Below are 72,089 nucleotides of genomic sequence, written 5' to 3' on the forward strand. Positions count from 1 at the left end.
GCCTCTCTGGTGGGCTTCACAAGTGAGGCCAGGTAAGTTACAGGTACTCCCTCCTGCTCTGTTTCTATTTTAATTATTGTTTTCTATTTGTTTCAATCTGTTTTGATTTAGTTTAGCAACTAAATCATTTAAGTAAATTCTGTAGAATTTTATGTGGCTTGCTAAAATATATATAAAGCCACTCACAAACTTCCAGAATTATTGGAGTCATATTTAATATATATTAAATATAAATCCAAAGCAAATAGTTATTGGATTAATTCAAATGGCCAAAATAATTATCTCTGTGACTCCAAAAATATTGGTTTAAATTTTACCTCTTACCAATATTTCCATGGAATAACAGGAACATTTTCTTGGACACATTTGAGAAGATTTAATTGTTGGTTATTTTTAGAGGTTTCCTTAGGCTTTTGAAAATTCCTCAATTCAAATTTCATTTGAATTTAACCATGATGCACACACCAGACAGTACCAGAAGCTAGGGATGTGACAAAGGAAGCTTATCTGGAGGGAGAGCTCCGCAGCAAGTGGGAGGAATGGAGAGCAGATTGGTGCTGGATTGTCGAGGAGAACCCGCAGCCATTTACCGCCCGGCGCTAAACCCCAATAGTACGCGGCAACGATTGGAGCAACGTGGCCCCGGAAGATGATAGGCTGAAGATTGCCGTCACCCGGATCTTACGCCTCAGGCTTGCCGGGCTCACTGTAGGCACCGTTGGCGCAGATTTTCTTCGCCGCCGCATCGCCCCCCTTCAGGAGAGGAGGAGACCCGCTTGGGAGTTCCAGAACTCGGCGGATATCATGAGGCTGCGCCCGGGCCTCAACTTCAACTTCACTGTCCTGGAACTGGACGTGATGCTCCTGGAACTGTTCAAGCGTGATCCTCAACATCCATTCATGTTGCCGAGGGGTGTCGTTCCGCTGTGCAACAACTCCTTGCTCGACCGCATCCGTGCAATGATGCCGTTGTGCGATTCGCACGGAATTGTTCCAACTTGGCAAGAGCCTGCAGACGACATCGTGCAGGAGTTCTTTGACGGCTTGGTAGAAGTGCCGGTCCGCCCCGATGAACAGAAGAGCCTCACTCGCGACACCATCGATGCGGAGATGCAACGCATCGCCACTAGGCTGGAAGAGGCGGCGGCAGCAGCTGCCGCGGGCGAGTTTGGATTCACCGTGGAGGAGGCAGAGGCAGCAGAGGCGGCAAGCCTTGCCGAGCGAGAGAAGCTTGTCGGCGAGGAAGAGCTTGTCGGGCCTGAATCTGAGTCGAGCGAGCCCGCCGAGGGCGCGAGCGATCCGTTGCAGATTGACTCCTCCTCCTTCTCACCTTCAGGCAGCTCACCACAAGTGGAGCCCCCAGCACCAGCAAGAAGGCGTCTCCGCAAGGCCGGGGACGTAGCGGGGCGGCAGACGGGTCAACAGCCGTCGCACCGCGTGACGCCTCGACCGCGGCAAGCACTGTTGCCGCGGGAGCACCTCATGCCGCTGCGGCAACTGGAGCGGGGTCTTCCCGATCCACCGCTACGGCTCCTGCTAAGCGGACAAGGGAACCTACTTCTCTGCCTCGCCGCATCGGAGGCGAGCCGGACTTCGATCTCTTCGCGCTCAGCTCCGACGAGGAAGAAGAAGAGTGAGATTCTTTGCTGTACTTGTAGTTTTTCAATTCTTGCTGTTTTGTCTTGTATCTGATTTGCTTTACTCCGAATCCGTTCCTTTTCAGGACTGGCCCAGAGAGCGGCGAAGAGAGCCAAGGTCCCGGTGATTGCCATCGAGGACGAACCCACCGCGACAGCAGGGGACATGTCTGAGACCACCTTGCCGGACCCGACAACTATTCCCCAAAGCAGCCCCCAGCGCAGCCCCCAGCGTAAGTGTATAGTTTACTTCTTGCTGTCGGGCGCGCATGGGTGTTCTTTCTTTGCTGATATCTGACTGTTGGTTTGTGCAGGAGCAGAGCAGCCTCACCAGGAGTGCCCGGAAGCCGCTCCCGAAATGCCATCTGCTTCGCCTACACCGCCAAGGGAGGATTCCTCGGCAAGGGAGCGTTCTCCGGCAAGGGAGAATTCTCCGGCAAGGGATAGTTCTCCGGCAAGGGATAGCACCAGCGACCCCCCGGTGGCGGAGACCACGACTGTAGATCCTAGTGCAGGTAACCCTCTTGCTTGAAAACTTCCCCTGGGTTTTTCTTCTTCTGATTTTATTTTCGGACATTTGCTTGACTTTTCTCCCCTCTTCGGTCGCTAGATCCATCTGCCACGGAGCCGATGGAAACCGAGGTCGCCGGCAAGGAGAACGCACGCAGCAACAACGACGACGCCGCTGCCACCGAAGAAGAGGCCGGCGCTGATGATCCCGCCGGTGAAGAGGCCGCCAAAGCTGCCGCCCAGAAGCTGGCGAGGAGTCCAGCGATCGCACTGACGGCCCCGAGGCCACAGGAGCGTCAGGCGCTACGCCGACCGCTGATTCCTCCACCACTGCTGCAGCGCCAGGCTCCGAAGAGCCCCAGCCCGACGCCTACTTGAAGGCCGGCGATGGTATCTTCATCAAGCTCCCCTGGGCGCCAAGCTCCAGGGCGCCAGTCGAAGGAGAAATCTTGGATGGAGAGGTGCTCGCCTCTGCTGGGCTGACACTGGTCGACACGCCGAGCAGTAGCAGTGATGAGCCTGAGGAGGAGCGGCTGCTGCGGAAGCTGTTGTCGCTCTATCGCGCCCGACAGGCCAAGCTGGCATCCCGAGAAGCGCTTGTCGCGAAGGCGGGAGTGGACATCGAGAAGCGTGTGGAGGAGCTCCGGGGTCTCAGGCAGGAAGCTCTCCGATCCCTAGCAGAGGAGCGGGAGCAACTCGCCGAGGAGCGGAAAGCCTTCCTCCTCGGGAAGGCTGAGGTTGAAGAGCAGCTGCGGCTTGCTGCCGAGAAGCTATCTGCGCAGGAAGGCGAGTTGGCACAGCGCAAGGTCAACCTTGACAGCCACAAGGAGGAGCTTGCCGCGCGCGAGCAAGCAATTGGCGGGGCTCTCAAGGAAGCAAAGGATGCTGCCGCAGCTGCTGAGGCCGCCAAGAAGGAGCTGGAGACGAAGATGGCGCAGCTGGAGGCCGATCTTAAGGCGAGCGGCGAGGAGCTTTCTGCGCTCAAGCGTGAGCGCGAGAAGGACGCCGCCGCTCATGGCAAGCTGCAGGGTCGTCTCGCTGAGAGGAGCAAAGAGCTTAGCGCCGCCAAGGACTCCAACACAGATCTTGAGTTGAAGCTGGTTACTTTGACTCAAACGCTGGACGGTGCCAGGGAGCAGGAGGTGGCCTTGAAGGAGAATATCAAGGCCGACGAGGTGCTGCTGGCAAATGCTGCTGCCGCCCAGAACGCTTTTAGGGAGACTGTGGAGCACTGGACCGAGGGTCTCGTGGATGCTGCCGCAGCCGTCGACAGGGAGTTGGCGCAGCTGGGGATGAAGGATTTTGGATATTCCTCCGATGAGCACCTCCAACCCAGCGCCAAGCTCATCTTGTTCTTCAAGGGCGTGGCGACAGCCCTCCAGCGGCTCCAGGAGAAGATCTTAAAGCAGCTGGCCGACGAGTCGCGCAAGATCTGCGCGGGGGCTCTTCAGAAGGTGCTGGTGAAGGTGGCCTTCCGCAACCCAGGCCTCAACCTCACCAACGTCCTCAGGTCCTTGCCGCCGGATGCTGATCTGGAAGCGCTCAAGACCCTTGTCGCACCCATTGTGGACAAGGTGAGCGGGATCAAGAGGGTTGAGGGCGATCGCGTAGATTAGGCCGCCCGTTTTCTCTTTTTCTTGTCGCTGCTAGCCATGTTATGAGAACAATCTGTTAGAGCTGCGACAAGCTATCTTGTAATATAACTCTATTTTGGGTAGAGATGGCTGTGTTATTTCCTTTACTTGATTCCTTCCTTTGTATGTTTTGCCCTACGCTTTTAGGGAACTTGTCGACGCAGGCACCTTAGCCGCGAGTGCTGAGTGCGGGACGTCAGTAGCCTGCTGGCGGTGCCGCTACCGACAAGAAACCTTGTCGCAACTAGTCGCAGCTCACTTAAGTTGTTGAGCGGACTCGAAACAAAGTAAGGGCGCAACTAGCTACGAGTTGGTTCCTCCGCGCACAGGTTTTCCATACAAAGCACAGTCGTTCGAGGAAGATAACTTAAAAAATTTTAAAACTGATTGCTCAAACTTTAGCAACTTAGCTTTTCTGTTGTTTGCTTCCCGGTAAGGTGAAATTTCCTCGGGCGACGCTCGGTCCGGGCCATTATCTTCTCCTTTCCCCCCGGCAAACTTGTGGGCGAGGGAGCCTTCCTTTCTTTGAGAAAGAGAAAGAAGAGAAAATAAAGATATGGAGCCTTACGGCTCGCTATTGCTTACCGGGGGTAGGCGCTGCACAAAGTGTCAGATAATGCATGCAAAAAAGGGGTAGAAAGCATGAAATTGACAAGATGTGCGGAGCACATGAGTTTTACTTATGCACGGGTCTGCGCCCGGCTTTGTACAAAGGATTACATGCAACATCGGCAAGACTTGTACAAAAGGTGGTTGCCGGAACGGGTTCCGGAAACCGCGCCCTACGGGTAAAACTTACGAAGATGCTCAATGTTCCAGGAGTTGCTCACCGGAATGCCATCTTCGATCTCAAGGCGGACAGCGCCAGGCCTAGTGACTCGTTTCACCCGGTAAGGGCCTTCCCACTTCGGCGTCAACTTGTTGGAATTCTTGGCAGACTGAATGCGCCGAAGAACAAGGTCGCCTTCCTCAAGACTTCTGGCATTAACTTTGCGGCTATGGTAGCAGCGCAAAGCTTGCTGGTATCGAGCAGCTCGTACAGCAGCCTGAAGACGGTCCTCCTCAAGGAGCAGCGTGTCATCTTGTCGCAGCTGCTCTTGCTCAAGCTCATCATAAGCGAGCACTCGAGGTGACCCGTATATGAGTTCCGTGGGGAGAACTGCCTCTGCTCCATAGACTAGAGCGAAAGGTGTCTGGCCAGTGGCTCGATTTGGCGTCGTTCTAATCGACCAAAGAACCACCGGCAACTCCTCAATCCAGTTCTTTCCGCACTTGCGCAGCCTGTCGAAAGTCCTGGTCTTGAGCCCACGCAGCACTTCAGCATTTGCCCTCTCCGCTTGACCGTTGCTTCTCGGATGAGCAACAGAAGCGAAGCAGACCTTGGCGCCAAGATCTTGGACGTACTGCATGAAGGTGCGGCTTGTGAACTGCGTGCCGTTATCGGTGATGATCCTGTTAGGGATCCCGAAGTGGCAAACAATCGACCTGAAGAACTTGACCACTGACTGTGCTGTCACCTTCCTCACTGCTTCCACTTCCGGCCACTTTGTGAACTTATCGATTGCAACATACAAGTACTCAAAGCCCCCGACAGCTCGGGGAAAGGGGCCGACGATGTCGAGCCCACAGACCGAAAATGGCCAGGATAAAGGGATCGTCTGGAGAGCTTGAGCTGGCTGGTGTATCTGCTTGGAATGGAACTGGCACACTTCACACTTGGTTACTTGTGCAGTTGCATCCTAGAGGGCTGTCGGCCAAAAGAAACCTTGTCGGAATGCTTTGCCGACAAGTGCTCTTGCGCCAATGTGGTGACCACATATGCCTCCATGTATCTCTGCCAACAGCTTTTGTCCGTCTTCCCGGTGAATACACTTCAATTTCACGCCGTTGAGTCTTCTTCTGTACAGCGTGTTGTCGACAAACTGATCCATACTTCACTGCCGGGCTACTCTTTCCGCTTCTTCTTGCTCTTCGGGAAGTTCTCCTGTCTGAAGGAAACGGACAATCTGGTGTGCCCATGTTGGAGCTTGCGGCTCGACAACAAGGGCTAAAGGCATATCTGCTGCTGCGGGAACATCCGCTTCTATGGCGAGAACCTGCGGCTCAGCCGGAGCTTGACGTTCCCCGGCAAGCTTGCCGGAACAAAACTTGTTGGGAGCGTCTGCTTCAACGGAACCAAACCCTAGGGCTTGTCGGAGCAGACTACTCCTCAGCATCCTTGGTGTTGATCTTGAGGACCTTCTTGGCGGCGGCTTCGGGGAGCTCTGCCGGAAAATAGTCACCAGATATCAACTTCCTCTTCTTGTAATGTCCAGTTGATGGCGTTACGGACGGTTGAGTCAGCTTGAGCACTTCGACAGGCCATCGGCAATGTCGTTCTGAGCTCTCGAAACATGTTCCATCTGTAGGCCGTCAAAGTGCTCTTCTAGCTTTCTCACTTCATCAACGTAAGCTTCCATCAACGGACTCTGATAATTCTTATTCACTTGGCGGACGACAAGCTGTGAGTCACCCCTGACAATGAGCTTCTTGATCCCAAGGTCTGCTGCGATCCTGAGACCGGCAAGCAAACCTTCATACTCTGCGGTATTGTTCGTCGCTTGCTCCTTGGGAAAATACATCTGGACTACGTACTTGAGGTGCTCTCCGGTGGGTGCAATAAGTAGCACACCCGCACCGGCGCCTTGCAGCGAGAAGGCACCATCAAAGTAAATCAGGAACTCTTTGCTTGCTTCCTTGACGGGGATGCTCGTTTCTGGAATTTCTTCGTCTTGAGTTGGCGTCCACTCTGCTATGAACTCTGCCAATGCTCTGCTTTGGATAGTTGAAGTGCTCTCAAACTTGAGGCCAAAGTTTGACAGTTCCAGTGCCCACTCGACAATCCTGCCTGTTGCTTCCGCATTTTGCAGTATCCTCTTCAGCAGAAAACGAGTGACGACTGTGATCTCATGTGCTTGAAAGTAATGACACAGCTTTCTTGAGGCCATGAGAAGGACGAAAAGCAATTTCTGCACACCAGAGTACCTTGACCTAGCCCCCTGCAGAAGGGAACTGACAAAGTAAACTGGGCGCTGCACCATTCTCTTCTGCATCCCCTCATGCGCCTGTGCAGATCCATCTTTGTCGGGACCAGAGCTTGCCGGTGAAGTCCCTTGCTTGTCGCTGGATGCACTTGCCGTGGTTGCTGGCTCATCATCCGCCTCCCTCTCCGCTACTAACGCAGCACTAACCACTTGATTGGTTGCCGCTATATACAACAGCAACTTCTCTTGTGGCTTAGGTGCGACAAGTGTTGGAGTGGAGGAAAGGTATCTCTTTAAGTCCTGCAGTGCAGCCTCCGCTTCCGGAGTCCATTTCATTGGACCTGCCTTTTTCAATATTTTGAAAAATGGCAGGGCACGCTCAGCAGACCTAGAGATAAACCTGCTGAGAGCAGCCACGCAACCGGCAAGTCTTCGTACATCCTTGACGCGCTTTGGTGCTTCAATCTGCTCAATGGCCTTGATCTTGTCGGGATTGGCTTCAATTCCCCGCTGAGACACGAAGAACCCGAGAAGCTTGCCGGAGGGGACTCCAAACACACACTTCTCGGGGTTAAGCTTGAGGTTCCATGCTGTTATATTATCATTCTTAGATGTTTTATAATCATTTTATAGCAACTTTATATCATTTTTTGGGACTGGCCTATTGACATAGTGCCCAGTGCCAGTTGCTGGTGGGTTGTGCCCACCTCGGCCGCCTCATGCACCGCCTCTTTACTCTATAAATACCCCAATGTTCTAGAAACCCTAGGGGAGGTGACGAAAAACAATTCCAGCCGCCGCGAGTCCAAAAACAATAGATCCAATCTAGACACCATTGCGGAGGGGTTCATCATCCTAATTGGTGCCTCTCCGATGATGCGTGAGTAATTTATTGTAGACCTACGGGTCCGTAGTTAGTAGCTAGATGGCTTCCTCTCTCTCTTCTAATTCTCAATGCAATGGGCCTCTTGGAGATCTATTTGATGTAACTCTTTTTGCGGTGTGCTTTTTGGGATCCAGTGAACTTTGAATTTATGATCAGATCTATGTTTTTATCCATGAAATTTATTTGTTTCTTTTGATCTCTTATATGCATGATTACTTATAGCCTTGTATTTCTTCTTCGGATCTTTGGTTTAGTTAGGCCGACTAGATTGATTTTTCTTGTCATGGGAAGATGCGCTTTGTAATGGGTTTGATCTTAAGGTGCTCGATCATAGTGACAGAAGGGGAACCGACACGTATGTATCGTTGCTATTAAGGATAACAAGATGGTGCCTATTCCTATATGAGTAGATCTTGTCTACATCATGTCATCGTTCTTATTGCATTACTCCATTTCTCCATGAACTTAATACACTAGATGCATGCTGGATAGCGGTCGATGTGTGGAGTAATAGTAGTAGATGCAGGTAGGAGTTGGTCTACTAATCTTCGACATGATGCCTACATAATGATAATTGCCTAGATATCATCATAATTATTTGAAGTTCTATCAATTGCCCAACAGTAATTTGTTTACCCACGGTATGCTATTTTTCTTGAGAGAAGCCACTAGTGAAATGTATGGCCCCGGGGTCTATTTTCTCATCATATACTTTCAGACCTATTTTGATATTTACCTTTTTATTTATTTGCAACTTTTATTTTTAGATCTATATTATCAAAAACCCAAAATATCTTGCTGAATTTTATTTCTTTTTATTTGCATCTACCAATCTACTACAATTTTATGTCGTCAACTTGATAATTTCTGGCACCCTTACCTGAAAGGGATTGACAACCCCTTTAACACGTCAGGTTTCAAGTATTTATTGTTTGTGTGCAGGTACCATTTACGTAGTGTTGTGTGGTTCTCCTACTGGTTCGATAACCATGGTCTCATACCAAGGGAAATACCTACCATTGTTGTGATGCATCATCCCTTCCTCTTTGGGGAAATACCAATGTAGTTCAAGCCGACATCACTAAGTTAGTTAATTACAGATCCTTACAAACCTACATGAGTTGTGTGCATTAGTGTATTTACATACCTACAATTTTATGCATGCGGTATTTCTATGAGTTTGTTCAACATTTTCCCTTTTATGGAACTTGAATATTCATGATGTGAGAATTAGTGTGCTCGATTAGATACAACATGATTTGTTGATGGTATCCAGAGTGCGTGAGTTATTCATTTCATGTAACCAATTAAATTGAAATTCACAAAATAAAAAATTACTTGGTAATGTGTTAACTAGATATAACATGATCATTTACAGTTAGAACAATTGCTAATTATCTCATTGTCGTAAAAAGTATGCAAATAATCTCCTAGCTCTTAGGGCTAATCAAGATATTTTCACTCACAGCCACATTTCAAATAACTAGTTTGAGATAGCTTTACAACTTTCTCACAGCACACAACTTGCAGTAGCTTTTCCACATTCCCACGAGTGCTTTCATAAAATCTACAACCTAACCAAACACAACCTTAATCTCCTTCAATAATCCATTTTAATATACACAATGGTATTTCAATTCGAGATAAGCTATACATGGAAAAGATGCACATCGTGGTGTGATTCCATTCAGATGATCGGTTCCTAGTTTCATTGAATGTAAAACTTAAATTTTTTGTTCATGTTTGAAACCTTCTTAGATGAACTAGCTAATTGCCTATGTGTTGCAACAGGGGCACACACATCCTAGTTGTTCAACACCAATTATGTCTGACATATACGTTACTTGCACCATATTATTGATTTTGGTAAGGTTCAATTCGATTTGAGTATGGGTAGGAAAGGCAAGCAAAGGTTTTCTTTAGCTGTGGGTTTGGTAAATTTTGATTTGGGTGTGGGCAGGGGAATGCAAGAAAAGTTTTGGTTTAGTTGATGTTTTGGTAAGATTGTATTTGCTTCGATTTACTTAATGCAGGACATGGTTTTGGTAAGAGATGATTTAGTTAATGCAAAACATTGTTTTGGTAATATTTGATTGGGTTAATGAAGAACATAGTTTTCAGTGTGATAAAAAAGGAAAACATCGATTTGATATACATTATTTCAAACCAAGAGGATGGGGCCCGAAATCACATTTGGTGACGTACAAACACCAATCCCCTTTAATAGTAAAGATTTTGGCAAACTCTTTGCACACTGTCAACATTTGAAGTTTCCTTTGACCACTTGCTTCATCTCGCTATTTGATGTGACTCATGTATTGTATGTTTTCTGTTTTCATGGTCATAGACGAGTAGGTCTACATCTCCCTACTGGAGTGTACATATGTGTTCACATGTGCATGTTATTTTGGAGGAATTTCAGTAGTTTTTTAACACACAATTGACCGAGCGAAATTTCTTTTGACCGCTAGCTTATCTTGATGTTTCAGACGACTTTCATATTATGCATTTTATGTTTCAATCATTGTAGGCAGATAGATATACATTTTTCTACAAGATTGTACAAATGAGTTCATGTGTGCATGTTATTTCGGACGAATTTTCTGGAATCCATCGCACATGGTCATTCGTTTGAAAATTCCTTTGACCACTAGCTTCATCTCTTTGTTCCACACAACTCTCATGTTGTATGTTTTTTATTTTGGTGCTCATCAATAAAGTTCTTCGAGTGTAGCAGTGTGGGTTAAGTTCACCACGTGGACACGAGGTGGAGATCAACCATCCTTGCACACGTAACCAAACAACAACACATTGCATTTGGGGAGCAAATGCTTGTAACCAAATAATCATGCATGTGTTTCTTCTCAACCGGACTTGGAGGGACGAAGGCAACTAAACTAAGTGTAGAACATGTTTTTTACCCGTATTATCTCAACCCTCTACTCAACCACACATGTGATGAGTCCAAAACCCATGCATGTAACCAAATTGACCCAAAAGGATTGTTGTAGAACAACATGGATTCAGATTGTATTCAATGGCTTGTGGCCTTTGGTTGCATTGATGCGGGAATAATAGGTAAGGGTACGTAAAATAGGGTGATTCGTTACGGCATTGTGCTATAGTCCATCGTCCCTTCCTCATGTTGTATAGCTCCAGCCTCCTCTACAAGTGCACATGATTAGTCCGGTTTTTCCAAATAACAACGTCAAATTTAGGAGCTAATGAAATGTCTGTTATCCTTTATAGAGATTTGTCATGATGTGTCTGCAAGTTATTATTTGACTCCAAGGAAAAAAAGGTACCGTTGATTATTTTGAAAACGCAAACAATCTAAAGAACTACATTGTGTTGAAGATTAAAATAACAAGACGTGGGAGAGTATCGAGCGTAGTGTGGATGGAGGCCTTATCGAGGCGTCTCGTAGTGGTGGACCAGTGTGGGCGTCTGCCTCGTCTCTTGTGGTCTCACGGGCATGGAGGTGTGGTGGACTCCATCTGAGGGAGTCCTAGATTAAGGGGTCCTCGAGCCGCCGGACCATTGCTTACGGGCCAGACTGATGGCCTACTATGGAGCCAAATTAGGGCATGGACTCATGACCGGATGGGAGATCTTCAGAGTCGTGGTGTACCCTCCAAGTCAAGATTTAGCGTGATCTTTCCTTTGTTGTAACCGATCGCATGTAACCCTAACCCTACTGGTGTCTATATAAACTAGAGGTTTTAGTCTTTAGGGCTAGAGCAACATCCAAAACCCCATCAACCTAGGGTTTAGCTCGCCTGATCAAGAGCTAGATCGACTCTGTAACCATACCATACACATCAAATACAATCAAGCATGACGTGGGGTTTTACCTCTTGGAGAGGGCCCGAACCTGGGTAAACACCATGTTCATCGTCCCTTGTTCCCCCGCAATCCTAGATGCACAGCTCGGGACCCCTACCCAAAATCCGCCAGTTTTGACACCAACATTGGTGCTTTCATTGAGAGTTCTACTGCGGATCGCCAAAAGGCCGATAGCCCAACCATTTGTTGGAAATCCCGTTTGCGCTGGGGACATCTTCATCCCTAGCCACATCTTCATGTTCAGTAGCCTCATTTCCCATGTCGACCTCACTGGCCGCTTGGTCCAAGTTGAGAACCTCACCCCCGATTATGGAGCCAGCCACCGGAATTTAGAATCCAGCACCGCCCTTGGGAAAACCCTCCTCCCAAAGAATCCACTACCCCTGCGGAATAACCCACCGAGCCTGATGCTTTGACCTTAGATTCGGTGGGCACGAAGGGGGCTGACACTATCCAGGATCTGGCCCTAAAGCCGGACCCCAATGAAATACCCAAAGAATGTCATGCCGAAGATAGAGGGGGCATCCCCCCAACGGGAACTTCTTTGGTAGATAGCCTGGTAGATCGATTCCTCTCCATAGGAATCTCTGTCAGTAGGCCTACAGCCTACAACTAGATCGGGCTTAAACCTGACAACAGAGAGATCCACACCCCGCCAATCACACACCTCATTGCTACAATTGAAGAAATGGCGGAGATCACGATCTCCAAAGTTAAATATGGTATATACCTAGATCTCTAGCCCGGAGACAGACACACGTCAAGAGGAAAGTTCGGATTCGACCTATGATACGGGATCCGACCTCAAGTCGACCCAACCGCACATAGGCGTCTCCCATGTCCCCAGGAACAAACGTAACTACTCACAAAGCATATTCATGTTCATAATCAGAGGAGTAATAATTATCATTAAGGATCTGAACATATGATCTTCCACCAAATAAATGAACTAGCATCAACTACACGGAGTAATCAACACTACTAGCAACCCACAGGTACCAATCTGAGGTTTTGAGACAAAGATCGGATACAAGATATGAACTAGGGTTTGGAGAGGAGATGGTGCTGGTGATGATGTTAATGGAGATTGAACCCCCTCAATGAGAGGATCGTTGGTGATGACGATTGATACGTCTCCAATGTATCTATAATTTTTGATTGTTCCATTCTATTATATTACCTGTTTTGGATGTTTATGGGCTTTATTTTACACATTATTATAATTTTTGGGACTAACCTACTAACCTGAGGCCCAGCCCATATTGCTGTTTTTTTTGCCTATTTCAGTATTTCGAAGAAAAGGAATATCAAACGGAGTCCAAACGGAATAAAACATTCGGGAGCATGACTTTTGGAACGAACGTGATCCAGAGGACTTGGAGTGCAAGTCAAGAAGCTGTCGAGGCGGCCACGAGAGGGTAGGGCGCCCCCCCCATAGGGCACGCCCCCTGTCTCGTGGGCCCCTCGGGCGGCCACTGACCTACTTCTTCCTCCTATATAAGCCTACATAGCCCGAAAACATCTAGGGAGTCACCAAAGAAATATTTCCGCCACCGTAACCTTCTGTATCCGCGAGATGCCATCTTGGAGCCATCGCCGGTGTTCTGCCGGAGGGGGATTCCACCATGGAGGGCTTCTACATCAACACCATAGCCCTTCCGATGAGTTGTGAGTAGTTTACCACAGACCTTCGGGTCCATAGTTATTAGCTAGATGGCTTCTTCTCTCTTTTTGGATCTCAATACAATGTTCTCCCCCTCTCTTGTGGAGATTTATTCGATGTAATCTATTTTTGCGGTGTGTATGTCAAGATCCGATGAATTGTGGGTTTATGATCAAGTTTATCTATAGATAATAATTGAATCTTCTCTAAATTCTTTTATATGATTGAGTTATGTTTGCAAGTCTCTTCGAATTATCGGTTTGGTTTGGCCTACTATATTGATCTTTCTTGCCATGGGAGAAGTGCTTAGCTTTGGGTTCAATCTTGCGGTGTTCTTACCCAGTGACAGAAAGGGTTGCAAGACACGTATTGTATTGTTGCCATCGAGGATAAAAAGATGGGGTTTATATCATATTGCTTGAGTTTATCCATCTACATCATGTCATCTTGCTTAATGTGTTACTCTGTTCTTATGAACTTAATACTCTAGATGCATGCTGGATAGCGGTCGATGTGTGGAGTAATAGCAGTAGATGCAGGCAGGAGTCAGTCTACTTGTTGCGGACGTGATGCCTATATACATGATCATGTCTAGATAACATCATAATTATTCGCTTTTCTATCAATTGCTCGACAGTAATTTGTTCACCCACTGTAATACTTATGCTCTTGAGAGAAGCCACTAGTGAAACCTATGGCCCCCGGGTCTATCTCTTATCATATTTGCTTCCAATTTACTTTTATTTGCATCTTTTATTTTCTGCATCTATATTATAAAAATACCAAAAATATATTTATCTTATCTTATTATCTTTATTAGATCTCACTTTCGCAAGTGGCCGTGAAGGGATTGAAAACCCCTTTATTGTGTTGGTTGCGAGTTGTTTGTTTGTTTGTGTAGGTTCGTGGGACTTTTTGAGGAGCATCCTACTGGATTGATACCTTGGTTCTCAAAAACTGAGGGAAATACTTACGCTACTATTGCTTCATAACCCTTTCCTCTTCAAGGAAAACCAACGCAAGCTCAAGACATAGCAACGATGGCTTTGATTTCCCCCTCAGACGGAAGTTTCCTCGGCAGAACAGCTTCACCGGAGCCCTAGATTGGTTCTGCCCAAGTTCCGCCTCGAGACGGTGGCACTTCATCCCGAAAGCTTCCTTCTGATTTTTTCAGGTCAAAAGACATCATATAGCAGAAGAGGGGCACCGGAGGCCTGCCAGGGGGCCACAAGCCAGGGAGGCACGCCAAGGCGGTAGGGCATGCCCCACCCTTATGGTCACCTGGTGGGTCCCCTCTGGTATTTTCTTCGCCCAATATTTTTTATATATTCCAAAATAATTCTCCATAAATTTTCAGGACTTTTGGAGTTGTGCAAAATAGAGCTCTCAGATTTACACCCTTTCCGGTCCAGAATTCCAACTGCCGGCATTCTCCCTCTTCATGTAAACCTTGTAAAATAAGAGAGAAAAGGCATAAGTATTGTACCATAATGTGTAATAACAACCCATAATGCAATAAATATCAATATAAAAGCATGATGCAAAATGGACGTATCAAATCCCCCAAGCTTAGACCTTGCTTGTCCTCAAGCGAAAGCAGAAATCGATAATCATGTCCACATGTTTAGAGATAGAGTTGTCGATAAAATAAAATATGGATATGAAGGCATCATGATCATCTTTAGAACAACAATATATATTTTTATATAACTTCTTATGCCAAAGTGACAATTCATTCACAAGGTAAAGTATGAATCAAGAATCTTATTGAAAACCAAAAAACTATGATTTCAGTCATTGAAGTAATTGCAATTTATCATAATGTAGGAAAGAGTCAATATAAGAGCATTTCAGCAAGTTCACATACTCAACTATCATTTAATCTTTCAAAATTACTAACACTTACGTGACATTATGAGATCAAAGTTTTCAACCAGAGAAAGATAGGGGCTTATTGTTTCGCCTCCCAACCTTTTACCTCAAGGGTAATGTCAACAATAATAACTTATGATCACCTACATCCGAGTGGATATATGTATCTAGATCTTTCCCAAACACATGATGCTTGCCAAGAGAAAAAGGTGAAATATAGGAAGTGATTAAGATCACCATGACTCTTGCATAAAGGTAAATATAAAAAAGGTAAAAGATAGGCCCTTCACAGAAGGAAGCAGAGGTTTTCATGCGCTTTTATGGTTGGATGCATGAAATCTTATTACAAAAGAACGTCACTTTACATTGCAGCTTGTGATAAAGAACTTTATTATGTAGTCCATCACTTCTATTTCTTCCATATCACAAGTTCGTATAAAGCTTATTTTATACATGATCATGCCTAGATAACATCATAATTATTCGCTTTTCTATCAATTGTTCGACAGTAATTTGTTCACCCACCATAATACTTATGCTCTTGAGAAAAGCCACTAGTGAAACCTGTGGCCCCCGGGTCTATCTACTATCATATTTGCTTCCAATTTACTTTTATTTGCATCTTTTATTTTCTGCATCTATATTATAAAATACCAAAAATATATTTATCTTAACTTATTATCTCTATTAGATCTCACTTTCGCAAGTGGCCGTGAAGGGATTGACAACCCCTTTATTGCGTTGGTTGCGAGTTCTTTGTTTGTTTGTGTAGGTTCATGGGACTTGTTGAGGAGTGTCCTACTGTATTGATACCTTGGTTCTCAAAAACTGAGGGAAATACTTACGCTACTATTGCTGCATCACCCTTTCCTTTTCAAGGAAAACCAACGCAAGCTCAAGACGTAGCAAGAAGGATTTCTGGCACCGTTGCTGGGGAGGTCTTCGCTCAAGTCAAGACATACCAAGTACCCATCACAAACTCATCTCCCTCACATTTACATTATTTGCCATTTGCCTCTCGTTTTCCTCTCCCCCACTTCACCCTTGCCATTTTATTCGCCCTATCTTTCCCAATCTCCTCTCTCTTTTGTTGCCTTTTTTCATTTGCTCGTGTGTTAGTTCGTTTACCTTGTCATTATGGCTAGTCCTCCTATCCTTGTCATTACTCTCGAACATGAAATTCTCAATTTTAAGCAAAGGGAGGGAGAAAATATAAAAGATGCTTGGCATAGAATTTGCAATGCTCAAAATAAATCCAATAGGAAGCTTTCTACTTCGGTTCTTCTTCACAATTTTTATGTAGGCGTTACTCCTTGGAAGAGATGTGTTCTTGATACCATTGCCGAAGGGGATTTCTTGAATAGCCACACGTTTGAAGCTTATAATGATATACTAGATTTGTTTGGCCCACCACCTCTTTTGGTTAATGGAACTGTTTTAACTTTGGAACATGTTATGCAACGGCTTGCGATCATTGAAAATAAAATTGCCACTGTTGAGTTAATTGAGAATTTGGATAAAAAGATTCATAATCAAATTACCCAATACGGATTTAGGGTTGGAGTTACTTTGAAAAATCTTAAAGAGAAAGAACCTATAGTTAATGAAAAAATAGATCTAGATTCTGCTAGAATCGGTAAACTTGAGGAATCATAACTAACTTAGGTTCCGCATTTTCTTCCACAAAAAACACTCCAAAACCCACTACCAAAACTGCTAAGTTTATTTATGTTCCTAAAAATAATGGTGAATCTTCTAGTAAGGGAGATGCAGATCTCAAATCCAGAAGTGTTCATCCCAATTGTCTCTCTATCGTTAAGAAACCTTTTGCTACAAATGAATTTCTTGAATTTTTGCCTAAAGGTTTAATCATTGCTAAAAAAGGAGAAACACCTAAAGATTATGAGTGATCTATTGATGAGCCAAGTGCCAAAGATGGCACTACTTAGATCTATCTTCGCTTTTATGCCTAGCTAGGGGCGGTAAACGATAGCGCTAGTTGGGAGGCAACCCAAATTTCTTTATGTTTCTTGTTTGTGTTCCTGTTTAGTGTTAAATTTTCTTTCTGATTTCTGTTTAGATGTGTTTTTATCTTTTAATTAGTGTTTGTTCCAAGTAGAACCTATAGGATAACCTATGATGATAGTTGATTTGATTCTGCTGAAAAACAGAAACTTTGCACTCACGAAAACAAATTCAATAAATCACAGGATCGAGATTTTGCATTGTTTCTTTTTTCTGCTTATATATAAACAAATTGTTTAGTACGTCCTATTTTGGTAGGATTTTTAATGTTCCAGAAGTTTGCGTTAGTTACAGATTGCTACAGACTGTTCTGTTTTTGACAGATTCTGTTTTTCGTGTGTTGTTTGCTTATTTCGATGCATCTATGGCTAGTATGTAAGCGTATGAACCATAGAGAACTTGGAATACAGTAGGTTTAACACCCAAATAAATAAATAATGAGTTCATTACAGTACCTTATGTGGTGGTTTTGTTTTCTTTCACTAACGGAGCTTATAAGATTTCCTGTTGAGTTTTGTGTTGTGAAGTTTTCAACTTTTGGGTAAATCTTTTATGGACTATGGAATAAAGGGTGGCAAGATCCTAAGCTTGGGGATGCCCATGGCACCCCAAGATATTCAAGAATGTCCAAAAGCCTAAGCTTGGGGATGCCCCGGGAAGGCATCCCCTCTTTCGTCTTCGTTCATTGGTAACTTTACTTGGAGATATATTTTTATTCGCCACATGATATTGTGTTTTGCTTGGAGCGTCGTGTATTATATTAGTCTTTGCTTGTTAGTTTACCACAATCATCCTTGCTGTACACACCTCGTTGGGAGAAGCCTATTTGATTAGAATTTATTAGAATACTCTATGTGCTTCGCTTATATCTTTTGAGCTTGATAGTTTTTGCTCTAGTACTTCACTTATATCTTTTAGAGCATGGCGGTGGATTAATTTTGAAGAAATTGCTAGTCTCTCCTGCTTCACTTATATTATTTTGAGAGTCTCTTAGAACAGCATGGTATTTGCTTTGGTTATGAATTTTGTCCTAGAATGATGAGCATCCAAGTTGGGTATAATAAAAACTATCATAGAAAGTGAATTGGATGCTAGGATCAATTTGATGCTTGATAATTGTTTTGAGATATAAAGGTAGTAATGTTAGGGTCATGCTAGTGGATAATTATGAAATTGAGAAATACTTTTGTTGAAGTTGGCAAGTCCCGTAGCATGTGTGACAAATTTGTTGCATGAGGTGCTCTTTTGAGTGTCTTCCTTATGAGTGGCAGTCGGGGACGAGCGATGGAATTTTTTCCTACCAATCTATCCCTCTTGGGGCATGCGTGGTAGTACTTTGCTTCGAGGGCTTAGTAGATTTTTCCAATAAGTATATGAGTTTTTTAAGACTAATGTGAGTCCATGGATATACGCACACTCATCCTTCCACTTAGCTAGCCTCTATTTTACCGCGCAATTTTCGCCGGTAGCATAAACCCATTATTTACCTTCCTAAAAACAGCCACCATACCTACCTATTATGGCATTTCCATAGCCATTCCGAGATATATTTCCATGCAACTTTCCACCGTTCCATTTATTATGACACGTTTCATCATTGTCATATTGCTCTTTGCATGATCATGTAGTTGACATCGTATTTGTGGCAAGGCCACCTTCATAATTTTCATACATGTCACTCTTGATTCATTGCATATCCCGGTACACCGCCGGAGGCATTCATATAGAGACATATTTTGTTCTAGCTTTGAGTGGTAATTCTTGAGTTGTAAATCCATAAAAGTGTGATGATCTTCATTATTAGAGCATTGTCCCAGTGAGGAAAGGATGATGAAGACTATCCCCCACAAGTCGGGATGGGACTTCGGACTTTATAAAAATAAAAGAGGCCAAAGAAGCCCACAAAGAAAAAAAGAAAAAAAGGAGAAAGAAAAAGAAAAGAAAAGAAAAAAGAAAAAAAAAGAAAAAGAAAGAAGAAAATGAGAGAAAAAGAGAGAAGGGACAATTGCTACTATCTCTTTTTCCACACTTGTGCTTTAAAAATAGCACCATGACCTTCATGATAGAGAGTCTCATATGTTGTCACTTTCATATACTAGTGGGAATTTTTCATTATAGAACTTGGCTTGTATATTCCAATGATGGGCTTCCTCAAATGCCCTAGGTCTTCGTGAGCAAGCAAGTTGGATGCACACCCACTTAGTTTCTTTTGTTGAGCTTTCATATATTTATAGCTCTAGTGCATCCGTTGCATGGCAATCCCTACTCACTCACATTGATATCTATTGATGGGCATCTCCATAGCCCGTTGATATGCCTAGTTGATGTGAGACTATCTTCTCCCACTTTTTGTCCTCACAACCACCACATTAGACCACCATAGTGCTATGTCCATGGCTTGCGCTCATGTATTGCGTAAGAGTTGAAAAGCTGAAGGGCGTTAAAAAGTATGAACCAATTGCTCGGTTCATCATCGGGGTTGTGCATGATGGGAGTATTTTGTGTAATGAAAATGAAGCATGGCCTAACTATATGATTTTGTAGGGATAAGCTTTCTATGACTATGTTATTTTGATAGGACATGATTATTTGTTAGTATGCTTTGAAGCATTATTATTTTTATGTTTTATAAGCTTTTATCTTGAGTCATTTGGATCTGAACATTCATGCTACATTAAAGAAAATTACATTGAGAATTATGCTAGGTAGCATTCCACATCAAAAATTCTGTTTTTATCATTTACCTACTCGAGGACGAGCAGGAATTAAGCTTGGGGATGCTTGATACGTCTCCAACGTATCTATAATTTTTGATTGTTCCATGCTATTATATTACCTATTTTTGGATGTTTATGGGCTTTATTTTACACATTATTATCATTTTTGGGACTAACCTACTAACCGGAGGCCCAACCCATATTGCTATTTTTTTGCCTATTTCAGTATTTCCAAGAAAAGAAATATCAAACGGAGTCCAAACGGAATAAAACCTTCGGGAGCATGATTTTGGAACGAACGTGATCCAGAGGACTTGGAGTGCAAGTCAAGAAGCAGTCGAGGCGGCCACGATAGGGTAGGGCGCCCCCCCCCCCCTATAGGGCGTGCCCCCCTGTCTTGTGGGCCCCTCGGACGGCCACCGACCTACTTCTTCCTCCTATATAAGCCTACATACCCCGAAAACATCCAGGGAGCCACCAAAGAAATATTCCCGCCACCGTAACCTTCTGTCCGCGAGATCCCATCTTGGAGCCATTGCCGGCGTTCTGCCGGAGGGGGATTCCACCGTGGAGGGCTTCTACATCAACACCATAGCCCTTCCGATGAGTTGTGAGTAGTTTACCACAGACCTTCGGGTCCATAGTTATTAGCTAAATGGCTTCTTCTCTATTTTTGGATCTCAATACAATGTTCTCCCCCTCTCTTGTGGAGATCTATTCGATGTAATCTCTTTTTGCGGTGTGTTTGTCGAGATCCGATGAATTGTGGGTTTATGATCAAGTTTATGTATGGATAATAATTGAATCTTCTCTGAATTCTTTTATAGGATTGAGTTATCTTTGCAAGTCTCTTCGAATTATCGGTTTGGTTTGGCCTACTAGATTGATCTTTCTTGCCATGGGAGAAGTGCTTAGCTCTGGGTTCAATCTTGCGGTGTTCTTACCCAGTGACAGAAAGGGTTACAAGACGCGTATTGTATTGTTGCCATCGAGGATAAAAAGATGGGGTTTATATCATATTGCTTGAGTTTATCCCTCTACATCATGTCATCTTGCTTAATGCGTTACTCTGTTCTTATGAACTTAATACTCTAGATGCATGCTGGATAGCGGTCGATGTGTGGAGTAATAGCAGTAGATGCAGGCAGGAGTCGGTCTACTTGTTGCGGACGTGATGCCTATATACATGATCATGCCTAGATAACATCATAATTATTCGCTTTTCTATCAATTGCTCGACAGTAATTTGTTCACCCACCGTAATACTTATGCTCTTGAGAGAAGCCACTGGTGAAACCTATGGTCCCCGGGTCTATCTCTTATCATATTTTCTTCCAATTTACTTTTATTTGCATCTTTTATTTTCTGCATCTATATTATAAAATACCAAAAATATATTTATCTTATCTTATTATCTTTATTAGATCTCACTTTCGCAAGTGGCCTTGAAGGGATTGACAACCCCTTTATTGCGTTCGTTGCGAGTTCTTTGTTTGTTTGTGTAGGTTCGTGGGACTTGTTGAGGAGCCTCCTACTGGATTGATACCTTGGTTCTCAAAAACTGAGGGAAATACTTACGCTACTATTGCTACATCACCCTTTCCTCTTCAAGGAAAACCAACGCAAGCTAAGACGTAGCAATGATGGCTTTGATTTCCCCCTCAGACGGAAGTTTCCTCGGCAGAACAGCTTCACCGGAGCCCTAGATTGGTTCTGCCCAAGTTCCACCTCAAGATAGCGGTGCTTCATCCGAAAGCTTCCTTCTGATTTTTTTAGTTCAAAAGACATCATATAGCAGAAGAGGGGCACCGAAGGCCTGCCAGGGGGCCACAAGCCAAGGAGGCACGACAAGGGGGTAGGGCATGCCCCACCCTTATGGTCACCTGGTGGGTCCCCTCTGGTATTTTCTTAGCCCAATATTTTTTATATATTCCAAAATAATTCTCCATAAATTTTCAGGACTTTTGGAGTTATGCAAAATAGGTCTCTCAGATTTACACCCTTTCCGGTCCAGAATTCCAACTGCCGGCATTCTCCCTCTTCATGTAAACCTTGTAAAATAAGAGACAAAAGGCATAAGTATTGTACCATAATGTGTAATAACAACCCATAATGCAATAAATATCAATATAAAAGCATGATGCAAAATGGACGTATCAAATCCCCCAAGCTTAGACCTTGCTTGTCCTCAAGCGAAAGCCGAAATCGATAATCATGTCCACATGTTTAGAGATAGAGGTGTCGATAAAATAAAATATGGATATGAAGGCATCATGATCATCTTTAGAACAACAATATATATTATTATATAACTTCTTATGCCAAAGTGACAATTCATTCACAAGGTAAAGTATGAATCAAGAATCTTATTGAAAACCAAAAAACTATGATTTCAGTCATTGAAGTAATTGCAATTTATCATAACGTAGGTAAGATTCAATATAAGAGCTTTTCAGCAAGTTCACATACTCAACTATCATTTAATCTTTCAAAATTACTAACACTTACGCGACATTTATGAGATCAAAGTTTTCAACCAGAGAAAGATAGGGGCTTATGGTTTCGCCTCCCAACCTTTTACCTCAAGGGTAATGTCAACAATAATAACTTATGATCACCTACATCCGAGTGGATATATGTATCTAGATCTTTCCCAAACACATGATGCTTGCCAAGAGAAAAAGGTGAAATACAGGAAGTGATTAAGATCACCATGACTCTTGCATAAAGGTAAATATAAAAAAGGTAAAAGATAGGCCCTTCACAGAAGTAAGCAGAGGTTTTCATGCGCTTTTATGGTTGGATGCATGAAATCTTATTACAAAAGAACATCACTTTACATTGCAGCTTGTGATAAAGAACTTTATTATGTAGTCCATCACTTATATTTCTTCCATGTCACAAGTTCGTATAAAGCTTATTTTCCCACACTAATAGATCATACATATTTAAGGAGCAATTTTTATTGCTTGCACCAATGACAACCTACTTGAAGAATCTTACTCAATCCATAAGTAGGTATAGTGGACTCTCATGGCAAAACTGGGTTAAGGGTGTTTGGATGCAAAAGTGGTATCTCTACTTAGTGCGGAAGTTTTTCTAGTATGAGGTGGAATCAAGTGTCACATGTTAGAGGACCCATGATAATATAAATTCTATTCGAAAATAAGCAAACATAACTATTTATGTTGTCTTCCTTGTCCAACATCAACTTCTTAGCATATAATATTTTAATGAGTGCTCACAATCATAAAAGATGTCCAAGATAGTATATTTATATGTGAACCTCTCTTTCTTTATTACATCCTTTTAATTGCAACAAGTTTCAATCGACATACTTCTTATTTGTGAAATCATCACTATCCATAAGATCATTATACACTCTTTTTTATTTTTATTATTCTATTCATTCTTTATTTCTTTTCTCAAGATCATAGCAAGAAAGCAAAGCCCTCAACTCAAAACTACCTTTTTTATTATATAACTCACGGACTTGAATACATAGATAGATCACAAAGCAAAACTCAAAGTTAGATCATACTTAAAAATTTATTCTACAAAACCAAGATATAGCCAAAAGGATCGAACTAAGAAAAACGATAAAGGTAAAGAGGTGATGATGATATGATACCGGGACACCTCCCCAAGCTTGGCAGAAGCCAAGGGGAGTGTCCATACCCATCTTCGGAAGTGGTAATGAAGGAGTTGTTGATGATGAAAGAAACTTATCCTCCATCTTCCAAGGCATAGGTTCACCATCGTAAAAGGATGAACGAGTCGCCAAGATCCTCAAATCTGCAGCCAAACTCATCCTCTTAAATCTATATTCATACTCACAGTTTTGGTTTTGCGGGTCATAGATCTGGGATTGGAGATGCCCGATTTTCTCATGAAGCTTGAAGATGGCCTCCTCAATGTTCTTGGCGTCCAGCTTGTGGCCACTGGTAAATTCCCTGATCATGGAGTGATTGGCATTGAGTCCACGCTCCACCATCCATTGGCACTTAAAGACTTGCTGCTCCATTGCTTCAAGCCTTGTCTCCATGCTTTCGGTCTTCTTTGGCCCTTCAACATCGCAGATGTGCACCACCTCCTCACGCATCTCAATGGTTTGAGGGTGTCGTAGCACCTCCGCAAGGTAGGGGTTGATGACCGTTGTAACAGCCTGGTTTTTGGCCCCTTTATTTTTCCTTTTGATTTATTTGGTTTTTGCCCTGTTTTTCTGTTTGGAGTGGTTCTGTGGACTTGTCACCTGGGAAATCATCCCCATTCCATCTCCCAAGTGGCTCATCATCCTCAAACCTATCCAAGACCATGCCATTTCCATCCTATCCCAAATCCCAATATTCTTTTTCTTGGCGAAATGTTCCTTTTTCATTAAAGGAATTATCCTCATTTGCCCTATGTTGTGAAGCAACCTATATTTTTGTCCATCCAAAAATTCCCAAATAATTCTCAAAAATTGTTTGGGTCATATCTTGCTCAAATGTGACCAAACCCTTCCTTGACATGTTCAAAAATATCCCTCCAATATCCATTCTTCTATTCTGTCCTGAATGGCATTTTGTGAAGGAAGTGCCATTTATCTTATCATGTTTGCTCCAAACTTTTTGGGCATTCTTTCCTATCCAAATCATTGCCTCATGCCAAAATTAAACTTCATTTGCCTAGCCAATCTTCCTCGGTGATTTTCGAAGTTCCTGTCTAAGGGAAGCCATTGTGAAGGAAATACTAGCTAGGACTATCCAAATGAGTTGAAATTTTACATGCCTATTCATGTGCTCATATCATTGCCCTCCTCATATTTTAAGCCCTATCCAATCATCTATGTGAGCACAGATCCAAATCTTTGACTCTAGAAATATTTTCAGGTTATGAAGCAAGTATAACTTATATTGCTTCATTAATTCTGATAACTTACCAGATCATGCTCCTACCCTAATGACATCTCTCCACCAAATTTGGGATCATTTCATTAAGCCATTTGCCCTCCAAAATTATTGCAAGTTTCTGGTCAGTGGGTATGTTTGTGAAGCAAGTACTATTTTGGTATGTCCATTTGGTATGAAACTTTTACAGCATCTTCATATGGACAAATAACTCTGCCTTGCCAAATTTTAGCCCAAGTTGCTTCTCTATGTGAGTGCATCATCCAAATCCCTTTTCTGGACCAAATATGCACTTACAAAGCAACTATATTCATTCTTGGTCCATTTGCCCCCCAAACCTCCAGGATCATAGTCCTTCCCTAGTTAATCACCCCAGACATCATATTTATCTCCAAGCTCATCTCAGTTCATCACTGCATCATGATTCAGTTGATGCTGCAAACTTTTAGTGATCCCTCACATCTCTCTAGGGCAGCTTTGCTTTATCTTTCACCTCCCTCAACCTCAGTGATGCAGGGACTAATCACTAGACATGTCTATACAGTCATTCTTGTCTTCTCCTTGCCAATGCTTGTGGTGACTGCCGCCCTGGCATGCTAGTTCACGCGCTCTGGCATCATCCAACATGTTCTGAGCAGCGTGCGGCTCGGCATCAGCGATGTCCCGCGTCAGGTGTTGCTGACCAAACTCACCGGCATTCTCCCGTCGCTCTCCACCCTCTGCCCCTCAAGGAACCGCCTCGCCGGAGCTAGCCGACGCACGGCCACGGGTGCATTGTGCCCCGTTTGGCTTCGAGCTCCTCTCGTCCATTTCCTCTACTGCCCCTTGGCATTGCGTGCCCTGTGAAGCTTGCCAGTGATGCCTCGTCATGTTCCCATGCTCACCCGTGCTTGCTGAGCCTCGGCAGGGCTTTGGCTGAGCTCGAGCGGCGGCAACCGGCTGGACATCTCACCCCGCACCTATTTAAGGCCTCCCCGTCTCTGTTTCTCTTCGCCATCGACCTCACCACTCTCCTCTAGCCCTCCCCAGCCACTTCCCCAAGCTCGAGCTGCTCTCCTCGACCTCCATTGCCACAATTGCCACCGTTCGGCTCCGCTAAAATTCGAGTGAGTCGACGCCTCTCCCTCCATCTCTTCACCTCCACTAGACCACTCAGACCCCTGCGCACCTCCCCAACCCCTCAGTTCAGTGCCGGAGTGCTTATGGACACATGTCCCCAAGGTTGGCTGCCGCCGTTGCTCTATGCCTCCGTGGTGCACCGCTGTTTTGCTCCTCCCTGCCGTTCGTTCTGCATCAGGATGGATGTGCGGTGTCCCCCGATCTCGTAGGTGGTCCGAGCTCCACCTGGGGCAGCCCGAGTCCCCGACGAGCGCTGGCGCATGCTCAGCCAGAGCCTCCTCTGTCGCCTCAAGTAGCGGCTGCCCTACCCTTTCCCAGTACCAGTAGATGGGCTAGCTGAGTGCGGCGCTAGACGCCCATCTCGTCGGTGGCCTCGGCTCGGTCGGGGGCTGCCGGAGCCGTCGTGGCCGTCGCAAGCACCGCGCCCCACCCCAGCTCCTCCTCTGTCCCGTGCAAGGAACGGACGAGGAAGAAGACGACCGAGGCTAGGCGGGCCCCGCGTCACCCCCGTCCCCACCAGTCAGCTGCAGAAGCCCTTGCCACCACTTAAGTGGAGGTGTATTCTTCAGAATACGTCTTCCCATCTCAAAAGCGCACTTCACTTGTTCTTCGGGCCAGAATATGTTTTCTCTGTTAGAAAGTGTATTCCCTAGAAAGACATGTTCTGTTTAAACTGTCGGGGACCTGTTTGTAGAAGTATTTTTACAAATTAGTCCTTGAGCTTTAGACGTCCGTATCTTTTTACCCGAGACTCCAAATGAGGTGATTCCAAATCCCACTTCTTCGTTTCATCAAGCCCTTTCCGATGGAATCATTTTCACCATGTTTTTACATTCTGAAAATGACCATTTTTCCCCTGCCCTTATTACACCCCCTCCAAGAGAGAACGTTTCCCGACGATTCTTTCCGCGACCTTCTCGCACTTCTTCCCGATGATTCCAACCCTCCCAAGCAAGCCACACCCTCCATTTGCATGAATGTAATGCAGTAACATGGTTTCTTTATTTGACTTATTTAAAATATTGCATCAGCTACGTTTCACTTGATCATGCCATTTTCTTGGAGTGGTTTTTGATCTTGCTATTGCCATGATGTTGTTTGGATTACTAGGACTAATGCTTGGAGTTGATGGATATCATGTTGCCATTGGATTATTAGTGGATTATATTATGATAATTTTCATGTTGGTATCTGGTATTATATTTTGGAGTATTACTTTGGATGTCATGTTTCCATTGGATTATTACTGGCTAGTATTATTTTCATGATGATAGCTGATATTCTATTTTGGAGTACAATTTCGGAGATGATGCTTGCTTGTGGATCTTAGTTGGTTAGCTTGTTCTTGCCTTTGGAGTAGTAGTATTATTGTTCTTGGATTCAGTATGCTCTTAGTTGATATGCTACCCTCAGAGTATTACAGCTAGGTCATGCTTTGGATTATGTGTTGGATATTTCTATGACTTAGATTACATGTTGATATATGATATCAAAGTATCAGTTATCGCAGATATGCTTTGGGGATAAATTTTGTCATTAGGTTGGTCAGGTGCCACCAAACCGGGCTTTTCCAGCACAACCACATTTGCTTTTATGGGAAGGCCCTAATGCGGTCTATTAACATGTCTCTCGCCGGTGCCTCCAACGAGGGAAGGTTATGGGCGCACGCTACCCTGATCATGTAGGCGTACATAACCCTTGTGTGCCTGTAGTTGGATTTTGAGCGCTTGTGTCCCCGTCTGGGACTGTTTATGTTTTGCCATGATGGTGGCTGTTGGATGTCTTTGGTAGACATCAGGCCACCCAGGACCTATCCCAGAGAGGGGAGTTGGTCGGAGTGGCCGGGAGAGTGTCATGGGCAATAGATCAGTTTTGTCGGAACGTCGTTGGTCCACATAGATGGGAGTACGAGGCTATGGGTTCCGTGATGTGGGTACAGTGTGCTAACCTCTGCAGAGTGTGTTTGTAAATCTATTGATAGCTGTGTCCTTGGTCATGGGCACAGTTTGTAGTAGGTCACACCATTCAATCAGCACTCACGTGACGGAATGACTTATAGATGATTTATATGTTGATATTATGATGTGATGAGTAACAGTTTGGCAGGATACCGATGATGATGTTGGGATGATCTCGAGGATGATCATTCAGTTTGTGATGTGGTCACGAGGTGACCGTGTGAATGTTGTCGTCACGAGGTGATCACGTGGATGTTTTGATCACGAGGTGATCATGTGGACCATGAGGTGGTCGACATGGTATATTGCTTGGCCAGATAGCCAAGAGTAAGATGGTTCTTGAGATCAGATATGTTGGTTCATTAGTATTCTAGTAGTTTCATATCATGCTTAGTAGTTTCTTTCGTATCATAGTAGCCGTTAATTAATTAACTTGTTAAATGCTATGTTGTTGTCTTGCCTTGATTCTTTTTGTTGTTGTGAGCTTGCAAGTACATTCAATGTACTGACCTAGCGTGTCATGCCAAATTACAGGTGATGTTGTGATTGATTGATTGCTTGTTGAGGTTACTGATTGTGCGAGCTAGATCGTGTCCCAGCCATAGTCCCTGTAGAGTGGAGTTCACCACCTTCGTCGTTGTTCCGCTGCTAGAAGATTTTTGCTGCTACGAGTTGTTCCGTTGCCAGCATAGAGCAAGTGTAGTATCATAGGCGTAGTATCATTGTGCTGATGTGATCCTTTGTAACATCAGACCCATGTATTTATCCTTTGTAATAAGAGCTGATTTGTTCTATGTCAAGCAGTGCTGTATTCCAGAAGACTTCTCCTCGATCTCTGGGCTGGAATACGGGGCGTTCCGGTTTCTCTTAGCCAGGGTGCAATAGGCTTGGTATCAGAGCAGGTATGGCTGTAGGACGCCCTAGTCCGTGCGAGCGGTAGCAACCGGTAGAAATTGGTAGTATAGAACCCGCCTTGTTTGTTGCATTTGGTTGCTGCATTTGTTTTTTGCATAGCATGCTTATAGCCTTAGTATTTGTTGCTAACGATTTATCTGGTGAGTGTAGCTGGCATCAGGTCCTGATACACTACAGCTCAGCCTCTGAATTCCTCCAGTTTACTTTTTCCTTAGGTGTTTGGTGTCATTTATGTCCCAGCAGAGTGATGCCAAGTGATCCCGACACTGTTTGCCGAAAATGGTGCTCAGGTATCGCATAGATATCCTTCTTTCAGCCCCGCCGATCGTTAAGTGGTAGACATGCTTCTACCCCGGATCGTGCTTTTCTATTGTCGTGTTGGTAACCCTTAATCATCTTAGCTATCAAGAAAGGGCAATGTCAACCGACTCAGCTTTCCTTGCTATCCTATTCCGTGGACGAGTACAAATTCTTTCCGTTTGCTTGGTAAAATTGTAGTCACGACATTCGTGTCCCGCTACATGATTAACAAGTATGTCCTCACCTTCGAGCTAGTCAAGGTTGTTACCTTGCTAGGCCAGCACTTGGTGTAGCGCAGTTTATACATGATTTTCCACACATTGTTCCGTCTTTGTGCACACCGTCACAGTATGTTAGATCGTAGTACCGAAGATTCCGTGAGATTTCTGTGCTTAAGTAGGTGAGCATATTGTGTGGATAGCATATATGTGATATTGTTTGCCTTTTATTCCTTGGTTTGGTTGAGTTGTTTTATTTGCTTCTTTCTTTTTGGGCCTCGGCGTTACATTATTTTTCCCCTATAAAGAGTTGCTCATCAACCGGCACTGAACTCAAAGAAGCAGCAATGATAGAAAAGATATGGAAGCTCAGCTAAATAGTATGGGATTCTAAGTTGACTGCATTATGTTGGGAATATCTGCTCAGTATACACATGGTTCCCTAAATCAATTATCAACAGCAAGTTTGCATATGTTATGCCCCTTTCGAAGCAATAAGGATCAAACCAGCAGGGAGATAAGGAAAGCACAAGACCAATGGTACATTTCTGATACAAGGTATGATTTATTCAAAGTTTGATTCAGCTATGAATGCAATTGGGAAATATGCTATACTCCGGAAGGAAAGTCAGAATGAGCTATGATCAAGGCAGACAGTCAAATAAATTTTATCATGCAAGTAACCAGACACAAAAATATTATGGTACGGTGTATGGACAAATTCCGGCCCAAGATACCCAATCCCAGATACCTCAGTACGGGCTTTTGATGCAAGGGACTGAATCTTTCTCAACAAGCAACCAGAGGAGAAGCTTCTCAAGCACGGAACCCAGGCTTCCCCAGCACAATCCTCAGGTCAAGCTTCGTGTGTAAGCTATAGAGACTTCTTCTGCACGCTACCCAGAACAAATCTTCGAAAGAAGCTAACGAGTCTTCCTCAGAAAGCTACTCAGATGGCTTCTCTCGTAAGACAGTCAGTCCACATCAGTACCACACTATTGCACCGTCCTTAGAGATTATCCGGTGAGTTGTCAGTTTATGTCAGTACAGCTCAAGAATTAGATCAGCAATATTGTTGTCAGAAGTACAAATCAGTCAAGACATGTGCCTACTGCAAGGATCAAGTGTTCGGTGGTATATTCTTCTTAGATATATTTGGTGAACATGCATCCCCGGCCATACCAGTCCCCCATACGAGATGCGACAATGATCAAGCAGATATACCTAAGGAAGGCAAGGATAATACAACCTCATGATTCAGGCCAATGAAAATAAGCAGAAATACCTCTCAGGTAATGAAAGGATCAACAAGTTCTAGAGCTGACAACGCAGAATTAACAGTCTTGAACATGGTTAAGGCCAATATTCCTGCACCAGACAAGGAGATCCCTTGACACTCTCTTGTATGTATGGCCTCAGCAACAAGCTTTGTACATCCACAAGCTCTGAGTATATGTCATACGTGTGCGGACCCAGGTTAGAAAAGCGAGCACAAGTATTGGTGCCAGAAAGATTACACTACCCACATTAATGGATGCATGAAGAATCAAGAATCAATGTGGCCAAGCTATTTCAGTAATGTATACTGACAAAGAAAATCATGACCGTCAAAGGATAAGACTGACAACAAAGGTATGATGGTTTTTGCGTAACCACCAGGGTCCGGATGCTCAAGACAGTTGGAGACCATGATTCCATATGGATCCACAAAGGCATACCCTCGGAGGCCTACCGTGTTCTGCAAGAACGTCATATTCCGCTGACCCGTTTGTCCCAAGACACCTATCCGGAATAGTTAGTGTGGAATATCCAAGTCAGTTTTGCCAGGTCCAAGATTCCTTTGCAACCTCAGCAGCTTGACTTCAGCGGCAGTGATAAAACATCCCATGGACTATTACCACATATGGGTATACCGACAACATGGGTAAATCAAAAGCCCAAACCATCAGCTCAGAACCGGTATACTCATTGATGAAACCAAGTACATAGACAACCTACCATGAAAAGTACTTCCCCATGAGCATCCATGTCAGGCTAGTCTCAAGATGCTCATGTTTGAGGTATGCAATAGCTATAAGTCCATACCGTTGATATTGCTCACAGTAGAAGGAAGTCGAATCTTTGGTACATATCTCATACTCGAGACAGAGAAACAAATCAAGATAAATCAGTACCACCTATGAGCAGTTAGAGCTTGTCAGAAAAATGGCCATGATTCTCAGCATTGTTTGCACCCGGAATACATGCATTTCTTTGAGCAACCCCAGGGCAGAAGTACACAGTTTTCACCACAAAAGGGGATTTTATGCTTAGGTCCCTTGAATATGACCGACAGATATGAAAGTATCACCGTCAGCATAAGGCTTTGGTATGTGAAGAAAGACCTGTTAGAATGTGGGAAAGGTGAAGCAAACCACCCCAGAGCAAGGTAAGAGAATCATATGAAATTTGTGGGAACAATATATAAAGGAAAAGGATACCCGAGTTGGAAAGGGTTTCCTTAAGGTATAAGAATGCTTGTTTCCTAAGCAACCAAATCTCGAGGATGAGATTTCTTTAAGGGGGAAGGTTTGTAACAGCCTGGTTTTTGGCCCCTTTCTTTTTCCTTTTGATTTATTTGGTTTTTGCTCTGTTTTTCTATTTGGAGTGGTTATGTGGCCTTGTCACCTGGGAAATCATCCTCATTCCCTCTCCCAAGTGGTTCATCATTCTCAAACCTATCCCAAGACCATGCCATTTCCATCCTATCCCAAATCCCAATATTCTTTTTCTTGGGGAAATATTCCTTTTTCATTAAAGGAATTATGCTCATTTTCCCTAGGTTGTGAAGCAACCTATATTTATGTCCATCCAAAAATTCCCAAATAATTCTCATACATTTTTTGGGTCATATCTTGCTCAAATGTGACCAAACCCTTCCTTGCCATGTTCAAAAATATCCCTCCAATATCCATTCTTCTATTCTGTCTTGAATGGCATTTTGTGAAGGAAGTGCCATTTATCTTATCTTGTTTGCTCCCAAACTTTTTGGGCATTCTTTCCTATCCAAAGCATTGACTCATGCCAAAATTAAACTTCATTTGCCTAGCCAATGTTCCTCGGTGATTTTTCAAAGTTCCTGTCTGAGGGAAGCCACTGTTAAGGAAGTACTAGCTAGGACTATCCAAATGAGTCAAAATTTTGCATGCCTCTTCATGTGCTCATATCATTGCCCTCCTCCAATTTTCAGCCCTATCCAATCATCTATGTGAGCACAACAACAAATCTTTGATTCTCGCAATATTTTCAGGTTATGAAGCAAGTATAACTTATATTGCTTCATTAATTCTGATAAATTACCAGATCATGCTCCTACCCTAATAACATCTCTCCACGAAATTTTGGATCATTTCCTTAAGCCATTTTCCCTCAAAAATTATTGCAAGTTTCTCGTCAGTGGGGATGTTTGTGAAGCAAGTACTATTTTGGTATGTCCATTTGGTATGAAACTTTTACAGCATCTTCATATGGACAAATAACTCTACCTTGCCAAATTTTAGCTCAAGTTGCTTCTCTATGTGAGTGCATCATCCAAATCCCTTTTCTCGACCAAATATGCACTTACAAATAAACTATATTCATTCTTGGTCCATTTGCCCCCAAAACCTCCAGGATTATGGTCCTTCCCTAGTTAATCACCCCAGACATCATTTTTGTCTCCAAGCTCATCTCAGCTCATCACTGCATCATGATTCATTTTGATGCAGCAAACTTTCAGTGATCCCTCACATCTCTCCAGGGCAGCTTTGCATGATCTTTCACCTCCCTCACCCTGAGTGATGCAGGGACTAATCACTAGACATGTCCATGCAGTCACTCTTGTCTTCTCCTTGCCAATTCCTATGGTAACTGCCACTCTGGCATGCCAGTTAATGCACTCTAGCGGCATCCAGCATGTTCTGAGCAGCTGCAGCTCAGCATTGGCGGTGTTCGCGCGTCTGGTGTTGCCGACCTAACTCCCCTGCATTCTCCCATCGTTCTCCGCCCTCTGCCTCTCCAGGAACCGCCTCCCCGGAGCTTGTCGATGCCTCGTTTGGCTCCGAGCTCCTCTCGTCCATTTACTCTACTCCCCCATGGTACTGCGTGCCCCATGAAGCTTGTCAGTGATGCCTCGTTGTGTTCCCGTGCTCACTCGTGCTTGATGAGCCTCGCCAGGGCTTTGGTCGAGCTGAAGCGGCGGCACCCGGCTCGGCATCTCGCCCCGCGCCTATTTAAGGCCTTCCTGTCCCCGTTTCTCTTTGCCATCAACCTCACCACTCTCCTCTAGCCCTCGCCAGCCACTTCCCCGAGCTCGAGACGCTCTCCTCGACCTCTATTGCCACCATGGCTGCCGTTCGGCTACGCTCAAATTCGAGCGAGTCAACGCCTCTCCCTCCATCTCTTCACCTCCACTAGACCACCCAGACCCCGGCGCACCTCCCCAACCCCTCAGTTCAGCGCCGGAGTGCTCGTGGCCGCATGTCCCTAAGGTTGGCCGCTACCGTTGCTCTCTGCCTTCGTGGTGCGCCACCATTCCGCTCCTCCCCGACGTTTGTTTTGCGTCAGCATGAATGCGCGGTGTCCTCCCGATCCCATAGGTGGTTCGAGCTCCACCTGGGGCAGCCCGAGTCACCGGCGAGCGCTGGTGCATGCCTAGCCAGAGCCTCCTCTGTCACCTCAAGTAGTGGCCGCCCAGCCCTTTCCCAACGCCAGCAGATGGGCCAGCTGAGTGCGGTGCTCTGCACCCATCTCGCCGGTGGCCTCGGCTCAGCCGGCGACTGCCGAAGCCGTCGTGGCCATCGCCAGCGTCACACCCCTATCCAGCTCCTCCTTTGTCCCGTGTGGGGAACGGGCGAGGAAGAAGACAACCGAGGGCAGGCGGGCCCCGCGTCGCCCCCGTCCCCACCAGTCACTCGCGGAAGCCCTTGCCATGTCACTTAAGTGGAGGCCTATTCTTCGGAATACGTCTTCCCTCATGAAAGTGCACTTCACTTGTTCTTCGGGCCGGAATAAGTTTTCTCTGTTAGAAAGTGTATTCCCTAGAAAGACACGTTCTATTTAAACTGCCAGGGACCTGTTTGTAGAAGTATTTTTATAGATTAGTCCCTCATCTTTAAACATTCATATCTTTTTAGGACTCCAAATGAGGTGATTCTAAAGCCCACTTGTTTGTTTCATCGAGCCCGTTTTGATGGAATCATTTTCACCATGGTTTGACATTCTGAAAATGACCATTATGCCCCTGCCCTTATTCAGACCCCTCCAAGAGAGAACGTTTTCCAGTGATTCTTTCCGCGACCTTCTCGCACTTCTTCCCGATGATTCCAACCCTCCCAGGCAAGCCCCACCCTCCATTTGCATGAATGCAATGCAGTAACATGGTTTCTTTATTTGAACTTATTTAAAATATTGCATTAGCTACATGTGACTTGATCATGGCATTTTCTCGGAGTTGTTTTTGATCTTGCTATTGCCATGATGTTGTTTGGATTACTTGGACTAATGCTTGCAGTTGATGGATATCATGTTGCTATTGGATTATTAGTGGCTTATATTATGATTATTTTCATGTTTGTATCTGGTATTATATTTTGGAGTATTACTTTGGATGTCATGTTGCCATTGGACTATTAGTGTCTAGTATTATTTTCATGATGATAGTTGATATTCTGTTTTGGAGTATGATTTCCGAGATTATGCTTGCATGTGGATCTTAGATGGATAGCTTGTTCTTGCCTTTGGAGTAGTAGTAGTATTGTTCTTGGATTCAGTATGCTGTTAGTTGATATGCTACCCTCGGAGTATTACATATAGGTTATGCTTTGGATTATGTGTTTGATATTGCTACGACTTAGATTACAGGTTGATAGATGATATCAGAGTATCAGTTACTGCTGATATGCTTTGGGGATAAATTTCATCATTATGTTTGTCAGGTGCCACCGAACCGGGCTTTTCAGCGCAACCACATTTGCCTTTATGGGAAGGCCCTAATGTGGTCTATTGACATGTCTCTCACCAGTTCCTCCAACGAGGGAAGGTTATGGGTGCACGCTACCCTGATCAGGTAGGCGGACATAAGCATTGTGTGCCCGTAGTTGGATTTTGAACGCTTTTGTCCCTGTTTGGGACCGTTTATCTTTTGCCACGATGGTGGCTGTTGGATGTGTTTGGAAGGCATCCAGGCCACCTAGGACCTAGTCCAGAGAGGGGAGTTGGCCGGAGTGGCCAGGAGAGTGTCATGGGAAATAGATTGGTTTTGTCAGAACGTTGTTGGTCCACACGGATGGGAGTGCGAGGCCATGGGTTCCGTGATGTGCGTACGGTGTGCTAACCTCTACAGAGTGTGTTTGTAAATCTATCGATAGTCGCTTCCTTGGTCATAGGCATAGTTCGTACTAGGTCACACCGTTCGATCAACACTCATGTGACGGAATGACTTATAGATGATTTGTATGTTGATATTATGATGTGATCAGTAACAGTTTGGCATGATGCCGATGATGATGTTGGGATGATCTTGAGGATGATCATTCAGTTTGTGATGTGATCACGAGGTGACCATGTGGATGTTGTTGTCACGAGGTGATCACGTGGATGTTTTGATCATGACGTGATCATGTGGACCACGAGGTGGTCGAGATGGTATATTGCTTGGCCGGATAGGCAAGAGTGAGATGGTTCTTGAGATCAGATATGTTGGTTCATCGGTATTCTAGTAGTTTCATATCATGCTTAGTAGTTGCTTTTGTACCATAGTAGTTGTTAATTAATTAACCTGTTAAATGCTATGTTGTTGTCTTGCCTTGATGCTTTTGGTTGTTGTGAGCTTGCTAGTACATTCAGTGTACTAACCTGCTGTGTCATGCCAGATTGTAGGTGATGTTGTGATTGATTGATTGCTTGTCGAGGTTACCGATTGTGCGAGCTAGATCGTGTCCAAGCCAGAGCCCCTGCAGAGTGGAGTTCACCACCTTCGTTGTTGTTCCGCTGCTACAAGTTGTTCCGCTGCTAGCATAGAGCAAGTGTAGTATCATAGGCGTAGTGTCAACATGATGATGTGATCCTTTGTAACATCAGACTCGTGTATTTATCCTTTGTAATAAGAGCTGATTTGTTCTATGTCAAGCAGTGCATATTCCAGAAGACTTCTCCTCGATCTCTGGGCTGGAATATTGGGTGTTCCAGTTTCTCTGAGCGGGGGTAACACAACCTTCTCAAAGAACTTGTCCTTCGAAGCACTTGGGGACGTCATGGCGATCTAGATCTGTCAGAAAAAAACAGCTCGAAACAGAACATGAGATATTGTTGTTGTACGGTGGTCAAAACCTTCGGGAGATTATATAATGATTTTTTACTGACCAAAAGGAGTGTACTACAAGAAAATAGAGTCTGGAGGGCACATGAGGTGGCCCCAAGCCAGGGAGGCGCTGATACATCTCCATCGTATCTATAATTTTTTATTGTTTCATGCCAATATTATACACTTTTGGCAACATTTGATATGATTTATTTGGACTAACATATTGATCTAGTGCCTAGTGCCAGTTCCTGTTTGTTGCATGTTTTTTGTTTCACAGAAAATGCATATCAAATGAAGTCCAAATGCAATAAAAATTTACGAAGAATTATTTTGGAATATTTGTGAATTTTGGGAGGTGGAATCAACGTAAACGGGGGCCCACGGGCCCCAAGATACACCAGGGAGCACCCGGGTGTCTTATGCTCACCTTGTATGTCGGTTGGATCTCTACTTCAGGCGCAAGGAAGCTTATATCCGGAAAGAAAAATTATGTTAAAATTTCAGCACAATCGGAGTTACGATCTCCCAGAATATAAGAAACGGTTTTCGGCCATATCTGGGGAACGCAAAACAGAAGAAGACAGAAGAGAACAGAGAGGGAGATCCAATCTTGGAGGGGCTCCTGCCCCTCCGCCACCATGGAGGCCATGGACCAGAGGGGGAACTCTCCTCCCATCTTGGGGGAGGCCAAGGAAGAAGAAGGGGGGGCTCTCTCCCCATCTCCCCCGGTGGCGCCAGAACACCGCCGGGGCTAGGATTGTGACGGTGATCTACATCAACAATCTTGCTACCGTCAACACCGAGTCTCTCCCCCTCTATGCAATGGTGTAACACCTCTTCTCCCCACTGTAATCTCTACTTAAACAAGGTGCTCAAATCCATATATTATTTCCCAATGATCTATGGTTATCCTATGATGTTTGAGCAGATCCATTTTGTCCTACGGGTTAATCATGATCTTCGTTAGTATGATTGTATATTTTATTTATGGTGTTGTCCTACAATGCCCTCCGTCTCGCGCAAATGTGAGGGATCCTCTCTGTAGGGTGTTGCGATATGTTCATGATTCACTTATGGTGGGTTGCGAGAGTGACAGAAGCTTAAACCCGAGTAGGTGGGTTGTTGCGTATGGGATAAAGAGGACTTAATACTTAATGCTATGGTTGGGTTTCATGGCCTTAATGATCTTTAGTAGTTGCAGATGCTTGCTAGAGTTCCAATCATAAGTGCATACGATCCAAGTAGAGAAAGAATGTTAGCTCATGTCTCCCCCTCATATAAAATTACAAGAATGATTACTGGTACTTGTTATCGATTGCCTAGGGACAAATGACTTTCTTGTTGACAAAAGCTATCAACTTTTATTACCTTGCAATTTGTTCGTAGTTTTATTCTCGCAAAATAGTTTCATACTTGTTTTTAGTAAAGCAAACATCAAGTGTGCATAGAGTTGTATCGGTGGTCGATAGAACTTGAGGGAATATTTGTTCTACCTTTAGCTCCTTGTTGGGTTCGACACTCTTATTGAACGAAGAAGGCTACAAACGATCCCCTATACTTGTGGGTTATCAAGACCTTTTTCTGGCGCCATTGCTGGGGAGCAATAGCGTGGGGTGAATATTATCGTGTGTGCATGTTTGCTTTATCACTAAGTAGTTTTATTTTTTGTTATTAGTTGTTCTCTATCTTTAGCTATGGATGTGGATCACGAAATACCAAAACAAATAGTGGTACTTGCTACTCATGGAGATGGGGAACCTCCTAAAACCCTCAATGCTCGTTATGTGAAAAATATTATGCACTACTTTGATAATCCGGAGAAAACCCCATTCAACATGATAATGGGAGACACGTTGGATCAACGTGAATATTTTAGGGATTATCGCTTGACACAAAAAGAGAAACTGTTATGGGATCAAATTGATATGTTGCATGGTATGCTTGGAATTTATGCCAGAGGTATGATTTTACTTGTTGCTCTAGGATGAATGCTCCACACCTTCCCTTTTCATGCAAATTTAATGATAATGAAACCTTACCTTCTTATGCTAATGGTAGATGTGATTACTATGATGTGGAATGAATAGAAGATTTGGTTGCCTTTAAGGGTGCTTATGAAATTGAATCTTTGGTTGAAAAGTATGAAGCTTTTGATGATGATGTTTATAGATCCAAAAAATTTTCTATACATAAATATTGCTATGAGAATTATAAATACAATTCCGATATTGATGTGTTTATTGAGAAAGTCTCCATTGTCCAAGAAGAGACTAATATTTTTTAGGAGTCTATGGAAGAAGAAATTGATGAAACTGTGAGCTCATTGGATGAACAAGATGATGAGGAGAGCGAAGAACAAAATGAGGAAGAGAGGATCAACTACCCATGCCCACCTTCTAATGAGAGTAACTCTTCAACTCATACATTATTTAATTTCCCTTCATTCTTACTGAAGGATGAATGCTATGATAATTGCTATGATCCCGTTGATTCATTTGAAATATCCCTTTTTTATGAACTTTGATGCTTGTTATGCTTGTGGCCATGATGCCAATATGAATTATGCTTATGGAGATGAACTTGCTATGGTTCCTTATATTAAGAATGAAATTGTTGCTATTTCACCCACACATGATAGTCCTATTATCTTTTTGAATTCTCCAAACTACACTATATCGGAGAAGTTTGTTCTTATTAAAGATTAGATTGATGGGTTGCCTTCCACCGTTGCACATGATAATTTTTATGAATAGTAATATGCATGTGCTTGCTGCTCCTCCTTGCAATTATTATGAGAGAGGAACTACATCTCCACCTCTTTATGTTTCCAACACGATAAAATTGCAAGAAACTGCTTATGCTACGTATTGGCCTTTACTCGATGTGCATGAATTCTTCTTGTATGACATGCTAATGCATAGGAAGAGAGTTGGACTTTGTCATTGGTTGATATATGTTGCTTTGTGCTTACTGCTAAATGCCAAATCATTACTAATTAAAATTGGCTTTGATATACCTTAGGATCCGGGTGGATCCATTACTTGAGCACTTTATGCCTAGCTTAATGGCTTTAAAGAAAGCACTGCCAGGGAGACAACCCAGAAGTTTAAGAGAGGCATTTTATTATGTTAAGTGCTTTTATAAAGTTTAAAAACAAAAAATATAGAGGGGAACTTAAAACTTCACAAAAAGAAAAGTGAAAGTGAGAAAGACGAACACCATTGAAGTGGGGGCATCCTTGAACTTTGTTCATGCCCATGCAAACTTTGTGAATCTCAATTACAGAAACTTTTCAACAAAAATAATTTTCCACTTGTACAAATCCTTTGTATTGTAAAATTATCGTGCCAAGATTTTCCTTAAGCATGAGTAGATTGCTTGTTGGTATGTGCGGTGCGGGAACAAAAACTTTGGTTGTAGCGCGTGAATTTTCAAAAAAAACTGGAACGTCAAAAGCTTATGAATTTTTTTTTGCACAGTATTTCTATATAAATTGTTTATTTTGTCCTAATTTTTCAGAATTTTTGGAGTACCAGAATTATGGTAGATGTTCAGATTGCTACAGACTGTCCTGTTTAAGATAGATTATGTTTTTGATGCTTTGTTTTGCATGTTTTGATGAAACTATCGATTCTATCAGTGGTATAAGCCATGGAAAACTTACATTAGATTAGCTACATGCAAAAGCAAAATATGAATTTGTTTGCAACAACACTTAGAGTAGTGATTTGATTTATTATACTAACGGATCTTACCAAGCTTTCTGTTGAGTTTTTTGTGGCTAAAGTGATCAAAGATCGAGGAGGTGTCGATATGAGGAGAAGGAGGAGAGGCAAGAGCTCAAGCTTGAGGATGCCCAAGGCACCCCAAGTAAATATTCAAGTAGACTCAAGTGTCTAATCTTGGGGATGCCCCAGAAGGCATCCCATCTTTCTTCAACAAGTATAGGTATGTTTTCGTCTTTGTTTGTTCACGTGATATGCGTAAATCTTGGAGCGTCTTTTGCATTTAATTTTCACTTTTCTTTCATGCACCATGCTAGTATCAGATAGTCAATGGTTGATTTATAGAATGCTCATTGCACTTCACTTATATCTTTTGAGTATGGCTTTATAGAATGCTTCATGTGTTTCACTTATATCATTTGAAGTTTTGGATTGTCTGTATCTCTTCACGTAGAAAACCGTTGTTTGTAGAATCCTCTTATATTTATTAGAGCATGGTATTTTGTAGAAAGAATTAAACTCTCATGATTCACTAATATCTATTTAGAGAGTCAACATGAATTGGTCAATTGCATCGTTAGTCATAAAATCCTACATAAAACTTGTGGATCACTGAATATGATATGTTTGATTCCTTGCAATAGTTTTGCGATATAGAGATGGAATATGTGTGAGGTACTAGTAAATGCTTGTGGTTAGTAAGAATGTTGGTGTTGAGGTTTGTGATTCCCAAAGCATGCACGTATAGTATCTCGTTATGCTATGATGTTGAAGCATGATTTATTATTGATTGTCTTCCTTATGAGTGGCGGTCAGGGACGAGCAATGGTCTTTTCCTACCAATCTATCCCCCTAGGGGCATGCGTAGTAGTACTTTGCTTCAAGGGCTAATAAACTTTTGCAATAAGTATATGAGTTCTTTATGACTAATGTGAGTCCATGGATTATACACGCTCTTACTTTTCCGCCATTTGCTAGCCTCTACGGTACCGTGCGTTGACCTTTCTCACCTCGAGAGTCGGTGCAAACTTCGCCGGTGCATCCAAACCCCATGATATGATATGCTCTATCACACATAAGCCTTATTATATATTCGTCGAAACCGCCACTATACCTTCCTATTATGGCCTTTCCATAGCCATTCCGAGATATATTGCCATGCAACTTCCATCGCTTCCATTTTGATGACTTGAGCATTCATTGTCATATTGCTTTGCATGATCATATAGCTGACATAGTACTTGTGGCTCAGCCACCGTGCATCATTTTTTATACATGTTACGCTAGATCATTGCACCTCCTGGTACATTGTCAGAGGCATTCATATAGAGTCATATTTTTGTTATAGGTATCGAATTGTAATATTGAGTTGTAAGTAAGTAGAAGTGTGATGATCATCAATTTTCATTATTAGAGCATTTCCCCAGTGAGGAGGATGATGGAGAATATGATTCCCCCACAAGTCAGGATGAGATTCTGGACAATGAGAGAGAGAGAGAAAATAAAAAAAGAAAAAAAAGAAAAGAAAAAGAGAGAAGGGGCATGCTAGTTCCACACTTGTGCTTCAAAGTAACACCATGTTTTTCATATGGAGATTCTCCTATGTTGTCACTTTCATATACTAGCGGGAATTTTTCATTATAGGATTACATGCACACCCACTTAGTTTTCATGATGAGCTTTCATACACTTATAGCTCTTAGTGCATTCATTGCATTGCAATCCCTACTCCTTGCATTGATATCAATTGATGGGCATCTCCATATCCCATTGGTTAGCTGCGTCGATGTGAGACTTTCTTACTTTTTTGTCTTCTCTATATTTACCCCTATCATTATACTCTATTCCACCCATAGTGCTATATCCATGGCTTGCGCTCATGTATTGCGTGAGGGTTGAAAAAGCTTAAGCGTGTTAAAAAGTATGAACCAATTGCTCAACTTGTCATCGGGGTTGTGCATGATATATACTTTGTGTTAAGAAGACACAGCATGGCAAGATTATATGATTTTGTAGGGATAACTTTCTTTAGCGTTGATATTTTGAAAGACATGACTGTTTGTTGGGATGCCCGAGTATTGATGTCTTTATGTCAAATTATAGATTATTGATTTCAATCACTCATGTCTTAATATCATGCCATGATTAGATATATGATCAAGATTATGCTAGGTAGCATTCCACGTCAAAAAATATCTTTTTTATCATTTACCTACTCGAGGACGAGCAGGAATTAAGCTTGGGGATGTTGATATGTCTCCGTTGTATCTATAATTTTTGATTGTTTCATGCCAATATTATACAACTTCTATACACTTTTGGCAACATTTTATATGATTTATTTGGACTAACATATTGATCCAGTGCCTAGTGTCAGTTCCTGTTTGTTGCATGTTTTTTGTTTCACAGAAAATCCATATCAAACAAAGTCTAAATGCAATAAAAATTTACAAAGAAATATTTTGGAATATTTGCGAATTTTGGGAGGTGGAATCAATGTAAACGGGGGCCCACAGGCCCCAAGATACATCAAGGTGCGCCCTAGGACCCAAGCACGCCCAGGTGTCTTATGCTCACCTCGTATGTCAGTTGGGTCTCTACTTCGGGCGCAAGGAAGCATATATCCAGAAAAAATGTGTTAAAATTTTAGCGCGATCGGAGTTACGGATCTCCCACAATATAAGAAACGGTTTTTGGCTAGATCTGGGGAAAGAACAGAGAGGGAGATCCAATCTCGGAGGGGCCCCTGCCCCTCCTCCACCATGGAGGCCATGGACCAGAGGGGGAACTTTACTCCCATCTAGAGGCGAGGCCAAGGAAGAAGAAGAAGGAGGGGGCTCTCTCCCCCTCTCTCTCGGTGGCGCCAGAACGCCGCCGAGGCTAGGATCGTGACGGTGATTGATACGTCTCCAACGTATCTATTATTTTTTATTGTTCCATGCTATTATATTGTCTGTTTTGGATGTTTTATATGCATTAATGTGCTATTTTATATTATATTTGGGACTAACCTATTAACTAGAGCCGAGTGCCAGTTCCTTTTTTTCCTTGTTTTTGAGTTTCGCAGAAAAGGAATACCAAACGGAGTCCAAACAGAATGAAACCTTTGCGATGATTTTTCTTGGACCAGAAGACAACCAGGAGACTTGGAGATGAAGTCGGAGGAGCCACGAGGCAGCCACAAGGACGGAGGGCGCTTAGGGGGGTAGGGCGCGAACCTCGACCCTTGTGGGGGCCCCATGACCCTCCAAGCCTAATTATTTCGCCTATATATCCCCAAACCACCAGAGGAATCCACGAAAACAATTTTCCGCCACTGCAACCTTCTGTACTCGTGGGATCCCATCTAGGGACATTTTCCGGCACCCTGCCGAAGGGGGATTCGATCACGGAGGGATTCTACATCAACTCTATTGCCCTTTCCGATGAAGCGTGAGTAGTTTACCTCAGACCTACGGGTCCATAGCTAGTAGCTAGATGGCTTCTTCTCTCTCTTTGATTCTCAATACCATGTTCTCCTAGATGTTCTTGGAGATCTATTTGATGTAATACTTTTTGCGGTGTGTTTGCCAAGATCCGATGAATTGTGGATTTATGATCAGCTTATCTATGAATATTATTTGAATCTTCTTTGACTTCTTATATGCATGATTTGATATCTTTGTAATTCTATTTGAACTATCGGTTTGGTTTGCACCTTAGATATCGTCATAACTTTGCGCTTTTCTATCAATTGCTCGGCAGTAATTTGTTCACCCACCGTATTATTTGCTATCTTGAGAGAAGCCTCTAGTGAAACCTATGGACCCCGGGTCAATTTTCCATCATATTAGTTTCCGATCTACTATTCTTCCAATATTTTACTTTCTGATCTATAAACCAAAAATACCAAACATATTTACTTTATCGTTTATCTATCTCTATCATATCTCACTTTTGCAAGTAACCGTGAAGGGATTGACATCCCCTTTGTCGCGCTGGGTGCAAGTTTGTTTGACTATTTGTGCAGGTCCTGGTGATTTGTGTGTTGTCTCCTATTGGATTGATACCTTGGTTCTCTAACTGAGGGAAATACTTATCTCTACTTTGCTGCATCACCCTTTCCTCTTCAAGGGAAAAACCAACGCAAGAATTTCTAGCGCCGTTGCCAGGGAGACACTACGCCAAGTCAAGACATACCAAGTACCCATCATAAAATGCTCATCTCTTGCATTATATTATTCTCCATTCACGTCTCGTGTTCCTCTCCCCCACTTCTAAAACGATTTTTGAAAAGATTTGCCTTTTCTTCGCCCCTCTTTCGTTCGTCCTTCCATATGCCTTTTTGCTCATTTGCTATATTTACTTGTGTCTCCATGTGCCTTCTATTTGCTTGCATCTTTGCTAGCTAAAAATATATTGATATGGATCCACTTATAGTTTTCTACTTGGATAATCTTCGATCCATATGTGCTCGTGCTGAAACCCCAACTAGTTTAGTTGAGGGAAAATCATTAGATGAGCATGCTCATTTTGTGCGTCACCGTTTGTCTGAAAAGGGAGACTCTTATGGAATCAAATAAATTTTTTGCTATGTTATGCGTGGAATCTTTGTGAACTTTGTGATTTTACTCATTGCTCTAAGAACCCTAAAAAACACCTTCCCTGCCTATGTGAGTTTAATGATAATGAAATATTATCTTCTTATGAAAAGGGTGTTTATAGTTGTTGGGAAACATAGCATGTAATTTCAAAAAAAAATCTACGCTCACACAAGATCTATCTAGGAGATGCATAGCAATGAGAGGGGGAGAGTGTGTCCACGTACCCTTGTAGACCGAAAGCGGAAGCGTTTGCCAACGCGGTTGATGTAGTCGAACATCTTCTTGTTCCAACCGATCAAGTACCGAACATACGACACCTCCGAGTTCTGCACACATTCAGCGCGATGACGTCCCTCGAGCTCCTGATCCAGCAGAGTGTTGAGTAAGTAGATGAGTTCCGTCAGCATGGCGGCATGGTGACGGTGGTGGTGAAGTGATCCACGCAGGGCTTCGCCTAAGCATTGCAATAATATGACCGGAGGCATAAACTGTGGAGGGGGGCGATGCACACGGATAGGAATAGTTGATGTGTGTTCTAGGTGCCCCCTCCCCATGTATATAAAGGATGGAGGGGGAAGGAGCCAGCCCTAGGCGCGCCCAACTAGGAGGAAATCCTACTTGGGCTCCTAGTAGAATCCCCCCCTTCCTTTCACCGGAGGGGGGAAGAAGGGGAGAGAGGGGAGAAGGAAAGAGGGGGGCGATGCCCCCTCCTCCTAGTCCTATTCGGCCTCCTTCCTTGGGGGACGCCACCCCTTTTGGGGCTGGTGCGCTCCCTCCTAAGGCCCATATGGCCCATATCTTCCCTCGGGGGGTTCCGGTAACCCCCCTGGTACTCCGATATGTACCTGATACATTCCCGAACACTTCCAGTGTCCGAATACTATCATCCAATATATCAATCTTTACCTCTCAACAATTTTGAGACTCCTCGTCTTGTCTGTGACCTCATACGGTACTCCAAACAACATTTGGTCACCAAATCACATAACTCATATAATACAAATCATTATCGAATGTTAAGCGTGCGGACCCTACGGGTTCGAGAACTATGTTGACATGACCGAGACACCTCTCCGGTCAATAACCAATAGCGGAAGCTGGATGCTCATATTGGCTTCCAAATATTCTACGAAGATCTTTATCGGTCGAACCGCTATGACAACATACATTATTCCCTTTGTCATCGGTATGTTACTTGCCCGAGATTCGATCATCCGAATCTTTATACCTAGTTCAATCTCGTTACCGACAAGTCTCTTTACTCATTCTGCAATGCATCATCCCATAACTAACTCATTAGTCACATTGCTTGCCAGGCTTCTTATGATGTGCATTACCGAGAGGGGCCAGAGATACCTCTCCGATACTCAGAGTGATAAATCCTAATCTCGATCTATGCCAACCCAACAAACACCTTCGGATATACCCGTAGATCATATTTATAATCACCAGTTATGTTATGACGTTTGATAGCACATAAGGCATTCCTCCGGTATCCGGGAGTTGCATAATCTCATAGTCGGAGGAATATGTATTTTTCATGAAGAAAGCCGTAGCAATAAAACTGAACAATCATTATGCTAAGCTAATGGATGGGTCTTGTCCATCACATCATTCTCCTAATGATGTGATCTCGTTCATCCAATGACAACACATGTCCATGGCTAGGAAACTTAACCATGTTTGATTAACGAGCTAGTCAAGTAGAGGCATACTAGGGACACGGTGTTTTGTCTATGTATTCACACATGTATCAAGTTTCCGGTTAATACAATTCTAGCATGACTAATTAACATTTATCATGAATAAGAAAATATAAAATAACAACTTTATTATTGCCTCTAGGGCATACTTCCTTCAGTCTCCCACTTGCACTAGAGTCAATAATCTAGATTACATTGTAATGATTCTAACACCCATGGAGTCTTGGTGTTGATCATGTTTTGCTCGTGGAAGAGGCTTAGTCAATGGGTCTGCTACATTCAGATCCGTACGTATTTTGCAAATCTCTATGTCTCCCTCCTTGACTAGATCATAGATGGAGTTGAAGCATCTCTTGATGTGTTTGGTCTTTTTGTGAAATCTGGATTCCTTCACCAAGGCAATCGCTCCAGTATTGTCACAAAAGATTTTCATTGGACTCGATGCACTAGGTATTACACCTAGATCAGATATGAACTCCTTCATCTAGAATCCTTCATTTTCTGCTTCCGAAGCAGCTATGTACTCCGCTTCACACGTAGATCCCGCAACGACGCTCTGCTTGGAACTGCACCAACTGAAAGCTCCACCATTCAATAAAAATACGTATCCGGTTTGTGACTTAGAGTCATCCAGATCAGTGTCAAAGCTAGCATCGACGTAACCATTTATGATGAGCTATTTGTCACCTCCATAAACGAGAAACATATCCTTAGTCCTTTTTAGGTACTTCAGGATGTTCTTGACCGTTGTCCAGTGATCCACTCCTGGATTACTTTGGTACCTTCCTGCTAAACTTATGGCAAGGCACACATCAGGTCTGGTACACAGTATAGCATACATGATAGAACCTATGGCTGAGGCATAGAATATGACTTTCATTTTCTCTCTATCTTCTACAGTGGTCGGGCATTGAGTCTGACTCAACTTCACACCTTATAACACAGGCAAGAACGCTTTCTTTGACTGATCCATTTTGAACTTCTTCAAAACTTTATCAAGAAAGTCCTATCAAGCGTCCTGATCTATCTCTATAGATCTTGATGCCCAATATATAAGTAGCTTCACCGAGGTCTTTCACTAAAAAACTTTTATTCAAGTATCCTTTTATGCTATCCAAAAATTATGTATCATTTCCAATCAACAATATGTCATCCACATATAATATTAGAAATGCTATAGAGCTCCCACTCACTTTCTTGTAAATACAGGCATCTCCAAAAGTCTGTATAAAACCATATGCTTTGATCACCTTATCAAAGCATATATTCCAACTCCGAGATGCTTGCACCACTCCATAAATGGATCGCTGGAGCTTGCACACTTTGTCAGCACCTTTAGGATCGACAAAACCTTCTGGTTGCATCATACACAACTCTTCTTTAAGAAATCCATTAAGGAATGCAGTTTTGACGTCCATTTGCCAGATTTCATAATCATAAAATTCAGCAATTGCTAACATGATTCAGACAGAATTAAGCATCACTACGGGTGAGAAAGTTCCAACATAGTCAACTCCTTTAACTTGTCGAAAACCTTTTGTGACAAGTCGAGCTTTAGAGACAGTAACATTACCATCGGCGTGAGTCTTCTTCTTGATGATCCATTTATTCTCTATGGGTCGCCGATCATCGGACAAATCCACCAAAGTCCACACTTTGTTCTCATACATGGATCCTATCTCAGATTTCATGCCCTCAAGCCATTTATTGGAATCTGGGCTCATCATGGCTTCTTCATAGTTTGTAGGTTCGTCATGGTCAAGTAACATGACTTCCAGAATAGGATTGTCGTGCCACTCTGGTGCGGATCATGCTCTGGTTGACCTACGAGGTTCTGTGGTAATTTCATCTGAAGTTTCATGATCATTGTCATTAGCTTCCTCTCTAGTTGGTGTAGGCATCATGGGAACGGATTTCTCGAATGAGCTACTTTCCAAATTGAGAGAAGGTACAACTACCTCATCAAGTTCTACTTTCCTCCCGCTCACTTCTTTCGAGAGAAAATCCTTCTCTAGAAAGGTTACATTCTTGGCAACAAGCCTTCGGATCTGTAGTAGAGGTGTACCCAATTGTTTCCTTAGTGTATCCTATGAAGACGCACTTCTCCAATTTGGGTTCGAGCTTATCAGGCTGAAGCCTTTTGACATAAGCATTGCATCCCCAAACTTTAGTAAACGACAGCTTAGGTTTATTGCCAAACCATAGTTCATATGGTGTCGTCTCAATGGATTTTGTTGGTGCCCTATTTAACGTGAATGTAACTGTCTCTAATACATAACCTCAAAACGATAGTGGTAAATCAGTAAGAGACATCATAGATCGCATCATATCTAATAAAGTATGGTTACGACGTTCGGACACACCATTACACTGTGGTGTTCCAGGTGGCGTGAGTTGTGAAACTATTCCACATTGTTTTAAATGAAGGCCAAACTCGTAACTCAAATATTCACCTCCATGATTAGATCGTAGAAACTTTATTTTCTTGTTATGATGATTCTCCACTTCACTCTGAAATTCTTTGAAGTTTTCCAATGTTTCAGACTTGTGTTTCATTAAGTATATATACCCATATCTGCTCAAATCATCTGTGAAGGTCAGAAAATAATGATACCCGCCATGAGCCTCAATACTCATCGGACCGCATACATTGGTATGTATTATTTACAATAAGCCATTAGCTCGTTCCATTGTTCCGGAGAACGGAGTTTTAGTCATCTTGCACATGAGGCATAGTCCGCAAGTATCAAACGATTCATAATCAAGTGATTCAAAAAGTCCATCTGCATGGAGTTTCCTCATGCGCTTTACACCAATATGACCTAAACGACAGTGCCACAAATATGTTGCACTATCATTATCAACTTTGCATCATTTGGCATTAATATTATGAATATGTGTATCACAACGATCGAGATTCAGCAGAAATAGATATTACTCATATAAATAGAACAACCATTATTCTATGATTTAAATGAATAACCGTATCGCATTAAACAAGATCCAGATATAATGTTCTTGCTCAACGCTGGCACCAAATAACAATTATTCGGGTCTAAAACTAATCCCGAAGGTAGATGTAGAGGTAGCGTGCCGACGGCGATCACATTGACCTTGGAACCATTCCCAACGCGCATTGTCACCTCGTCCTTAGCCAATCTTCGTTTAATTCGTAGTCCCTGTTTCGAGTTACAAATATGAGCAACCAAACCGGTATCAAATACCCAGGCACTACTACGAGAATTAGTAAGGTACACATCAATAACATGTATATCAAATATACCTTTGTTCACTTTTCCATCCTTCTTATTCACCAAATACTTGGGGCAGTTCCGCTTCCAGTGACCAGTCCCTTTGCAATAGAAGCACTCAGTTTCAAGCTTGGGTCCAGCTTTGGGCTTCTTCCCGGGAGTGACAACTTGCTTGCCATTCTTCTTGAAGTTCCCCTTCTTTCCCTTGCCCTTTTTATTGAAATTAGTGGTCTTGTTAACCATCAACACTTGATTCTCCTTCTTGATTTCTACCTCCGCAGCTTTGAGCATTGCGAAGAGCTCGGGAATAGTCTTTTCCATCCCTTGCATATTATAGTTCATCACGAAGCCTTTATAGCTTGGTGGCAGTGATTGAAGAACTCTGTCAATGACACAATCATCTGGAAGATTAACTCCCAGCTGAGTCAAGTGATTATGATATGCAGACATTTTGAGTATGTGTTCACTGACAGAACTATTCTCCTCCATCTTGCAGCTATAAAACTTGTTGGAGACTTCATATCTCTCAACTCGGGAATTTGCTTGAAATATTAACTTCAACTCCTGGAACATCTCATATGGTCCATGACATTTGAAACGTCTTTGAAGTCCCGATTCTAAGCCATAAAGCATGGCACACCGAACTATCGAGTAGTCATCAGATCAAGCTTGTCAGACGTTCACAACGTGAGCTTCTGCTCCTATAGTAGGTCTTTCACCTAGCGGTGCATCAAGGACATAAATCTTCTGTGCAGCAATGAGGATAATCCTCAAGTTACGGACCCAGTCTGTGTAGTTGGTGCCATCATCTTTCAACTTAGCTTTCTCTAGGAATGCATTAAAATTCAAGGGAACGGTAGCACAGGCCATTGCTCTACAACATAGATATGCAAAAACTATCACGACTAAGTTAATGATAAATTAAGTTCAATTAATCATATTGCTTAAGAACTCCCACTTAGATAGACATCCCTCAAGTCATCTAAATGAAACGTGATCCAAATTAACTAAACCATGTTCGATCATCACGTGAGATGGATTAGTCATCAATGGTGAACATCTTTATGTTGATCATATCTACTATATGATTCAAATTCAACCTTTCAGCCTCCAGTGTTCTGAGGCCATGTTTGTACATGCTAGGCTCGTCAAGTTTAACCCGAGTATTCCGCATGTGCAAAACTAGCGTGCACCCGTTGTATGTGAACGTAGATCCTATCACACCCAATCATCACGGGGTGCCTCAGCATGAAGAAATTTTGCAACGGTGCATACTCGGGGAGAACACTTATACCTTGAAATTTAGTTAAGGGGTCATCTTATAATGCAACCGCCGTACTAAGAAAAATATGATGAATAAAGATAAACATCACATGCAATCAAAATATGTGACATGATATGGCTATCATCATCTTGTGCTTCTGATCTCCATCTCCAAAGCAACGACGTGATCTCCATTGTCAACGGCTCGACAACTTGATCTCCATCGTAGCGTCGTGGTCATCTCTCCAACTATTGCTTCTACAACTATGGCTACCGCTTAGTGATAAAGTAAAGCAATTGCATGGCGTTTTCATTTCATACAATAAAGCAACAACCATAAGGCTTCTGCGAGTTGCCGATAACTTTTACAAAACATGATCATCTCATACAACAACATATATCACATCATGTCTTGACCATATCACATCACAACATGCCCTGCAAAAACAAGTTAGATGCCCTCTACTTTGTTGTTACAAGTTTTACGTGGCTGCTACGGGCCTCTAGCAAGAAAAGTTCTTACCTACGGCACAAAACCACTATGGTGATTTATCAAGTTTGTTGTTTTAACCTTCAACAAGGATTGGCCGCAATCAAATTCGATTCAACTAAAGTTGGAGAAATGGACACCCGCCAGCCACCTTTATGCAAAACTAGTTGCATGTCTATCGGTGGAACCAGTCTCATGAACGTGGTCATGTAAGGTTGGTCCGCGCCGCTTCATCCAACAATATCGCTGAATCAAAATAAGACATTGGTGGTAAGCAGTATGACGATCACCGCCCACAAATCTTTGTGTTCTACTCGTGCGTGTCATGTACGCATAGACCTGGCTCTGATGCAACTGTTGGGAAATGTAGCATGTAATTTCAAAAAACAATCCTATGCCCACGCAAGATCTATCTAGGAGATGCATAGCAACAAGAGGGTGAGAGTGTGTCCACGTACCCTCGTAGACCGAAAGCGGAAGCGTTTGCCAGCGTGGTTAATGTAGTCAAACTTCTTCTCATTCCGACCGATCAAGTATCGAACGTACGTCACCTCCGAGTTTTACACATGTTCAGCGTGATGATGTCCCTCGAGCTCTTGATCCAGCAGAGTGTCAAGGAAGTAGATGAGTTCCGTCAGCATGACGGTAGGTAGACAGTGATGGTGAAGTGATCCGCGGAGGGCTTCGCCTAAGCACTGCAAAAATATGACTGGAGGCGTAAACTGTGGAGGGGGGCGCCGCACACGGCTAGGAATAGTTTATGTGTGTTCTAGGTGCCCCCTCCCCACGTATATAAAGGAGGGAGGGGGAGGGAGCCAGCCCTAGGCGCGCCCAAGTAGGAGGAATCCTACTTGGGCTCCTAGTAGGATCCCCCCCTTTCCTTTTACCGGAGGGGGAAAGAAGGGAAGAGAGGGGGGAGATGGAAAGAGGGGGCGCCACCCCCTCCTCCTAGTCCTATTCAGCCTCCTTCCTTGGGAGGCGCCACCCCTTTGTGGGCTGGTGTGCTCCCTCCTAAGGCCCATATGGCCCATATCTGATATGTACCCGATACATTCTGGACCACTTCCGGTGTCCAAATACTATCATCAAATATATCAATATTTACCTCTCAACCATTTCGAGACTCCTCGTCATGCCTGTGACCTCATCCGGGACTCCGAACAACATTCGGTCACCAAATTACATAACTCATATAATACAAATTGTCATTGAATGTTAAGCGTGCGGACCCTACGGGTTCGAGAACTATGTTGACATGACCGAGACACCTCTCCGGTCAATAACCAATAGCGGAACCTGGAGGCTCATATTGGATCCCACATATTCTAAGAAGATCTTTATCGGTCAAACTGTTATGACAACATACGTTATTTCCTTTGTCATCGGTATGTTACTTGCCCGAGATTCGATCGTTGGTATCTTCATACCTTGTTCAATCTCGTTACCGGCAAGTATCTTTACTCGTTCCGTAATGCATCATCCCGTAACTAACTCATTAGTCACATTGCTTGCAAGGCTTCTTATGATGTGCATTACCGAGAGGGCCCAGAGATACCTCTTCGATATTCGGAGTGACAAATCCTAATCTCGATCTATGCCAACCCAACAAACACCTTTAGAGATACCTGTAGAGCATGGTTATAATCACCCAGTTACGTTGTGACGTTTGATAGCACACAAGGCATTCCTCTGGTATCCGGGAGTTGCGTAATCTCATAGTCGGAGGAATATGTATTTGTCATGAAGAAAGCAGTAGCAATAAAACTGAACGATCATTATGCTAAGCTAACGGATGGGTCTTGTCCATTTCATCATTCTCCTAATGATGTGATATTGTTCATCAAATGAAAACACATGTCCATGGCTAGGAAACTTAACCATCTTTGATTAACGAGCTAGTCAAGTAGAGGCATACTAGGGACACGATGTTTTGTCTATGTATTCACACATGTATCAAGTTTCCGGTTAATACAATTCTAGCATGAATAATAAATATTTATCATGAATAAGGAAATATAAAATAACAAATTTATTATTGCCTCTAGGGCATATTTCCTTCAATGGTTACTATGATATCAAATAAACTGAAGAATTTGTTGCTTTTAAGGGTGCTTATGAAGTTGCTTCTTTGATTGAAAAGTATGATATTACTCTCTACAAATCTGAAAATTTTGACATACTTAAATATTGCTATGAAAACTATGCTCACAATGCCTATGTCAAATAATTTATTGAGAGAATGACCGTTGCTTTGTAAGAAAATAATGATATGCATGAGTCTATAGATAATTATGATTCTGGAGATTTGATTGAAATATACCTTGATGAAAATGATGCTTGCTATTCTTATGGCCATGATGCCAATATTAATTATGCTTATAGAGATGAACTTGCTATAGTTACTTATGTTAAACATGAAAGTATTCCTATTGCACCCACACTTGATAGTTTCTTCGATGAAAAGCATGATTGCAATGATGTTATTGTAAATTCTATTATTTTCAATTGTGTTAATGATATGCAAAACCCTAAGCTTGGGGATGCTAATTTTGCTATGTCTACTACTTGTTGCAATGATCATGATTGGGGCGATTCTTCTTATGATCTTGAAAATTTATTTAAGCCCCGTGATGAATATGAGATTGATAATAATGTTTGCAATAATATTGAAAGTGGGTTTGTAAGAGTGTCAACTTTGGATCCCACATATTCAGAGAATGTTCAATATTATGATTTTTTTATAATAGTGGGTTTGGAGAGGTCATGACTTTAGTTAATATTAATCCCACTATTTTGGAAGAGTTTCATCTTCGCATGCATGTGAATCGTGTTGAGAATATGTTATGTGATATCTATATTGTTGAATTTTCTTATGATCCTACATGTAATTATATGAGAGAGGAAAATATGGTTGTAGACATTTTCATGTTACTACATTACCTCTCTTCATGTTGAGACTGCTATCGTCTCTTTCGTCTTCCTTGCATATGCTAGTTTTTGCTTGCCTTGATAATTTGTTTTCTTATAAAATGCCTATGCATAGGAAGTATGTTAGACTTAGATGTGTTTATCATGTGTTTTATGATGCTATCATTGTGCTTCAATTCTTCTCTTTTATGTGAGCATCATTGAAAATCTCAATGCCTAGCTAAAAGGATTTAAAGAAAAGCGCTTGTTGGGAGACAACCCAATATTTCCCGTGCTATTTTATAATAAATAATTCATCCAGCCTCTGGTTATATGTGTTTTTGTGTTTTAGTTAGTGTTTGTGCCAAGTAAGACCTTTGGGATGGCTTACGGTGATAGTTGTTTTGATCTTGCTGAAAAACAGAAACTTCTGTGCCCAGGAAAATAATTTTCATAATTCACATAAGTCTGATTTTATTTTGATTCTTTTTGCACTAAATTGGTACATAAATTTCCTAGGTTGTCCTAATTTTTCAGAACTTTTGGAGTTACATAAGTATTCGAGAGTTACACATTACTACAGACTGTTCTGTTTTTGACCGATTCTGTTTTCTTTGTGTTGTTTGCTTATTTTGATGAATCTATGGGTAGTATCAGGGGGGGTATGAACCATGGAGAAGTTGGAATACAGTAGATATTACACCAATATAAATAAGAATGAGTTCACAACAGTACCATAAAGTGGTGATTTATTTTCTTATACTAACGGAGCTTATGAGATTTTCTGTTGAGTTTTGTGTTGTGAAGTTTTCAAGTTTTGGGTAAGGATTTGATGAACTATGGAATAAGGAGTGGCAAGAGCCTAAGCTTGGGGATGCCCAAGGCACCCCAAGGTAATATTCAAGGACAACCAAGATTCTAAGTTTGGGGATGCCCCTGAAGGCATCCCCTCTTTCATCTTCGTCTATCGGTAACTTTACTTGAGGCTATATTTTTATTCACCACGTGATATGTGTTTTGCTTGGAGCATATTGTATGATTTGAGTATTTTCTTTTTAGTTTGCCATAATCATCCTTGCTGTACACACCTTTTGAGAGGGACACGCATGAATCGCGATTTATTAGATTACTCTATGTGCTTCACTTATATATTTTGAGATAGGCAATATTGCTCTAGTGCTTCACTTATATCTTTTTAGAGCACGGCGGTGGTTTTATTTTATAGAAATTGATGAACTCTCATGCTTCACTTATATTATTGTGAGAGTCTTTAAACAGCATGGTAATTTTCTTTGGTTATAAATTTGGTTCTAATATGATAGGCATCCAAGAGGTATATAATAAAAGCTTTCATATAAAGTGCATTGAATACTATGAGAAGTTTGATTCCTTATGATTGTTTTGAGATATCAAGATGATGATATTAGAGTCATGCTAGTAGAGTAATTGTGAATTTGATAAATACTTGTGTTGAGGTTTGTGATTCCCGTAGCATGCACGTATGGTGAACCGTTATGTAACAAACTTGGAGCATGAGGTATTTTTTGATTGTCATCCTTTCTGTGGAGGTCGGGATCGCGCGATGGTTAACTCCTCCAACCCTTCCCCTAGTAGCATGCATGTAGTGCTTGGTTTTGATGAGTAATAGAAATTTTCAATAAGTATGTGAGTTCTTTATGACTAATGTTGAGTCCATGGATTATACGCACTCTCACCCTTCCACCATTGCTAGCCTCTCTTGTGTCGCGCAACTTTCGCCGATACCATACACCCACCATATACCTTCCTCAAAATAGCCACCATACCTACCTATTATGGCATTTCCATAGCCATTTCGAGATATATTGCCATGCAACTTTCCACCGTTCCGTTTATTATGACACGCTCCATCATTGTCATATTGCTTTGCATGATCATGTAGTTGACATTGTATTTGTGGCAAAGCCACCTTGCATAATTCTTTCATACATGTCACTCTTGAGTCATTGCACATCCCGGTACACCATCGGAGGCATTCATATAGAGTCATATTTTTGTTCTAACCATGGAGTTGTAATTTTTGAGTTGTAAGTAAATAGAAGTGTGATGATCATCATTATTAGAGCATTGTCCCATGTGCGGAAATAAAAAAAAAGGCCAAAGAAGCCAAACAAAAAAAGAGAAACAAATGAGAGAAAAAGAGAGAAGGGGAATGTTACTATCCTTTTTCCACACTTGTGCTTCAAAGTAGAACCATGGTCTTCATGATAGAGAGTCTCCTATTTTGTCACTTTCATATACTTGTGGGAATTTTTCATTATAGAACTTGGCTTGTATATTCCAATGATGGGCTTCCTCTAATTGCCCTAGGTCTTCATGAGCAAGCAAGTTGGATGCACACCCAGTTAGTTTTTATTTTTGAGCTTTCATAAACTTATAGCTCTAGTGCATCCGTTGCATGGCAATCCCTACTAACTCACATTGATATCTATTGATGGGAATCTCCATAGCCCGTTCATACACCTAGTTGATGTGAGACTATCTCCCTCTTTTTGTCTTCTCCACAACCACCATATTCTGTTCCACCTATAGTGTTATGTCCATGGCTCATGCTCATGTATTGCGTGAAAGTTGAAAAAGTTTGAGAACATCAAAAGTATGAAACAATTGCTTGGCTTGTCATCGGGGTTGTGCATGACTTAAATATTTTGTGTGATGAAGATGGAGCATAGCCAGACTATATGATTTTGTAGGGATAAGCTTTCTTTGGCCATGTTATTTTGAGAAGACATAATTGCCTTGTTAGTATGCTTGAAGTATTATTGTTTTTATGTCAATATTAAACTTTTGTTTTGAATCTTATGGATCTGAAAATTCATGCCACAATAAAGAAAATTACATGGATAAATATGTCATGTAGCATTCCACATCAAAAATTTTGTTTTTATCATTTACCTACTCGAGGACGATCAGGAATTAAGCTTGGGGATGCTTGATACGTCTCCAACATATCTATAATTTTTTATTGTTCCATGCTATTATATTATCTATTTTGGATGTTTTATATGCATTAATATTCTATTTTATATTAATTTTGGGACTAACCTATTAAACTAGAGCCCAGTGCCAGTTCATGTTTTTTCCTTGTTTTTGAGTTTCACAGAAAAGGAATACCAAACGGAGTCCAAACGGAATGAAACCTTCGCGATGATTTTTCTTGGACCAGAAGACAACCAGGAGACATGGAGATGAAGTCGGAGGAGCCACGAGGCGGCCACAAGGATAGAGGGAGAGCCTAGGGGGTAGGGCGCGCCCCCCACGCTTGTGGGCCCCCCGTGACCCTCCTGGCCTAATTATTTCGCTTATATATTCCCATATATCCCCAAACAACCACAGGAATCCAGAAAAAGACTTTTCCGCCGCCACAACCATCTGTACCAATGAGATCCCACCTAGGGACCTTTTTCGGCACCCTGCTGGAGGGGTATTCGATCATGGAGGGCTTCTACGTCAATTATATTTCCCTTCGGATGAAGCGTGAGTAATTTACCTCATACCTACAGGTCCATAGCTAGTAGCTAGATGGCTTCTTCTCTCTCTTTGATTCTCAATACCATGTTCTCCTCGATGTTCTTGGAGATCTAATTGATGTAATACTTTTTTGCGGTGTGTTTTCCGAGACCCGATGAATTGTAGATTTATGATCAACTTATCTATGAATATGATTTGAATCTTCTCTGAAACCTTATATGCATGATTTGATATCTTTCTAATTCTCTTTGAACTATCGGTTTGGTTTGGCCAACTAGATTGGTTTTTCTTGCAATGGGAGAAGTGCTTAGCTTTGGGTTCAATCTTGCGGTGTCCTTTCCCAGTGACAGTAGGGGCAGCAAGGCACGTATTGTATTATTGCCATCAGGGATAAAAAGATGGGGTTTTCATCATATTGCTTGAGTTAATTCCTCTACATCATGTCATCTTACTTAATGCGTTACTCTGTTCTTTATGAACTTAATACTCTAGATGCATGCTGGATAGCGGTCGATGTGTGGAGTAATAGTAGTAGATGCAGAATCGTTTCGGTCTACTTGACACGGACGTGATGCCTATATTAATGATCATTACCTTAGATATCGTCATAACTTTGCGCTTTTCTATCAATTGCTCGGCAGTAATTTGTTCACCCACCGTATTATTTGCTATCTTGAGAGAAGCCTCTAGTGAAACCTATGGCCCCCGGGTCAATTTTCCATCATATTAGTTTTCGATCTACTATCTTGCAATCTTTTACTTTCCGGTCTATAAACCTAAAATACCCAAAATATTTACTTTATTGTTTATCTATCTCTATCAGATCTCACTTTTGCAAGTAACCGTGAAGGGATTGACAACCCCTTTATCATGTTGGGTGCAAGTTTGTTTGATTGTTTGTGCAGGTCTTGGTGATTTGTGCGTTGCTCCTACTGGATTGATACCTTGGTTCTCTAACTGAGGAAAATACTTATCTCTACTTTGCTGCATCACCCTTTCCTCTTCGAGGGAAAAACCAACGCAAGCTCAAGAAGTAGCAGCGATCTACATCAACAATCTTGCTACCGTCAACACCAACTCTCTCCCCTCTATGCAGCGGTGTAACACCTCTTCTCCTCGCTGTAATCTCTACTTAAACATGGTGCTCAACTCCATATATTATTTCCCAATGATCTATGGTTATCCTATGATGTTTGAGTAGATCCGTTATGTCCTATGGGTTAATCATGATCTTGGTTGGTATGATTGTATATTTTATTTATGGTGTTGTACTACGCTACCCTCCATCTTTCACAAACAAGGGATACCTATTGTAGGGCGTTCAATACGTTCATGATTCTCTTATGGTGGGTTGCGAGAGTGACAGAAGCTTAAAACCGAGTAGGTGGGCTGTTGCGTATGGGATAAAGAGGACTTGATACTTAATGTTATGGTTGGGTTTCACGACCTTAATGATCTTTAGTAGTTGCGGATGTTTTCTAGAGTTCCAATCATAAGTGAATATGATCCAAGTAGAGAAAGTATGATAGCTCATGCCTCTCCCTCATATAAAATTACAAGAAAGATTACCGGTACTTGTTATCGATTGACTAGGGACAAATGACTTTCTTGTTGACAAAAGCTATCCACTTTTATTACCTTGCAATTTGTTCGTAGTTTTATTCTCGCAAAGTACTCACAGTTTTATTCTTGCAAAATAGTTTCATACTGGTTTTAGGTAAAGAAAATGTCAAGTGTGCGTAGATTTGTATCAGTGGTCGATAGAACTTGAGGGAATATTTGTTCTACCTTTAGCTCCTTGTTGGGTTCGACACTCTTATTTATCGAAGAAGGCTACAAACGATCCCCTATACTTGTGGGTTATCAGGCGCGCCCAGGGGGGTAGGGAGTGCCCCAGGGCTTGTCGCCTCCTCGTGCACTTTTTGGACTACTTTTAATTTTCCTAATTTTTTAAATATTCCAAAACGGAGTAAAATTGCCACTGGAAAAGTTTTGGACTCGGTTTACTTACCGTGCCACATACCTATTCCTTTTCGGAGTCTGAAACATTCTGTTAGGTTTCCCTTATGTACTCCTCTGGGGTTATGGTATTATTAATATTGGTTTCAACATTTATGGGAGTACCTGAGATATAATGTTTGATTCTTTGCCCGTTTACCACCTTCGGGTTATTGCCTTCGGCGTTGTTGATCTTGATGGCACTGAAATGATAAACTTCCTTGATAATGTAAGGCCCTTCCCATTTAGAGAGAAGTTTTCCTGCAAAAAATCTTAAACGAGAATTGTATAGCAAGACATGGTCACCTACATTGAATTCACGCCTTTGTATCCTTTTGTCATGCCATCTTTTAACTTTTTCTTTGGATAACTTGGCATTCTCATAGGCCTGGGTTCTCCATTTATCAAGTGAGCTAATGTCAAATAACCTCTTCTCACCAGGAAGTTTGAAATCATAGTTGGGCTCTTTAATTGCCCAATAAGCTTTTTGTTCTAGTTCTAGAGGTGAGTGATATGCTTTTCCATAAACCATTTTATACGGAGACATACCCATAGGATTTTATAAGCAGTTCTTTAAGCCCATAGTGCATCATCCAGTTTCTTAGACCAGTTCTTCCTGGATCTATTAACAGTCTTTTGCAAGATCAATTTTATTTCTCTGTTGCTTAATTCTACTTGACCACTAGACTAAGGATGATATGGAGATGCAATTCTATGTTTAACATCATATTTAGCAAGCAATTTACGAAAAGCACCATGAATAAAATGTGAACCACCATCAGTCATCAACTATCTAGGGACTCTAAACCTCGGGAAAATAACTTCTTTAAGCATTTTAATAGAAGTGTTATGATCAGCACTACTAGTTGGAATAGCTTATACCCACTTAGTAACGTAGTTAACATCAACTAAAATATGTGTATACCCATTAGAGGAAGGAAAAGGCCCCATATAATCAAATCCCCAAACATCAAATGGTTCAATAACAAGTGAATAATTCATAGGCATTTCATGATGTTTACTAATATTACTGTCGGTATACTAGAATAAGGGTACTTTAGTATCCCGAACTTGTGCACGGGCAGTTGCAGCACCCCGCGGCAAGGCTTGCCGGGCGACCGCCAAGATCCTTCGTGGTTCCTTCGGAGCCATTCAAGAACAAAGTATTCAAGCCGAGAGACAAGGCCCCGGCAAGAGGAGCTTGCCGGGAAGGCCAACCAAGGCATCTCAAGGAACTTGCCGCGACGTGCCACGCGTCCCGGCAAGGCCTGGTGAGCGACAAGCTTCCGGGCGCGACAAGACAACGACCGCGACAAGGCGCTTGCCGCGGCAATTAACCACCCTGTACCCGCGCTCCAGCACATCCACCAACATGTCACCCTGGGGCCTTCCCAGGCGCGCGTGGCAAGAGTCTGTGCAGCCTGCGGTGCGAGGTGGCAAGCGATGCTGACAAGATTACCATCGTGGCGAACGGTGGCGTCCCTGACGGTCCTTTCCTGCACTGTTTGGGCGACACAGACGGGCATTTAATGCCTTTGTCCCCTGCTGTCAGGGTTAGGTAGGATACACTGTACAGGTAGTTGTACCAACCGCAACTCCTTTTCCATTTTTACCCTTGTATACATTGCCACCTGTCGGTGACCCCTTGAGCGTATAAAAGGAGGCCCATGCGCAACGTAGAGGGGGGGGTTCGGCTGGACTCAGTTCGGAAGCCAGAAAAACACACATGCTCGGTCTCGTTAGCAGCTCGTGTGCACCATAGCACTCGAGCGCTCCCAAGCAAGAACTCAATACAATCAGACAAGCAGCAGTAGGAGTATTATCTCTCCGGAGAGCTCCGAAGCTGGGTAAACTGCTCGTGTGCTTCGCCTCGATCCGCTCTTCGTGCGATCTCCGCCCCCTGCCGAACCAAAAGGGGCTCGGTCCGCCGGTCCCATAGGTGTTCGTGGATCAGCTTCCCCGACATCTTTGGCGCGCCAGGTAGGGGGCATCGAGATTGCGTGAACCCGATCCGGTGTTCACACGAGCTAGATCTTCACTTTCCTCATCGACATGCCACCGAAGAAGAAGACGTCGGCGGTAGCTGTCCACGTCGATCCCACCACCACCGGAGCAAACGGGTGGTGGGGTAGACGCCGGCGGAAGAACGGACATCGACGAGGGAGCTCACGGGGCTGCCAGGTCCAAGGACAAGGCTGCGTAGACCTCGGCGTCCGTACATGCACCGCGCCCATCTCAGGAGGCGCAGGACCGACAGCGTCATGGTATTCGCAGTACCATACGTTTGTTGGACCAAGATCAAGCTGGTGGATCTCGGGGTGCTCAAGGCCAACATGTACGCCAACATGCTGGCACAAGCGAGGCACGGTCGCCTGGACAGGATACTGCTCCTTCTAACGTAGTTAGATGTCCGAGCATATCCCGCTCCTCGCACCGTTCGGCATTGCCACCCACCACTCCAGCAGAAGCTTTGGCGCGGGCTCAACTGCTCCTAGATTACCCTCCAACGACAGACAAGATCGACGAATGGAGGGCCACCATTCAGAGTCTCATCGGCTTCGCCAACGGCGACACTCCGTGGCAGCCGAGTACATCGCTGCCGCAACAAGACCGCCAGGCACGAGCCGATGGCGACGAAACTGGTGGGGGTGCAACCACCATGCACTCTCCACCCCAAAGGCCAAAATCGCCGACTTGCCGGATCCACCTCGACAGTGACTCCACTGCATCGTCGGATCCACGAGCTTGTCGCGATCAGCGCCAAGTTCTTCACGAACGACAGCAAGAAGACACTCGTAGTCGCATCGAGCGCCGAAGAGAAGCGCGACGTCAATCCGACAAGTGCGCTGGGCCCTCTGTTGACATGCATGCGCCAGGGGAACCAGGCGACTTGCCGTACGCGGTAGGTTGCCCTGCGTTCACTCGTGAGCTGCGGCAAGTCCAGTGGCCCAGCACAGAGAATTTCAAGCCAGATGTACCAGAGAAGTATGACGGCAAGACGCATCCGTCGGAGTTCCTTAGCATCTACACCATCATGGTGCAAGCTGCCGGGGGACGGGACGACAAGATCCTTGCCAACTACTTCCCGCTGGTGCTCAAGCCCAATGTCAGATCCTGGCTCATGCACTTGCCGGACAACTCCATATCTTCCTGGGCTGACTTGTGCCATCAGTTTGTCAGCGCCTTTACAGGCGGCCACAAGCCTCATGGCCAAGAAAGCGACCTTCATCTGCTCGCCCAGAAGGAAGGAGAGCCCCTGCGCAAATACATTCAGAGATTCAGCCGTGTACAGCACAACATCCCAGATGTCCACCCTGCCGCGGTAATCAGCGCGTTCCATCAGAACGTGCGAAACCGCAGGATGCGGGAGGAGATGGCGATGTGCAAGATCAGAGACGTCAGTGAGCTGTATGCCCTGGCCGACAAGTGTGTGCGTGCTGAGGAAGGGAGGAAACTCCCTGGAGAGAATACAGGAGCAGGAGGATCTGATAGTGAGGATACTGCCCCGGCAAAGAAAACCGGCGGCGGAACAACAGGAAGAAGAAAGGCAAAGATGTGCTAGTTGTTGAGCAATCCGGCAAGGAAGCCAAAGCTGGTAGCTCCGGCAAGCAGGTTGCCGCAGGCACCAACCACCAGGCTGTGGCGGTCGCCGACAAGCAGGACGGCGCCAACAGGCAGTACTGCAAGATCCACCGCAGCAAGGGCCATGACCTCCAGAGCTGCAAGAAAGTCGAGTAGCTTGTCGAGCAGCAGAAGGCTGAATACGAGCGGCGCGACAAGGAGAAGGGCCAGGAAGGTGCTGGAGGAACCGGCAAGAAACGCCCCGGCCGAGGAGGACGCTGCGGCAAGGCCAAGCAGCGGCAAGGGGACAGACCTCCCCGCGGCCGCGACAAGGATGAAGATGACGATGACGATGAAGATATGGACAATGACGAGACCGATGAGCAGGAGTTCCAGAAAGCCACAGAGATCCTGTGTGTTGACGGCAGTGCTTCTCTACATACTTCACACCGCCATCTCAAGCAGTGGGTGCGGGAAGTCAATGTAGCATAGCCACCCGTCGAGTCACGCAAGCCTCTGAAATGGTCAAGCACGCCTATCATCTTTGATATTGAGGACCACCCTGATCGCATAACTGCGGTCGGGTGCTTGCCGATGTTGGTTTCACCAACTATCCGCAACCTCAAGGTCACTAAGATGCTAGTTGACAGCGGGGCCGGCTTGAACCTGATCTCCTCTGCGGTACTCCAGAAACTCCAGATCCCTGACAGCGAGCTCGAAGAGACTGGTACATTCCAAGGAATCAATCCGGGAAGAAGCAAGCCGAAGGGAAAGATCACGTTGCCGGTAACATTTGGCAGCGAGTTGAACTTCAGGACTGAGAGGGTCACTTTTGACGTTGCTGAGTTTCCATTGCCTTACAATGGGATACTCGGCCGTCCAGCACTCGCCAAATTCATGGCAGCCTCTCACTATGCGTACAACATGCTGAAGATACCAGGCTCGATAAGTGTCATCTCTGTCCCTGGCGACAAGAAGGATGCTCTTATCTGCACCGACAAGATCTACCGGGAAGCAGCAGCCGCAACAGATCGCAGATCACTTGCCGTTGAAGCTCCCGGGGGGAAGAAGAAGACCAAGTCCGGCAAGAGTTCTGATGTCCACTCCGGCAAGCGCACCTCTTCGGAGTGCTGCGCTACCGTCGAGGACGCACCATCGAGCTCCACCGGCAAGTGTAAAAAGACAATGGTAGCTCCACCAGAGACCAAGAAGGTGTCCGCCAAGGAGGACGGCGCTGGTGGTACCTTCACCATCAGTGCCACTCTCGACCCTAAATAGGAAAGCGCGCTCGTTGCTTTCCTGCGGGCGAACGTCGACGTGTTTGCATGGCAACCGTCTGACATCCCCGGTGTTCCCAGGAAAGTAATTGAGCACCACCTTGCCGTCTGTCCTCATGCGCGGCCCGTCAAGTAGAAAGTCAGGAAACAGGCAGTGGAGCGCCAAGAATTTATCGCGGAAGAAATCAAGAAGTTGGAAGCAGTAGGCCTTGTCAGAGGAGTGCTCCATCCTATGTGGTTGGCCAATCCTGTAGTCGTGCGCAAGGCAAACGGGAAATGGAGGCTTTGTATCGACTTTACCGATGTCAATAAAGCTTGTCCCAAAGACCCATTTCCCTTACCGCGCATCGACCAAATTGTTGACTCCACGGCCGGATGTGACTTGCTTTCATTTCTTGATGCATACTCAGGATACCATCAGATCTTCATGGCAGAAGAGGATGAGGAAAAGACCGCATTCATCACTCCATGTGGCACATACTATTTTGTACGGATGCCTTTCAGTTTAAAGAATGCTGGTTCAACATTTGCAAGGGTTGTCCATCACGCTTTTGAGCTGCAGATGCACAGAAATGTGGAAGCCTACATGGATGACATAGTGGTCAAGAGCAAGGACAAAGCAACTCTGATTCAAGATTTAGACGAAACCTTTGCGAATCTGCGCAAGATCAACCTCAAGCTTAACCCCGAGAAGTGTGTGTTTGGAGTCCCCTCCGGCAAGCTTCTCGGGTTCTTCGTGTCTCAGCGGGGAATTGAAGCCAATCCCGACAAGATCAAGGCCATTGAGCAGATTGAAGCACCCAAGCGCGTCAAGGATGTACGAAGACTTGCCAGTTGCGTGGCTGCTCTCAGCAGGTTTATCTCTAGGTCTGCTGAGCGCGCCCTGCCATTTTTCAAAATATTGAAAAAGGCAGGTCCAATGAAATGGACTCCGGAAGCGGAGGCTGCGCTGCAGGACTTGAAGAGATACCTGTCCTCCACTCCAACACTTGTCGCACCTAAGCCATAAGAGAAGTTGCTGCTATATATAGCGGCAACCAATCAAGTGGTTAGTGCTGCGTTAGTAGCGGAGAGGGAGGCGGATGATGAGCCGGCAACCACGGCAAGTACATCCAGCGACAAGCAAGGGACTTCGCCGGCAAGCTCTGGTCCCGACAAAGATGGATCTACGCAGACGCGTGAGGAGATGCAGAAGAGAATGGTGCAGCGCCCAGTTTACTTTGTCAGTTCCCTTCTGCAGGGGGCTAGGTCAAGGTACTCTGGTGTGCACAAATTGCTTTTCGGCCTTCTCATGGCCTCGAGAAAGCTGCGCCATTAATTCCAAGCACATGAGATCACAGTCGTCACTCGTTTTCCGCTGAAGAGGATACTGCAAAATCCGGAAGCAACAGGCAGGATTGTCGAGTGGGCACTGGAACTGTCAAGCTTTGGCCTCAAGTTTGAAAGCACTTCAACTATCCAAAGCAGGGCATTAGCAGAGTTCATAGCGGAGTGGACGCCAACACCAGATGAAGAAGTTCCAGAAACGAGCATCCCCGTCAAGGAAGCAAGCAAAGAGTGGCTGATGTGCTTTGATGGTGCCTTCTCGCTGCAAGGCGCCGGTGCTGGCGTGCTACTTGTTGCACCCACCGGAGAGCACCTCAAGTACGTAGTCCAGATGCACTTTCCCAAGGAGCAAGCAACAAACAATACTGCAGAGTATGAAGGTTTGCTTGCCGGTCTCAGGATCGCAGCAGACCTTGGGATCAAGAAGCTCATTGTCAGGGGTGACTCACAGCTTGTCGTCCGCCAAGTGAACAAGAATTATCAGAGTCCGTTGATGGAAGCTTACGTTGATGAAGTGAGAAAGCTAGAAGAGCACTTTGACGGCCTACAGATGGAACATGTTCCAAGAGCTCAGAATGACATTGCTGATGGCCTGTCAAAGTGTGCTGCACTTAAGTTACCTGTGGAACCAGGGATCTTTGTGCTCAAGCTGACTCAACCGTCCGTAACGCCATCAATTGGACAGAACAAGAAGAGGAAGCTGATCTCTGGTGACTATTTTCCGGTAGAGCTCCCCGAAGCCGCCGCCAAGAAGGTCCTCAAGATCAACACCAAGGATGCTGAGGAGCAGTCTGCTCCGACAAGCCCTAGGGTTTGTTTCGTTGAAGCAGACGCTCCCGACAAGTTTTGCTCTGGCAAGCTTGCCGGGGAAAGTCAAGCTCCGGCTGAGCCACAGGTTCTCGCCGTAGAAGCGGATGTTCCCGCAGCAGCAGATGTGCCTTTAGTCCTTGTTGTCGAGCCGCAAGCTCCAGCATGGGCGCAGCAGATTGTCCATTTCCTTCAGACAGGAGAACTTCCCGAAGAGCAAGAAGAAGCGGAAAGAGTAGCCCGGCAGTCAAGTATGTACCAGTTTGTCGACAACACACTGTACAGAAGAAGACTCAATGGCGTGAAATTGAAGTGTATTCACCGGGAAGACGGACAAAAGCTGTTGGCAGAGATACATGGAGGCATATGTGGTCACCACATTGGCGCAAGAGCACTTGCCGGCAAAGCATTCCGGCAAGGTTTCTTTTGGCCGACAGCCCTCCAGGATGCAACTGCACAAGTAACCAAGTGTGAAGCGTGCCAGTTCCATTCCAAACAGATACACTAGCCAGCTCAAGCTCTCCAGACGATCCCTTTATCCTGGCCATTTTCAGTCTGGGGGCTCGACATCCTCGGCCCCTTTCCCCGAGCTGTCGGGGGCTTTGAGTACTTGTACGTTGCGATCGACAAGTTCACAAAGTGGCCGGAAGTGGAACCAGTGAGGAAGGTGACAGCACAGTCAGCAGTCAAGTTCTTTAGGTCAATTGTTTGCCATTTCGGGATCCCTAACAGGATCATCACCGACAACGGCATGCAATTTACGAGACGCACCTTCATGCAGTACGTCCAAGATCTTGGCGCCAAGGTCTGCTTCGCTTTTGTTGCTCATCCGAGAAGCAACGGTCAAGCAGAGAGGGCGAATGCTGAAGTGCTGCACGGGCTCAAGACCAGGACTTTCGACAGGCTACACAAGTGCGGAAAGAACTGGATTGAGGAGCTGCCGGTGGTTCTTTGGTCGATCAGGACAACGCCAAATCGAGCCACTGGCCAGACACCTTTCGCTCTAGTCTATGGAGCAGAGGCAGTTCTCCCCACGGAACTCGTATACGGATCACCTCGAGTGCTCGCTTATGATGAGCTTGAGCAAGAGCAGCTGCGACAAGATGACGCGCTGCTCCTTGAGGAGGACCGTCTTCGGGCTGCTGTACGAGCTGCTCGATACCAGCAAGCTTTGGCGCCGCTACCATAGCTGCAAAGTTAATGCCAGAAGTTTCGAGGAAGGCGACCTTGTTCTTCGGCGCGTTCAGTCCGCCAAGAAATCCAACAAGTTGACGCCAAAGTGGGAAGGCCCTTACCGGGTGAAACGAGTCACTAGGTCTGGCGCTGTCCGCCTTGAGACCGAAGATGGCATTCCAGTGAGCAACTCCTGGAACATTGAGCATCTTCGTAAGTTTTACCCGTAGGGCGCGATTGCCGGAACCCGTTCCGGCAACCACCTTTTGTACAAGTCTTTCCGATGTTGCATGTAATCCTTTGTACAAAGCCGGGCGCAGACCCCGTGCATAAGTAAAGCTCATGTGCCCTGCACATCTTGTCGATTTCATGCTTTCTACTATTTTTTGCATGCGTTATATGACACTTTGTGCAGCACCTATCCCCGGTAAGCAATAACGAGCCATGCGGCTCCATATCTTTATTTTCTCTTCTCTCTTTTTCTCAAAGAAAGAAAGGTTCCCTCGCCCACAAGTTTGCCGGGGGGAAAGGAGAAGATAATGGTATGGACCAAGCGTCGCTCGAAGAAGTTTCGCCTTACCGGGAAGCAAACGACAGAAAAGCTAAGTTGCCAAAGTTTGAGCAATCAGTTTTAAATTTTTAGGTTATTTTCCTCGAACGACCATGCTTTGTATGGAAAACCTGTGCGCGGAGGAACCAACTCGTAGCTAGTTGAGCCCTTACTTTGTTTCGAGTCCGCTCAACAACTTAAGTGAGCTGCGACTAGTTGCGACAAGGTTTCTTGTCGGTAGCGGCACCGCCAGCAGGCTGCTGACGTCCCGCACTCAGTGCTCGCGGCTAAGGTGCCTGCGCCGACAAGTTCCCTAAAAGCGTAGGGTAAAAACATACAAAGGAAGGAAGCAAGTAGAGGAAATAACATAGCAATCTCTACCCAAAATAGAGTTATATTACAAGATAGCTTGTCGCAAGCTCTAATAGATTGTTCCCATGACATGGTCAGCAGCGACAAGAAAAAGAAAAGATGGGCGGCCTAATCTATGCGATCACCCTCAACCCTCTTGATCTCGCTCACCTTGTCCACAATGGGTGCGACAAGGGCCTTGAGCGCCTCTAGATCAGCATCCGGCTGCAAGGACCTGAGGACGTTGGTGAGGTTGAGGCCTGGGTTGCGGAAGGCCACCTTCACCAGCACCTTCTGAAGAGCCCCCGAGCAGATCCTGCGCGACTCGTCGGCCAGCTGCTTTGGGATCTTCTCCCGGAGTCGCTGGAGGGCCGTCGCCATGCCTTTGAAGAACAGGCTGAGCTTGGCGTTGGGTTAGAGGTGCTCATCGGAGGAGTACCCGAGATCCTCCATCCCCAGCTGCGCCAACTCCCCATCGATGGCTGCGGCAAGATCCACCAGACCCTCGGTCCAGTGCTCCACAGTCTCCCTGAAAGCATCGTGGGCGGCAGTAGCATTCGCCAGCAGCACCTCGTCGGCCTTGATCTTCTCCTTCAATGTCGCCTCCTGCTCTCTGGCGCCATCCAGCGTCTGAGTCAAGGTGGCCAACTTCAGCTCAAGATCCGCATTGGAGTCCTTGGCGGCATTGAGCTCTTTGCTCCTCTCAGCGAGAAGACCCTACAGCTCACCGTGAGCGGCGGCGTCCTTCTCGTGCTCGCGCTTGAGCGCAGCAAGCTCCTCGCCGCTCGCCTTGAGATCGGCCTCCAGCTGCGCTACCTTCGTCTCCAACTCCTTCTTGGCGGCCTCGGCAGCTGCGGCGTGCGAAAACTGCCATGGTCAGAACGGCGTTGGGGGTGAAATCAAGGAGGCGGAACCCGTAGGTGTTCATGATATCACAGAAAAATTCAGAGAAGGGCGGGCAGAGCCCGCAGTAGAAGAACAGCGCGAAGAAGGGGTACCTGTTCGGAGCCAGTTGCGAAGCGGCAGCTGAGAGTACCCTCGTGCGTGGACGCGCTCGCGTCTACGTCGACCAGAAGAGGTAGTAGTACTCCCTCAGCTCCTTCATGTCAAGCTGAGGGGGGAAGATGGCCCGCTCCTTTCGCAGCGCCGCGAGCCGCTGCGCCTCGGCCGATTTCACGCCCTTCCCCTTGTCGGCTTTCGGAGCCATGGCGAAGGTGGCGGGGGAGATCGGCGGCGTCGGTGGCGTTGGTGGCGATGAGGGGCGGAGCACTGCTCTCTTTCGACTTTGGGAAGAAGGGGGGAGCAGCGGAGATTTCCGGAAATGGAGTAACAACCGGCGAGATGGGCGACTGCCCCTGTTTCCCCTGCTTATAAAGAGGGAGGGGGCGGGCGTTTCGTCCTTCTGAATAAAGAAACCACCCACGATCTCTCCCACGACGCCGCATTCGACGCGTGCCGTTGGGGGAGGGCGCGGTGGATACGGAGTAAGGTACGGCGTAACCCAGGCCGCGCGTGCCCATGCCCTGTTTTGGGCCTGGCCCAACAGCGCTCGGCACCGTGTGTGGCCCAGGCCCGGGGGCTCCTGTCGGTGTACTAGAATAAGGGTACTCTAGTGCCCCGAACTTGTGCACGGGCAGTTGCAGCACCCCGTGGCAAGGCTTGCCGGGCGACCGCCAAGATCCTCCGTGGTTCCTTTGGAGCCATTCAAGAACAAAGTATTCAAGCCGAGAGACAAGGCCCCGGCAAGAGGAGCTTGCCGGGAAGGCCAACCAAGGCATCTCAAGGAACTTGCCGCGACGTGCCACGCGTCCCGGCAAGGCCTGGTGAGCGACAAGCTTCCGGGTGCGACAAGACAACGACCGCGACAAGGCGCTTGCCACGGCAATTAACCACCCTGTACCCGCGCTCCAGCACATCCACCAACGTGTCACCCTGGGGCCTTCCCAGGCGCGCGTGGCAAGAGTCTGTGCAGCCTGCGGTGCGAGGTGGCAAGCGACGCTGACAAGATTACCATCGTGGCGAACGGTGGCGTCCCTGACGGTCCTTTCCCGCACTGTTTGGGCGACACAGACGGGCATTTAATGCCTTTGTCCCCTGCTGTCAGGGTTAGGTAGGATACACTATACAGGTAGTTGTACCAACCGCAACTCCTTTTCCATTTTTACCCTTGTCTACGTTGCCACCTGTCGGTGACCCCTTGAGCATATAAAAGGAGGCCCATGCGCAACGTAGAGGGGTGGGGTTCGGCTGGACTCAGTTCGGAAGCCAGAAAAACACACACGCTCGGTCTCGTTAGCAGCTCGTGTGCACCATAGCACTCGAGCGCTCCCAAGCAAGAACTCAATACAATCAGACAAGCAGCAGTAGGAGTATTATCTCTCCGGAGAGCTCCGAAGCTGGGTAAACTGCTCGTGTGCTTCGCCTCGATCCGCTCTTCGTGCGATCTCCGCCCCCCGCCGAACCGAAAGGGGCTCGGTCCGCCAGTCCCATAGGTGTTCGTGGATCAGCTTCCCCGACAATTACCAATCCTCTGCCATACATCACAAGACAAGAAAAACTTACAAGCATCCTTGAAAAGAGTAGGCCAACAAAAACCAGATTGTAATACCTTGTATGTAGTTCTATCACCAGCATGGTGTCCTCCATAAGCCTCAGAGAGACACTTGTGTAGGATCTGTTCCTGTTCATACTCAGGTACACAATGTCTAATAACACCATCTACTCCTTCTTTATAAATATGTGGGTTATCCCAGAAGTAATGTCTTAAATCATAGAAAAACTTTTTCTTTTGCTAGCATGTGAAACTAGGTGGAATAAATTTGGAAACAATTTAATTAGCATAATCAACATACCATGGAGCACTACGAGAAGCATTTATGACAGCTAATTGTTCATCAGGAAAACTATCATCAATAGGTAGTGGGTCATCAAGAACATTTTCTAACTTAGACAAGTTATCTGTTGCGGGGTTCTCGGCACCCTTTCTATCAATAATATGCAAATCAAATTCTTGTAGCAAGAGAACCCATCTAATAAGTCTAGGTTTATCATCTTTATTTTCAATAAGATATTTAATAGCAG

The sequence above is a fragment of the Triticum dicoccoides genome, chromosome 2B (assembly GCF_002162155.2).
Source record: "Triticum dicoccoides isolate Atlit2015 ecotype Zavitan chromosome 2B, WEW_v2.0, whole genome shotgun sequence".
Lineage (NCBI taxonomy): Eukaryota > Viridiplantae > Streptophyta > Magnoliopsida > Poales > Poaceae > Triticum > Triticum dicoccoides.